The sequence below is a fragment of the Peromyscus eremicus genome, chromosome 1, assembly GCF_949786415.1.
Source record: "Peromyscus eremicus chromosome 1, PerEre_H2_v1, whole genome shotgun sequence".
NCBI lineage: Eukaryota > Metazoa > Chordata > Mammalia > Rodentia > Cricetidae > Peromyscus > Peromyscus eremicus.
Window position 1 is genome coordinate 139045078 of NC_081416.1, and position 72089 is coordinate 139117166.

General features: G+C 34.4%; 2 protein-coding genes, 1 non-coding gene and 1 pseudogene across 4 annotated transcripts; all 4 read left to right on the forward strand.

The window, feature by feature from the left end:
* The first annotated feature begins 776 nt into the window (after positions 1-776).
* LOC131902331 (large ribosomal subunit protein uL16-like) lies at positions 777-1381 on the forward strand (annotated as a pseudogene).
* Positions 1382-23808: 22427 nt separating this feature from the next.
* Positions 23809-38921, forward strand: Snurf (SNRPN upstream open reading frame). 2 transcript variants are annotated; one of them, XM_059273558.1, is made up of 4 exons: positions 23809-23941; positions 29578-29673; positions 33660-33811; positions 38810-38921. In XM_059273558.1, the coding sequence occupies exons 1-3, from the start codon at positions 23928-23930 to the stop codon at positions 33766-33768; spliced, it is 219 nt and encodes a 72-aa protein (XP_059129541.1). In that variant the 5' UTR covers positions 23809-23927; the 3' UTR covers positions 33769-33811; positions 38810-38921. The 2 variants fall into 2 exon arrangements, with proteins under 2 accessions (XP_059129541.1, XP_059129548.1); XM_059273565.1 differs by having other exon boundaries at positions 38787-38888.
* On the forward strand, positions 38839-46097 carry Snrpn (small nuclear ribonucleoprotein polypeptide N). Its single transcript, XM_059273549.1, has 7 exons — positions 38839-38954; positions 39973-40124; positions 40619-40730; positions 43005-43157; positions 43937-44075; positions 45706-45831; positions 45933-46097. The coding sequence occupies exons 1-7, from the start codon at positions 38952-38954 to the stop codon at positions 45968-45970; spliced, it is 723 nt and encodes a 240-aa protein (XP_059129532.1). The 5' UTR covers positions 38839-38951; the 3' UTR covers positions 45971-46097.
* A 2978-nt stretch (positions 46098-49075) lies between these two features.
* Positions 49076-49142, forward strand: LOC131903234 (small nucleolar RNA SNORD107). Its single transcript, XR_009377476.1, has one exon. It is a non-coding gene; the product is annotated as a small nucleolar RNA SNORD107 (small nucleolar RNA).
* The last annotated feature ends 22947 nt before the right edge of the window (positions 49143-72089 follow it).

The following is a 72089-nucleotide window of genomic DNA, read 5'->3' on the forward strand; positions in this document are numbered from 1 at the left end:
ATATTCTCCACATTTTATTGTACAATGTGGTTTTTGATCATTTTAAGCATATATGTGATAAGTTCTGGACATGTCATTCCCTTCTTATCCTCCACCACAGTCACCACCCTTCTCAAAATACCCACTTCACTTTCATGTCTTTATGTTTTGTTTTCATTTGTGACCCACATGGTGTATCCTGGGACACTCATGTACATCATGTTGTCTTTAATGATTGCTTTGCTGATGGACATTTATATTGATTCTAGAAATGAGTCATTATGAATAGTCTTACAAGAAACAGCGATATGAAAGTTTCATTGTGATGGATTGACCTGGGGTGTTTTGAGTAAATATGCAGGAGTAGTGTAGCTGGGTCACATATTAGAATGTTTTTGATTTGGGGGAACCATGATGCAGATTTCAATAATGGCTGGACTAATTTACATTTCCATTAAAAATATTTAAGTCTCTACCTTACAACTGCATCAGCATTTCTTATTACCTGTTTTCTTAAAGATTTCTCTTCAGACAAAGGTGAGATGTAATCTCAAAGTAGTTTTAATTTTAATTTTCTTCAAGAGATATTTTGATTGAACATTTTTCTCATGCATATAAACTATTCTTTGTCTTTTAAGAAGGGTCTGTTTATTAAATTAGCTCATTTGTTGATTTGGTTCATTGACTTCTTGACATTCAGGATTTTCAAAATCTTTACATATGCTTCCCCCCCCCTCCCCGCACGCGCCACTGATGATCTAGGGCACCACCAATGATCCTGTCCTCATGGGTATTGTAAGAACAAGCCAACCCCAAAGTCTCCTTTCTGCCAAGGTGTCCCAGTCCCTAAATCTGCATCTTTGACTCAGGACTGAAGAAGGCAAAAATTGATGAATTCCCACTTTGGGGCCGCATGGTGTCAGATAATGAGTAACGGTCTTCTGAAACTGTGGGGGCTGCCAGTATTTGTGCCAACAAACACATGGGAAAGTGTGGTGGCAAGGATGGCTTTCATATTCCAGTGAGACTCCACACTTTCCATGTCATCCAAATCAACAAGATGTTGTCCTGTGCTGGGACTGACAAGCTGCAGACAGGTATGCGTGGTGCCTTTGGGAAGCCCCAGGTCACAGTGGCCAGAGTTCACCTTAGCCAGGTCATCATGTCCATCTGCAGCAAGTTGCAGAATAAGGAAAATGTGATTAAGGCTCTTTGTAGACCCAAATTCAAGTTCCCTGGCTGCCAGTAGATCCACATCTCAAAGAAATGGGGCTTCACCAAGTTTAATGCAGATGGATTTGAAGACAAGGTTGCTGAGAAGTGGCTCATTCCTGATGGCTGTGGGTTCAAATACATCCCCAGTCATGGTCCCTTGAACAAATGGCGAGTCCTGCACTCCTGAGGGATTCCACAGTGCTCTCTTGGACCCAACCAAATCATGTTCAGTAATAAATCCCACATCCAGTATGCTTGAAAAAAATTCTTTACATATTATAGATATTATTCTGTTATCAGATGTTTGCTTAGCAAAAATTCACACCCATTCTGTAGACTGTCTCTTTACTCAGTGGTTTTCTTTGCTGTGGAAAACCTTTGTAATTTCACCTAATCTCATTTGGAAATTATTGGCATTATTAGTTGAGTTAGAGGAGGCTTCTTCAGATAGTCTTTGTCCTGCTCCAGAGTCATGAAGTACTTACTTTACTCTATTTTCCTTCTAACAGTTGCTTTAACAGAGCTTTGGGTATTCCATTGCAACACTTAGTTATTGTGATTGGGATTAGTTTATTTATTATTTTATATTTTTCATTTCCCTTCTCTCAATTTTTGCTCTGATTTTTTATCATTTATTTCCATCTAGTTCTGTTGCTTTTGACTGGTTCTTCGGTTTCCACAGGTTTAAAATACATTGTCAAGATGCTGAATATTGTCCTGTATTACAATGCATTTACTATCCTCCCCTGTATCCTCCACAGCCAAACTCTATTTGTTTTGATGCTTATTTCCTTTCTTCTCAGGACCCCACACTGAGGAGAACCTTAAGCTGCAGTGCTCATCATCTCTTTTCTTGGATTTCCCTTATAGAGTGTTGACCACTTAGAGGTAATCCAAGTACTATGCTGATGCTCCAATTTATGGCTTCCTAGAGATTACAGAAAATATATTAGGATATTATGTATATTTTTCACATTTGACTCTTCATCATTCTCTTTTTCTATACCTCTTGTTTTCCTCTTTCCTTCTCTTTCTTGGTTTCCCTGTTTTGTCTACATGCTTCATCTTAACTACAAAGATTAGAGGTCTCAACCCTATCTTCGTCAAGGCCTAGTCCTTATCATATGAAGGATACACAGTCAAGAAAAGAAATGAAGAGCCTAGTAGCGCAGTCCTTAAGGAGTTTATGCACACGCTAGCATAAAAGTATTATTTGGGGGCCCTAGAAGTGGCTGTCTAGGTGGCCAACCCAATTAACAATTCATACAACATTTCAATATCTTGTTTTTTGAGGTACAGCATTCAAGAAGATCCTGTGACATTCAGAATCCCTACAGGACTAGGATGATCCTCTCTGTGGAGTGAATAATTACCTATAGTAAAAGCTATGCAGGAAATTGCCTCATGGAAAGGCTGTTGTGACACAACTGACCTTTTGACTTCATCTTTGTATATGGTCACTCTGCCCTAGAGTCTTTCTGGACAAGAGGTAAGAACGTTTATGTATTCTGCCTAAAGCTAACCATATTAGGCAACACACTGAGAATCCATTCACATGAGACATAATTTGTTTGCACAGGGTGAATCTCCTAGCATGACTTCCTTGTGGGTTTAATTGAATTTATGTGAAAGGGTGAAGGCTTAGGTGTTCCCTGCTGGTCATCTATGAATCTTTTAATATCTCACTTTTGTGGACTCCTTGGACTCCCTCCACACATTGCCAGGAATTATACCCAGTGTTTTGCATGGGGTCGGTTAAAAAATTCTACCACTAAGCTACAAAAACAGTCATCATTAACCTAATTTATAACATCTAGATCAGGCGAATTGAAAACGGCAAAAACAGAGACATTGTGTGTTTTGCCTCCATAAAATTCAGCATAGTATATTTAGCCAAGTCTCCTTTCACTTTACCTTCACTGTGCAAATGAAAGCTTTTGAAAAGAAGCCTTGTGTGCATAGATTTGTTGACACATTACAATTTCAGTACTGTGGATACAGTGAAATATTGCCAGTCTAGAGACTAGTTACCTTATCTTGGGCTAATGCCAGGACTCCAGAACAGGCATTTCTTGACCAAGTTGTATTAAAACTAACAGATTGTCACTAACAAATTAAAAACAAAATAAAACAAGAAACCTTTTAGAATCTGTTACATTAGTAGTCAAGTAGCTTCTACCAACCCCAAAATGAATAATGTCATCAGATAGCACCTTAGACCAACAGAAAAGCTTCCCCATTTTGATGTATCTGTCTCTTTCATATACCTGCCAATATACTTTAAATTTGCCTTGATTTATGATCTTGTTCTGTATAAAATCTATATAAGCCGGGTGGTGGTGGTGCACGCCTTTAATCCCAGCACTCGGGAGGCAGAGCCAGGTGGATCTCTGTGAGTTCGAGGCCAGCCTGGACTACCAAGTGAGTTCCAGGAAAGGCGCAAAGCTACACAGAGAAACCCTGTCTCGAAAAACCAAAAAAAAAAAAAATCTATATAAAAAATTTCTTGAAACTGCTTCCATGTTTGAAAATGGAATGTGAGGTAACCTAAATCTATGTTTGTAAGCCATGGTCACTCAGAATGGATCCAGAATAAACTACCTTTACTCTGTTTATGAAGCGAGCTATGGGTTTTGCATTGACACTTGTCTATTGAAACTAATCTGTAATTCTACCTTTAATTTATCCTTTGTCATTAATAACTCATTCAACTGTTATCCTACTTCAATAGGCAGGTAGACTGCTCATCGTGGAGTCCACCATGTTGTTCCTTGTCCCACACCACTGCTTAGTTCTTAGTTTACTTTTAAATACAAGACCATTTACAAGGACAATCCAAGACGCAGGAGGTTTTTTTTTTTTTTTTGACATCTTTGTAATCAGGAGCAGGATTCAGCCATCAAGCAGACTGACAGTAATACCCCACAGTCACCATTGCAGCCTTCCTATTTCCCCCCAAAAAATTTCCATGGGAGCTTGTTTTCTAAGTTCTGGAAAACCACTCACAACTAGAGTCACCTCAAAACTGCTCCAAAGCCTCCTAATTATAGAGCCCTAACCCAACATTTCCCTGAGCCATGCCCCAACACTGGTGACCAGCATTCAACTTATTCTTCCATAGAATTCAGTTTTATGCCTCCTCCCAGAAAAGTGAGATCATATAATATTTCAGTATTTATCTATTTCTGATATATATCAAAAATTCATATGTGTGTATGTGAATGTCTTTAAATTGATGAAAGGCACAATTACTTTTGAGTGACAGAACTTGATTTGTAGAAATGGTGTTATCATGTTTTATAACTTGGAGTTTTCATTTTATGAATCTATAAACACATATTGTAATCTTTCAGATAGTAATATTTACTGATAGTGTTACTCATATGCCCAGTAATATATAGCCATATATTTGCTGTTTACATTTTATCTTTTTTTTTGAAAGGAGGTTTCATGTAACCCAAGTTAGACACCAGATTGCTATGTGCTGGAGTTTTGAAAATTGTACAGTCTTGCCTTAATAATCTTCTTTCCAGGGGCCCAGAAGAGAAGCTACAAACAGAGCGAATTATTTTTGGGAAAAGGATCTAACTACACCAATCTCTTTTGTCTGTCTACTTTAATCCTGTATGATAAAATTCTATCTATACAGTTTCAGTTCTGTTCTCATGCCTAGCTCCTTTTTTGCCTTATTTCTCTCTACATATATCTGCCTTCCCTCTAAGTTCTATCTTAATTTTCTCACCTTAGTTCTGCCCCATCTAGGTTCTCATCCATCTTGTTCTTTCCCATCTTAGCTCCTTTCCCATCTCCTTCATTCTCATCTTGGTCTTCCTCATCTTCGTCTTACCCATCTTCCTCATCTTCCATCTTGTTCCTCTGGTACTCTCTTATAGGCCTTCATCTAGTTCTTCCTTATCTCTCAGTTCATTCTTCTCCATTTCTTACCCATCTAGTTCTTTGATTCTCTTTTCTTTTCTCTGTCTCACCCTCCCAAAGCTCTGAGGTTTACAGTTATATACCCATGCAATAGCAATGCTCTGGTTAAAGCAAGGTCACCAGGCTTGAATTCCCTCAGGGTCAAAAGGAAGGGTAATAAAATCAACACAAAAGAGCAGTAATTGCCAGCCATTATCTGCAATTCAAAAGGGAATTGACCATTGGGGAATAAAATCAACTGAGGTCTAAATTTGGTTAATTTCTGAGCAAGGAGGATTTTATGTGCTCAACTATATTCTTAGAAGTGGGTAGTTAAAGTGTTAGTAGTCTATCATTGACAGGTGGAAATAAAGCTGCTTTATTTTTCTTTGGCCCCTTATCTGTCCAAGCTATCTTGATGACTCCAGTTTTCTGGCAGGGCAAGGGAGTGCATTGGGTGACTGGGTTTCCTGAGTCAGCTTGATGTACCTGTAAGTAGTAATTAGGTTCTGACTTAATAGTTAAAGGTGGATCTAAAACTAGAGATAAGACTTTGGAAAGGGGAAAGGTAAGTTCAATTAGCACATCTGCCAGGCCTTCTCAAACAGATAGTCTGGATGCTTGAGTCTGTTCTTAGAGTGTATAGAGGTATCTCTGATAAGACACTTTATCCACCTGGGGATGATCCTGGCCAGGTCCCACTAATTATAATGACAGAAGCCTGAAATTAGGGATCCTGGCTGCATTACTGCACAGAAAGTTATCTAAATATTCCATTAGTAGAGGGGGAATAGTGCCCATTGAACGATGGAAAAGCTACAATAGCACACAAGAAATTCATAGTAGGAAATGGTAATAAGCAAAGGCCAATATCACCAAGACTCCTTGAGCCTCAGCTTAACCTCTGAAAGGCCCTTAATTTCTTCCAGGTATTAGCTTGTCATATCAGCTGAAATCCTACTTCCTATTATTGCGGCTTGCAGCAGTGGAGAATAATCTGGATTTTCTGATCCTCCTTCTTCCATGTCCTGGATGCTGTTATTACAGGTGTGCACCTCCATACTCTGTATTATAATGTACTGGGAATGGAGCCAGGAAAATACTAGTCCAGCACTTGACTGAGCTTCTTTACCAGTCCATTGTAAGAGTGTCAGACATTGAACAACAGACTCTGTAGCACCCACTTCCCAATCAGAGCCCATTTTGAAAACCATTATTCCTGCAGAAAATGACAGTCTATGTTCTACATGTACTCTGGGCCTTAAGAATTGAAGCCTCACTGGCCTTTAGTGGTACAAGTCTTTAATCCCAGCACTTAGGGCGACAGAGCAGGTAGATCTCTGAGAATTCAAGGCCACCTGGTCTACAGAGTTAGTTCTAGGACAGCCAGAGCTACATCCCTGTCTGGAAAAAAAAAACAACACATCAACAACAACAACAACAAAATAAACAAAATGAATGTGAGGCCAAGCTTTGACTACCCAGAACCCCTTCATGTTAGGAATAAAAAATCCAGGGTAATCTGTTGGGAATACCTGCTTAAACTTGCAGGACACCCTTCAACAGAAGTAAATTTATTACAAAGAAGCAAACTTAGAGTGTTTGTGTCACTTTTGCTAAGCCACAACCCAGAAACTCATCATCATTCAATGCATAGCTAGTTCCCCATTTCTTGTAATGTGTAGGCAAGGAACCAATCTTGCAGAAAAGTTGGGCCTTAAGGGCCATAATTTTCTCTGCTCTGAAGTGCTGGCTAAGGCAGGCTACATCCTATTTTGGTTTTCATTTCTGTGGTCATTGGAAATGGACTTGTTACATTTTCTATATTTTATACTTATTTTCAACTTTTAAAATTTTTTTTCTTAGTTTTTTTTTTTTTTTTTGGAAGGGGTTTGCTTGTTTATTTTTTGTTCGGTGCTTTGAAACCGGGTCTCACACTGTAGCTTAGGCTAGCCTCATACACAATAGTCCTGCCATATCCAACACTCTGTTTTGGTATCACCTGTATGCACCACATTGCTAGTCAGTATTACTGTTTTAATACATGGATTTATATCTACCATCGCTAGAATGTACACATATGGAATTCAAATTTGAAAATATCTAAAGTCGGGCAATTGGGGCCCACACCTATTATCACACTTCTGGGAAGTGAAGTTAAGAGTATCTGCAGGTCAGTTTTACATAGCTGTGCCAGGTGGAGCATGCCTTTAATCCCAGTACTTGAGAAGCAGAGGCAGGTAGATGTCTATGATTTTCAGCCCAGGCTTGTTTACAGATGATTTAAGTTCCAGGCTAACAAAACCTTGTCTCAAAACACTAAAATAAATACAAATAATAAAATATCAACCTTCTCTGTTTAGGCTTTTAATTATTTCATTTGGATCTGACATTACAAATGTCTTGACAAAGCTTTTGTTTATATGACAAATAAAAATACTTCGCAATTATGCTATGATTATAGCAGTTGTCAATTTATATGCCATTCTCAATATATTTTTGAGTTGTTTTAATACCTTTGTCAAAATTTCTTGAAATAGTTCTTGATACTTTTAACGGCACAGTGTATTCCTTTCTGTTTCAGTGAGATTCATTTTAACCAAAATTTCCGTTCAGTTAACTACTATATATTTCTATAACCATAGCTATTATGACAAAGACCAAAGAAAAGGGCTCTTGGTTACCTATTTTCTGCAATGACACACACATTCTCCTAAAGGATCACATGAATTTTGCATAACATATCAGCATTCTGATGTGTTTGTGTGTGTGTGTGTATATATGTGTAATATTTGAAATGTATTCATCAATAATATTAAAGCATTGCGAAACTAACCCTTGATGTATATAAAGAGACTACTAAAACAGAGTCTTTATGTGGAGAGAGAGATTGGCTTAACACAAAGTAAAACATAGAAAAGTATGAATTTATGATCCAGGAAAAGTTAGGGAGGCCAGAAGATTGATGATTATTGAGCATTACTTGGGATTCTGGCTGAAGTTAATTCAGTGTGACAAGATACCATGGATTGGTGGTGGCAGATGAAAAACATTATTCCATATCTACTATGGGATACTCTTGTTAATCTAGGATTGCAGGGTCTTTGCAAAAATTGGAAACTGCTGAGACAGTCCTAATCAAAAGTGGGAAATCTGGCTAAAGTTATATTAAGCAGAGAATTTTTATAAACAAATTAATTTTCTTGTCATCTGTGGTTATGATATTTAAACCAAACATTTTTTTTCATAGGAGGCAAGAGTTATATACCATAATATATACCTCAGCCCAGAAATTTAACATTTTATGTAATACCTTCTCTTTTTCCATGTATAGACATCCTTACCAAGGAATAAGAATATTTTGCATAGTGTCTATTTTTGTACACTTGTATTGATTTTTAATCTTAGCATAGGAGAGTAGTCATCTGAAGTCCAAATTCTCATTTGTCGGCTCTGCTCCTTTAAGTTTTGATTTCCCATCACCACCAGGTAGGCCTGCTGCTTCCTATTCAATAAGTTCATCAAGCCCTTTAGAGACTTCCCTAATCAGACAGACAGCTAGTCTGCTCATTCCCACCCCAGACACCTCCTTAGCTCTTTAGACATTTGCTTGCCCCGAACCTCCATCTAGAGCCACACCTCAGGATCCTGTGAGACCTCCCTTTTCTGCCTCCCAGGTAGGATCTGCTTCTTACCATCCCGTTATCTTCCAGTTCACTGTAATACATCTCTGAAATGTTACTCCCCACTCCTCAGACTAGCCCTGCTCTACCTAATTGTAAAATAAAATAAAAGCTGTAACATATTCCTTCTATAGAATTGATTCCAAGGTTTTTCTGGCCTCCTCACTAGATGCATAAGACACTTTGTCTTGCATAAATAGAATTATTACAATTTCTCTCTCTCTCTCTCTCTCTCTCTCTCTCTCTCTCTCTCTCTCTCTCTCTTTTGTTTTTCAAGACAGGGTTTTCTCTGTGTAGTTTTGGTACCTGTCTTGGATCTCGCACTGTAGACTAGGCTGAATTCACAGGGATCTGCCTGGCTCTGTTTCCAGAGTGCTGAGATTAAAGGTGTGCAGCACCAACTCCTGGTCTTCAATCTCTTGTCTAGTCCTCCTTAACTTCCACTTGCATGTACACTGTTTAACTCCTTCCTCTACCTGCTATTGGGTATTTCCCTTTAATCAGAAGCATGCCTCCTATTAATCAAGCAGTGTAATTTTACTTATAGGTACAGATCTCAGTCTTTTCTTCAGTATTGGATATTTGCTTTTCTCTCCAGCAGTTCTCCCTAATTCTGATATTCCTCTAGCACTACCAATTGTTCCTCAAATTTAATGGGCATTTGCTTCACATGGGAGTTGTTAAAACACTAGGTATAACCTTCACCTAGGCATTCAAATTCACAAGGTCTAGCTGGGGTCTTTGAATTTCTATTTTATCAAATGTCAGTGGTGCTCTAAAGACAAAACTAAAATAAATTACTATTGGCAAGATTGTAGTTCTCTAACTTTGGACCAACAAAAGTCCATGAAATACATCAAATCTGATGAGGTGTCACAGCTGAATATCATATTGAATATGTGAGTGTTAATAGACTCCACAGAGGCTGAGGGGAAAGTGGAGCATCCAAAGGAGAGATAGAGTCATAAGCTCAAACTCAATCCTACTAAATTCATATTCATATTAATTCACATGTTCCTTACAGTTTAGTAATGACTGTCCTAGATTGCCTCCTAAATGTCAATTGGCAGGAGCAAAGCATGTCTCAGATTTGGTAGCTGGGTTCCTTTTTTTGGTCATTATTTATTTTAGAATTTCATATATGAATATTATATTTATATCATTTTGACTCCCTCCCTTCCCCCTCAAACTTCTCCTGTTCCTTCCAACTCCTTCTCAAATCCATGACCTCTTCTTTAGCTGTTATTGTTATATACAGCTTGTGAAATCCATTTAGTGTTGCTTGTATTTGTTTGTGTTTAGGGATGATTCTCTCCCCTCTCCTCCATGCTCCCTTTTTACTCTCCTGGTATCTCTGGTTAACTCCAGGTTAACTCAGGTTGCTCACATCTAAAGATTTTGAAATAGCATCCACAAATAAAAGAAAACTGGTAGTGTTTGCCTTTCTGAGTATGGGTTGCATCCCTCAGTAGAACATTTTCTAGATCCACCTTTTACAGGCAAATTTCATGAATTCATTTTTCTCGAAAGTTGAATAGACTTCCATTGTATATTTGAATCCCCTTTCCATTATCTATTCATCAGTTTCGAGACATTTAGGTTGTTTGAATTCCCTAGATATTGTGAATAGAACAGAAAAACAATACTGAAAAAGTTTCTGTGGAGTTGATGTCAAGGTCTTTGAGCATATGGCAAAAAAAAATTATATAACTGGGTTATAGGATAGATTTCCTTTTAGCTTTTGGAGAACTCTCTACATTGATTTCTACAAGGACCCCACCATAGTGCAATCCTAGCCATCAGTAAATGAAAATTCCCTTTCCCCATTGCCTCACCAGCATGGTTTTTGGGTTTTTTGGTTTGGTTTATTTTGTTCCTGTTTTTTGTTTGCTTGCTTGTTTTGTTTTGTTTCTTAGCCATTCTGATTGAGGATAAATGAAATTTCAAAGCGTTTTCATTTTCCCATTTGCTAAGGATGTTGAACACTTTGAAATATATTTTTGCCATGTTCATTTATTTTATTAATTATTTGTTTTCATTTATTTGACATCCCAACCACAGTTTCCCCTCCTGCCTTTCCTCTCTTCCCCATTCCCCCCAACACACCACAGCTACCCTTCCCCCATTGACTCCTCTTCTTCTCCACTAAGAAAGAGTCAGGCATCCCATGAGCATCAACAATGCATGACAAAGCTTTGTGCCTTTTCCTGGATCTCGCTCTGTAGACCAGGCTGGCCTCGAACTCACAAAGATCCACCTGCCTCTGCCTCCCGAGTGCTGGGATTAAAGGCGTGCGCCACCACCGCCCAGCTCACAATCATTTGTTAAAGAAGCTATCTTTTTTTTTCTAATGTATACTTTGAAATCTTTGTCAAACATCATATGTCCATAGTTATGTTCACTCATATTTGGGACTTTTATTTGGTTTCATTGTTCTGCATGTCTGGCTTTGTGTTAGCCCCTTCTGTTTCTATTATTCAAGCTCTTTAGTTTAGTTTAAAATCTGCCATGGTAATCCCTTCAGTATTGTTCTTTTTGCTCAGGATCACTTTGGCTATCCTAGGTCTTCTGTGATTCCACATGGATTTTAGGATGAATTTCCTTTTCTGTGAAAAATGTGGCTGGGTTCTAAATCAGCTACAGCCTAAAGTTCATTTTGAAGAGTTACTCAGGAGGTATCCTTATTATTTTTCCTAAATGGCAAGGATTTAAAGTAGATAATATTGGAATTGATGGGGGGGTATGTCATTATCAAAGCTCTTATCTAACGTTATGATCTTGACTTCAATTTATAACACTTGAAACAAAAAGATTTCCTTACAGGAATTTAATATTTCCCTGAATCCACAAAGCATCTGATATGTAAAGGCTTGCCATTTTTGCCTGAAGGGGATTTTGATAAGGTATAGAAGTGACATACATTTAAGAGCACTCTCAATATTCTTGTTACCCATGGGTAATAATGTAAAAACAGGACGATTTAGAGTTTATGGAGATGAATCTACAAGTTCAGCTTCCTAAAGGCAGACAAAATAACATTTAGGAAGATTCACAAGGCTGGCCATTGTGGAGTACAACTCTAATCCTAGCACTTGGCAGACAGATGCAAGATGTTTGTATGATTTTCAGTCCAGTCAGGTGTACATAGTGATTTCTAGGCCACCAAGAATGAATCTTTGTCTCAAACAACAGCAACTACAAAGATTAACATGATTCAGGCCAGCAAAGTATGCTCAAAGTTCATTCAGGAAAATCATGCCTGCACAAATTTAAATGTGTGCATTTATTGCCTGAAAACTACAGATTCTCTAAGGAGTTTCTCCTGTAATGTAATCCTGCAGAGAAACCACTGCATCCTTTTGCTCTGTTTGAGCAGGGTCTTCCTTCTATTACTTTTAGGATATCTTAACTTGCTTTCCAGTTAAGAGTAGGAACAATTGTTTCACTTTTGAGTTACAGAAACCAGAGGCAAGATAGTGTAGCATGAATCTTAAAGGTACTTATTAATAAAATCAAACCTGAGGCCAGTTATTGGGGTGAATGCTGGAAGATCAGAGAAGCAGAACAAGCCACAGCTACCTCATCTTGCCAGTTCCTCAGCTGATCCTGTTTCCTCAGACTGGAAGCCTCTGAGTCCTCATCCAGTATGAATCTCAGCTGAACTGCTGCTCGAAAAGCCAGAAAGCTTAACTAGCCAAATGCTGGTAGTTTCTGGCCTCCATGCCTTATATAACTTTTTGCCTTCTGCCATCACTCCCTGGGATTAAAGGCTCACTTCTTGGGATTAAAGGCGTGTGTCACCATGCCTGGCTGTTTCCAATGTGGCCTTGAACTCACAGAGATCCAGAGGGATTTCTGCCTCTGGAATGCTAGGATTAAAGGTGTGTGCTACCACTGCCTATCCTCTATGTTTAATATTGTGGCTGTCCTGTTCTCTGACCCCAGATAAGTTTATTAGCGTGCACAATATTTTGGGGAATACAATACCACCACAAGATAGTATAGATATTAAATTAGACAGCAAGGTGAATGTGTTTCTCTGTGTCATTTTGTGCTTAAAGAGTTATTGAATACCAAGACAAGTTAAATCACATTTGGCCTGGGTTGGGCCTACTTCTTGCTCTGCATTTTTCCTGTCAACTGGCTCATGCTGAAGGAGAGCAAAACTATGCAGGTCATAGTAGGTTGATTCTCTTTAGTTAATTAACTCGCTAAGCCATCTTACTAGCTCATATTTAAAACTGTATAGCAACACTATTTGTAATAGTCAAAGCTATATAATTAGATTGAATAAATGAAAGGGATCTATAACATCAGAATAGGCATTAAGTGGAGCAAGAAACTGCTCCTTGGTAATATTCATTGGAATCCTATTCTCATTTGGGGGGATTTGCTGTGATGGATGTAAGATTGATATTTATTTATTTTTTTTTATGTAAGTGCTTTTATAATTATACAAGAGCAAGGAGCATCAACGAAGACACAGCAACAAAGTGTGGGGGTGGGGCGGGTAGGGGAATCAAAGCATTAGCGGATATTTGACACCAGGCATGCAAGACCTTGGAGCCCTCTGCAGCCTCTGATCCCAGTGATTCTGTCTGGATCACTCTACTCTCCTGGGTAAATGAAGGGTTGCAAAAATGTGTATGTGTTTATCACAGCATTAGTCAGAACAGGAAGGATTTATCCTGTTGATAGTGGGTTCGGTAAATCACAGCTTCACTCTTTTTGTTTGTTTGGTTTTTCTTTTTTTGGTTCTTCAAGACAGGGTTTCTCTGTATAACAGTCCTGGCTGTCCTGGAACTCACTCTGCAGACCAGGCTGGCCCTGAACTCACTGAGATCCACCTGCCTCTGCTTTCCAAGTGCTGGGATTAAAGGCGTGCGCCACCACTGCCAAGCTCACAGCTTAACTCTTGAGAAAACATCTGTGTGCCATTACATGCTGCTCCCTGGACGGCAGGCTTGGCATCTCAAGATTGGTATTTTTGTTGTTGTTGCATTTTACATTACTGTTTCCAAAATTTATGTATTAAGTGAGAAAAATGTCCTTATAAAACTACTGTCACCAGTCTTGGTTTCATGTGCTCCTACTACTTGGAAGGTAAAGGAAGGCAGATCAAGATCAGCTCAAGGCCAGCCCAGGCTACAGGAGACCATGTGTCAAAGCAGCCTGAAAATAAAATGTCTTATACCTGACTTATGATACATAGTAGTGGTTATGCTTTATCAAAACTGTTTTAAATGATGGTGCTCTCAGATGTTTTCTTTCAAATATAATGATTAAGAAGCTAATAAGAAAAGTGATGCCACATATGACCACCTCCATCACTACCACAAGATCCCTAGTCAACATTTCTTTGAGACACCCATACCCTTGCTGCTGAGTGTTTTTCTTTGGTGCCTGAGCTCCTCTTTTGCTTTTAATACTTGTGCTTAAAATCTATGTTAAAAATAACTTCTAATAAACTCCAAATTTGCTTTACAAAAAAAGGGAAGACTCGGGGCTGAGAAATGATTCAGCGGTTAGGAGCACTGGCTGCTCTCCCAGAGACTCAGGTTTGATTTCTAGCACCCACATAGCAGCTCACACTTCATTCCCAGGGAATCCAATTTCTTCTAGCCTCTACAGTGGCAAGGCATGCATGCAGTGCACATGTATGAATGCAGGTAAAAAATACCTATACATATAAAAATTGAATTTTTAATAACAAAAACCCTGAAACACTGTCATCATCACTAGGGGTGTGTGGACTGAATGAAAAGATAAAAATGGTTCCACAGACCCCAACTAATTCTTGGAATTATAGACATGTGACAACAAGCCTCACTGCATCCTGTTCATTATGACTACAAATTCTCATTTGTCCAATAAAAATGAAGTTGACCATATTATTCTTGCATATTCACTAATTTTTCTTTCAGTGGTGTGTGATTTGAAGCTGGGCACAGGTTGCACTTCTATAATCCCAGTACTGTTGGTAAAATATAAGACAATCAGTATTTAAAATTGCTCTGAGCTGAAAAGGGAGAACTTCTTTTAAAAAATAATTTGGAATCATAAATCAGAGGTTGATGTTTTACTTAGTGTGAGTAATACCCCAGGTACAATTTTAGTCAGTCAGCATCTTACACACACACACACCCTACATATATACATACATACACACATTTTTGGCTACTGTATGGCTATCCATGGAAAAAATTGTTTACATGTGATTTCACCAACTTTTTTTGTTCAGTGGCTGTGAGTGTTTAGGCACTTAGCTGTCGGTGTGCATGCTAGGGAAGGGTCACATGTTAAGAAGATATGATCGTTTTCTTCTTTGGGGTTTCAATTTCTCAGAAGTTCAATGTTTGTTTAATGGGGTGATTTATTTGAAATAGAAAGAAGGGTTGGGGAAATACATGTGCTTTGTATTAAGAAGTCTCTTTCTGTGAATACTTTCCAAGAGTTCTAGAAGGGTTCTTTTTTCCTGGTTAAGGATGCCAGACAGATGAAATGGTTCTACCCTTGAGCAAGATTCTGAACTGAGATTTAGATGTATTAGAACCAAAGAAGGTAAGGAGTAGTAGACATCACTATCTCTGAACATGTCATTTCTGGTATGTGTTGAAATTTGAAGAAAATACAATAACGGGACTGTTAAGGAAGATATTTTGTAGTCTTATTTATTTATTGCTGGCTGTCAATCTTAGTACTAGATACATATTAAGCTCATATTCTACTTTGCTAAGCTCCAGCTCCAAGACAGCTTTAAAGTTTGTTGTTTGATATTTCTTCCTTTATTTTGTTTTTGGGGAAAGGAAGGTATGTGTGGAGGGCAACTTGGCAAGAACTGGTTCTTTTCTATCAAGTAGTCCCAGGGATTGATTTCAGGCTGTCAATGTTGGCAGCAAGGGCCTTTACCCACTGAGTTATCTCATGGTTCTTCCAAGAGACCTTTAAAAACAATGGAGATTAGTCCAGCATGGTGGGTCAGTAGATAAAACACATGTCACCCAGCTTCATGAATGGAGTTTAATTCTCCGGAACCCACATGCTGGAAGCAGAGAACTGACTCCTGTAAGTTGTCCTCTGGCTTCCACAAGTCATCTGTGGCATAATTTCCAATGAAAATACATACCACCACCACCAGCACCAGCACCAGCACCACCACCACCACCACCACCACCACCACCACCCATACACACCAAATAAGCACATAAATACTGTAAAATCAAACAAACAAAAGACCGGAAAAATGGAGGATTAAAAGTGACTTAAAAGCCGGGCGGTGGTGGCGCACGCCTTTAATCCCAGCACTCGGGAGGCAGAGGCAGGCGGATATCTGTGAGTTCGAGGCCAGCCTGGGCTACCAAGTGAATTCCAGGAAAGGCGCAAAGCTACACAGAGAAACCCTGTCTCGAAAAACCAAAAAAAAAAGTGACTTAAAATAAATTTATACATTGAAATGATCTTGTTCCTGGAAAGTGTCAGCTAGAAGATTTAAGAATTTTGTTATGGCTAGGCAGTGGTAACATTTGCCTTTAATCCCAGTACTCAGGTGGCAGAGGGAGGCAGATCTGTGAGTTTGAGGTCAGCCTGGTCTACAAAGCAAGTTGTAGGACAGTAAAGGTTATACAGAGAAATGCTGTCTTGAAAACCCAAAAAGAAACAAAATAATACTTTTGTTACATAATTCCATCCTTTGGAAATAATATCTCACTGAAGATTATCCTGAAGCTCCAGCAATTGGATATTTTTGTGAGAACTTCACATATGAGCACTGCATCTATATCATTCTACCCCTCCCTGATACACTCCTCCAAAATTCATGACCTCTTCATTTTTATTTGCTTATTTTATTGATACAGGGTCTCTCTGATGGAGGCCATCTTTCATTCTGCAACAGCCCTGTTATCTCAGCTCCAAGGCTGGCATTCCAGTGTATGCCACAATACCTGCATTGTGTTGGGAATGGGGGTATGCTCCTCTGAGTTAAGTCACCAAGCTTCTATCATCTGTCTATCTATCTATCTATCTATCTATCTATCTATCTATCTATCTATCTATCCTCTAATTTGAGACTAGATCCACTTGTGATCCCAGACTAGTCTATAATCTTTCTGCCTTATGCCCATCCCACTACAACTAAGTGCTGTTATTACAGGTATGTATGTGCCATCATGTCTAGATCATCTATACGTAATTATTCACAGAATTTGTTGCAGCTAAAAGATTATACCAGAGGAGATAGTGCATACCTGTCATTCCAGCATTTCCCAAGTGCTGGAGTTAAAGGTAGGCGCCACCATGCCCAGCTCTTTGATTTTATTTTAATATTTTTTTTATCATAGTCAAAATAGTATCATAGGTAAAAATTTTCATCTTGATAATTTTAAGAATTTAGCACAATAGCATGAAGTACATAGACATTTTTGTGCAACTATCACTACCATCTATCTCCAGAAACTGATACTGTTTTTAAAATTGATTTTGGAGAGTTTTAATTACTGTGGAGACAGAATATCCCTATGGCCTAGAACTTATTTTTGGTTACAAACTTGTACGACAATCCTGCTTTCTCCTCCAAAGTGCTGGGATTACAGGTACATACCACGATGCACATCTGCAAAACTGAATTTCTATACCAGCTAAGTAATCACAGGACTCAAGAAGCAGAGGCAAGTGGATCTCAGTGAGTCTGAGGTCAGCCAGGGCTATGCCCTATCTCAAAAATATATATAGGAGGATCACATATTATTTGTCATTTTATGTTTGAACTTTTTCACTTTGGATAGTTTGCTTATGATTTGTCAGTATTGTAGGATTTCTTAGATTTTTTTCTTCCTGTATAAATTTGAGCATTGTTCTGATGTATGTATATACCACTTTGTTTATCAATTGTCTATAAATACTTGGGTGACTTCTAGTTTTGCTGATTGACATTAATGTTACTGAGAGTGTAGGTGGACAAATAGGTATACAATTCCCTGCTTTCAGTGATGACAGGTACATACTCAGAAGAGAAATCACTGACTCATATGGTGTTCAGGCCTCACTTCTTAAAAAAGAAACTGAGTGATTATTACATAGACAATCCATTGTCATGGAAATAAAATTCTTACTACTTGACATTTTCCCACAGTTCTCATGCTATGACATGACATGGCATTATGTAACAAACAGCACGTGATGTGATGAACACCTGGTTTTGGAATGGGAAGAAAATGTAGGCCAAAACCTTTTGGATGCCTTTAACATTCCATGGGAAAGGAAGAAGACAGAGTAAACTACCTGGGACTGACTAACTTGATTTTCAGAAGCTGCTCTTAGATGATGTTTAGGATATTTAGCTCTGACCTGTATCATTCCCCTTTCTCCACAAATCAGGTGAAATTCTTTTACTGAGTCACTCAGCGTTTGTACCTGTTCAATGGTGCTGTGGTTCTTTCCAGTAACTTTAGTCATATATTTACCCAAATTCTGTACATGTGTGTTGACATATTTCTGTTTTTCTTTGTAGGAGATCAGTTAATAAAAACCCAGGCTAGAAACAGAGTAATTGCTCTCTTGCTTGGTAGATCTATACTTTAAAACTGACAAGGAGATAGCAGATTGCATCACCTCCAGCATCTGCTTCTCTTTAAATTCCTTTCATTTAAAATAATCAGTGTGCCATACCACATGCTTTGGTCTGCTTTGTGAGAAGCCATTGCAAACCAGAATACAAAGCCAGGTGTGGTAATGCACATCATTCATCTCAACACTTTGAAGGCACAGGGAGACAGATCTATAGACCTAGTTTCAGGAAAGCCAGGGTCACAGCAGGGAATTTGTCTCAAAAACACAAACAAACAAACAAACAAACAAACAGAGAATACTTATCTTGCTAGGTGTGGGAGTATACAACTTTAATCCCAGCAGTTGAGAGGCAGAACAGGCAGGTGTTTGTGAGTTCAAGGCCAGCATGGTCTACATCGTGAATTCCAGACCAGCCAGTGCTACATGAAGAACTCTGTCTCAAAAACAAAGAAAAAATTATCTTGAATCTATTCAACCCCTTAGGAATAATTTGGTGAATGTTTCTTTATCTCTCTTTGGAACTGAGTTTGCTAATTAGGAAAAGGAATGGATACAACACAGCACACTCAAGGTTATTATAGGGACTGTTAATAATGTATCCAGATGAATACCTAGTGTTTCTGTATCAAGAGAGGCATGTGGTTATGAGGAAAGTTTAGATTTCACATCACACAGAAGGCATATTTCAATTCATTTAGTTTTTTTTTCTTTTTTTGCTTATAGATATCTCATGTGTCCAATGTTGACCCCAGATTCCCTGTGTAGCAAGGATAACCTAGACTTTTTGATCCACCTGTCTATAACTTCTAACTGCTAGGATCACATTCATTCCCTACCTTTTCTGGTTTATGTGGTGCTCGATTTCATATAGTAGACTTTGTACAAGCCTGGGCCTCATAGTAAAACTCTACCAAATGATTTTGTTATTTAGGTAGAGATTTGCTTTGTAGCTCTCACTGCCTGGAACATGCTATGTAGACCAGGCTAACCTCAAACTCACAGATGTCCACCAACCTCTGCCACCTAAGTCCTGGCATTGAAGGTGTATGGCACAATTGGCCCTTTAACCTTTTATCATTGGATAGACTTTGAGTTGTTTTTATTTGTGACTACCATGAAATGTTTGCTACAAATTGATAAACATTTATTTTGCATGGATGTATATTTGTATTTCAATTGGAGATTTAAGTAGGCAGACAAGTGTACAGTTCTTTTGATTCTTGTTCAACATGTGCATTCATAGTCTTCAAATTCCTACAGGCCAACATAGTCTCTCACTCACAGTCCTCCACTGTCATATTTCTTCGTGCTAGGATTATAGGTGTGTACAATGCCTTCCCACTTGCTGAACTTTAGTTCTTTTTTTCTTCAGAGACTCACACTGTGTAGTTCAGGCTTGGCTGGTACTCATAGAAATTTGCCTGCATCAGTCACCCAAGAACTAGCATTGCAGGGTGAACCACCATGCCTAGTTTGAAATGAAGGTCTTTTGGCAACTTAAAGGTTAGTTTTTTCAGGATTGACAAAGTCAGTGCCAAAGCCATTCAACTTTGTTTTGTTGTGATTTTAAAAACAGCCTCACTCTGTTGTTCAATTAAAGGTTATTTTTTTCAGGATTGACAAAGTCAGTGCCAAAGTCATTCAACTTTGTTTTGTTGTGATTTTGAAAAAAGCCTTACTCTGTTATTCAATTTAAGCTAGAACATGGTGTTTACTTCAGGGACATCTTAATTGATGGTAAACTTCCTGCCTCCCATTTCCTGAGATAACAGGAATGAACCGCTGTGTTTTTAGTCTAAGGTGGCTGCATTAGTTTACATTCTTTTCAGCCTGTAGTAAATTTTCAAGTCCTTTCTCTTAGTCGTACACAAATGCACTAAATATCCACCCAGCTGCCTGGGCCCTTATGTTAGCATATCTATAATGATAGGACTGGAAGCACAGTAGGAGTTTGAGGCCAGCCTGGTCACACAACAAGTTACAGGCCAGTAACAGCCACATAGTGAGACCCTATCTAAAAAACAATAAAAAACAACAGATGGGGGTTTGCTTTGAAGCCAAGGCTTGCAAAGTTCTCTGATTTCCAGCACCACATAATTCCTAATTCAGTTTGGCATAGTAAACATGGTGAATTCCAACCTAGGACATTCCCTGTCTCAAGATCTCCCCCAAGTGGAAAAACTTAGCAATCCCCAGTTAGAGCTATAGAGGATTTTCCAAGCACACCTGGGATAGATTAAGAACCTGCCTCAGAAAAACAACAACAAAATTTACCCCCAACCAGCTCCATTCCTACATTCTTAGCTCTTCTCTATTGTCTTTTTGATTTTCCCTAAATAGTCCCTATTTGTGGTTTTCATTAGCATTTCCACAATGACTGACAACAGTATCTATTCATGTGTTTATCTTAGTGCCAACTTTTAAATCTTGTGTGTTAGAACTTCCATTTAAATACTTTCCCTCTGAAAAAAACAAGGATGTTTGAGTTCATTACTTCACTGAATATTCTGAATATTATACATTAATCAGTTTGTTTTTTGGCACATGATTTCTTCCAGCCTGCATTGGTTTTTCACTTTTTGAAGACTGTCCTTTGAAAGAAAATCTCTTATGTAACTAATGGAATCTAGTTTACCTGTTATTTTTTATTGTTTTCGTTTTAGCTGTCAAATCTAATAATCTAAGTTAGCAGAAATGTACACTGATTTTCTTCTGTTATTCATATTTTAAATTCTGTAGGTATTAGCCATTTTAATATTTGTATTTAATGTGGTGTAGGAGTCTTGATCAGATTCTGCAAGTTCTCTATTGTCAATACTGTTAAAAATATTTTTAAAGTCAGATTTGGTGTCCTAAAAGCTCATAATCATATCCCTAACAGTCTGGCTTGATGGTTAAGTGTTTATGTTTGAAATGATCAAATGATTAAAGATACAGTAGAATCTAGTAATCTATTCAGATAAATTTTACTGACAAAATCTTGCTGTATTGTCTTTAAAGAATATGCTAACTCAGGCCTATAATTAATGTTATTATTTTTGAGGCGATGAGTGAGCTAAACATCATGATTTTTTGTGCTGTTTGGAAAGCTCATTAGGCATTTTCTAGAATCTTAAATCCTCTTTTCTTATGTCCTTTATAAAATAAAAGCTCACCTTGATCTCCTTTCTGATCCTCCAGCTTCCATCTCTATCACACCAGTCACAAAGCTCACTTTGTAATGTAGGTATTTATAAGTAGTACAATTAGAATTCCAAAAGATCAATAAATGTTAAAATAAGGATCAAAAGTTACACAATCAATATTTAAATTGAATTTAAATATGCTTTAATCCTTATATTTTCATTGGTAAAGCAGCTTGTGAGTACTGAAAAACCATAGAAAGTACAGTTAAAAACAATGACAACATTCAAATTGTCATATCCGTGTGAAAATCCAAAAAAAATGATTAATGGTTATTCAATATAATATGTGATATGTTGTACATATTCTGAATAAGACATAAGACAAAAATAACAACAAATGTTTACAGAACCCTTGCTCCCAGATGAGGTTCCACTGAAATGCACTGAAGTGCTAGTAGTCTATGTTAGGATTGGTTTTAAATGTTTATGTTAAGTCTTCTAATATTCAGATCACTGTGTAAACATTTAAGAACTTTGCCATAACACATTGACCAAGTATCACAGATATATTTTAAATCAAGAGACTGAATTCAAAGGCATGAATTTCAACACTGTGTATATACACTTTCTTAATTTTAAGGCAGTAGGTAAACAAATCTCCATGGTACATATTGTTAGTTACTTTTACATTTTATTTGTAAGTTGTTCCTAATGTAGTCAACTTTCAAAACCACTTTATATAGAAATAGTTAGAAATTAATAAAAGTGGTAGATTAAAAATTATTGAATATTGTTTAGAATTGCTTTGATATATCTGAGGCCTCATCCTTGGTAGGCAAATGATTTCCATATCTACCTCTACATATTAACAATTTTGTATCACTCAATCAAGTAGGTTATTATTTGTACCAGGAATATTTAATTTTTTTGCTTTTATGTAAATAATTTTTTTTACCTGTTTTCAAAAGTTCAGGTTATTGTTAAACATAAAAACTGACTGTCATTCAAGATGAACATAGGATGTTTGGGAACTGAACTGTAGTTCACTGGGAAGAAAACAGGGAGAGAACCTTTGTTACATAATATCCATTAGAATAGCTCACCAACCGTTCTTGAAGATGGTCAACAAGAAAGTGTAAAGGTATGTTAAACATTATGTAATGTAGCTTCCTTTCTTTTCTGTACTGGATGTTCTCTTTTCCTGCATAACAACAAAATACCTGCATATTGGAGTTAACAGCACAACAATGCATTTACAGCTGTAGACAGGGCATTATTAGGTCAAAAATTACAGACATATATACAGATATATTTATCTACAATTTACATGAGGTTTTCTGATAATGTGTCCCATTCTGGCCTTGTGCCGGTAAAAAATAACAACACACACACACACACACACAAAAACCCTGCTACACAAGTCTCCCTAGATCTGTAATTACAGGGTTTCATCACTATCAGGGCCTGAGGTCATACATTTGTTTCTTAATAATACTCTAAATGTATCAAAATTTAGTAGGCAAGGGAATTTCTCACTTTTGACTTTTACTTGGAGTCTTCTTTTAGAAGCACATAGAGTTGGGTTGTGATAGCGGCAGCCTATGCCTTTAATTCCAGCACTGAGGGGACATGAGCAGTTCGATGCAACCCCGGTCTTCAGAGCAAATTTTAGAGCTGTACAGAGAACACTGTCTCCAAAAGCCCTAACCAAAAACAAAACAAAACAAAACAAAAACATCCCCCCCCCAAAAAAAACCCTGATAGATTTCATAACTAAATGCCCCTGCTTCTATTAAATGCACTGTGATTTGGAGGAAGTATTTTCACAGTTGGCCCCAAGCATAAAGAAAACAGAAAGAACAAAAACAAATATCATTACATTTAAAAAATGTGGAATTAAGAGTCAGGGTAATTGTCTTCTCTAAAGGGTTTCATCTCTAAATCATCATTCTAAAAACTGTGTCTCAATGTGTAGCAAATTATAGCCTAGGAATCACAATCCCTTGAATACTGATAATCAAGACTTTTTTTCTTTAAAAATCACATATAGCAAAAACCTCGGTGTTTTTAAATCATGATCTATTAAACAGTGATGCTTGCTTGCAACCACCAGGAAACTAAAAATTACTGTTATTTTAAAAGTATTTAAAAATACGTAATTGTGTCCATGAATCCATGTTGACGGCTATTTTCTAAAATACTCGCTCAAGTTACTGTAGCAGGAATGCTGGGGGACCGATAGCCATCTCTTTACAGGTCATTGCGGTCAGAGGGACAGTGAGATCCCTGCATTGCGGCAAAAATGTGCGCATGTGCGTCATTGGGTGGGACGCATGCGTAGGGAGCTGTGAGATAAACCTGAGCCACTGCGGCAAGTCTGGCGTAGAGAGGAGAGGGAGCTGGAGATGTCTGACGCTTGGTTCTGAGGAGCGATTTCAACGCGATGGAGCGAGCAAGGTCAGTTGGGCCGGTGGCTTTTGTTTAGCTATCAAGGTGATCGCGTTTTGGTTTTGACCAAAATATTATAGATTTGGGGATTTTTTTTTTTTAAATCAGCCAGATACGTCTATTTTTGAGAATCAGAGAGAAATCCTTTGGAGCCGTTTGACGGACTCATTTAGGGTGGGGTCTACTTTAGCATTTGCGCTGTAAGTTATTACCAGTGCTGTGGTAGTCTAAAGCGGTAACTGTGGATTCCAAGATGAGGGAGCTGGACTGCCGTGCCCTGCCGCTGCGGCACTGAGGGAGGGCGAGCAGGGGCCGCGGCCGCGGCCGCGCGGCACTGAAGGCATGCAAGCAGGGTCCTTGGCTGTGACCCTGAGGGAGGGCGACCAAGATCAGTGCCCTCAGCACTGAGGGAGGGCGAGCAGGGTCCGCGGCCACGACACTGAGGGCGAGCGATCCGCGACCTCAGCACTGAGAGAGGGTGAGGAGGGTCCGTGGCCGCGGCACTGAGGTGGGGGGCGAGCATGATCAGCGCCCACAGGACTGAGGGAGGGACAGGAGGGTCTGCTGCCGCGGCATGGAGGGAGGGTGAGGAGGGTCGGGCTGCGGCACTGACGGAGGGCGAGGAGGGTCCGCGGCGGCGGCACGGAGGGAGGGCGAGCAGGGTCCGCGGCCGCGGCACGGAGGGAGGGCGAGCAGGGTCCGCGGCCGCGGCACGGAGGGAGGGCGAGAACGATCCCCAACCCTTGGCACGGTACACAGCGGTCACTGAGGGAAGTTGAGCCGCGGCACAGAGCAAAGCACGATCCCAGGTCAGCATTGAGGGAAGGTGAGTAGGGTAGGCGGCTGTGGTACTGAGGGCAGATGATCACGATCCACTGCCGCGCAGCACTTGGGGAAGGCCAGCACTATCCGCAGCCGCGCCACTGACGGAAGGCCAGCATCGTTTGTGGCCGTGGCGGCGTCACTGAGGGAAAGCGAGCACAATCCGAGGCCAGCACTGAGGAGAGATGGGCAGGGTAGGTAGGCGGCTGTGGCGCTGAGGGCAGGTGAGACCAGTCTGCGGCCAGCAGGTGGTTCGCCCTGTGACCGCTGCGACAGTTTCCATGTGCGTGCGGTTTTGCGGCAAGGAGATACTGGTGCATCAGAGAAATGATGGGATGGCCAGGTTGGGGGTAGCCAGAGTGCTTTTGAATCCCCGTGTTTTGGGGGCCTCAGAAATCTGACGAGTGGGTAAGAGGGGGTTACAGAGCAATGTCTGGGAGAACTGAGGTAGCTGGGTGTGTGAAGAAACGCCGCAGTGCAGAGGCAGCGCTGTTCCAGGCTCTGCCAGGGTGGGGCTCACGGGGGGGGGTGTAGGGGGGATAGAGGTGGATCTGGAATGCAGCTGTGTTAGAGGGGGAGGGGGTGGGAACAGACCTTTCTGGATGGCCGGAACTCAGCTTAAAGGATTTTTTTCTTGCAATCTTTTTTGGTAATTGGGCTGCATATCGTTTTGTAGAATTGTTCCCTGCGTACAGATAGTGGTGAAAGCCGCAGTGTGCTGTTTTCTTGTTTATTTTGACATCGTCAACCATCCCTCCCTGCAGTGGTTAATGTATGAAATGTATGCAAAACTTGCTTTTACCCACACCCTGAATTGTAGCGGTAACATGACAATGTGAATTTTGGTTTTATTGTTTTTCCTGGTGTTCGGAATTTAATCTCTGAAAGTCTTGGTATTATCAAGGGGTCGTGTCCTGTGTCAAACGCCATTGTGAGGTTCCCTAAAGATGGCCGCTGCTGCAGAGGTGCTGGTGTGCGCAGGCGCAGCATGGTGCAGGGGCGGGGGGAGTAGACCCCTCCCCACTTCGCTGATAGTCGCTGCGGTCACCCCCGTCGAACCACCTGCTCGTCAGTTCTGCAGTGCTGGAATTTCAGCCACACCCTCTCCTCAGGACTGCTAGTACTGTTGTCTACCTCGGGTGACTGTCCCCTCCCGCCCCCAAAGTACTGCAGTGGGCACAGGAAAACCAGATGCGGTATGGAGGACACCTACCTCTGCCTGCATTGAGGCCAGAAGGGAGTTAGCTGAGGATTGCGCAGTATTGGCGTGGAGGGCATGGCAGCCATAGCCTTAAGCTAATGCTTTATCAGCTCCTCTCTGCCCCTCCTTTCCTGCAGTGTCGCAATGGGGAGGGGAGGGGGGAAGGAGACTAGTTTGCGCAGGCTCCTTCTCACACGCTTGGTCCTGTGCTTTCCAATACCTTTGGTAATAGAAGGCGTGGGGGGCGGGGGGATTGGAATCAGGAATAGAGGCTAAAGGTTTGTATGACCTGTTCCTGTGTCAGTGTCTTCCTTATCTTTTTGTTTTTCAGTAGATAGGTGGGTGAGAGTTTAGAACAGTACAGCCAGCCCAGGACCTACTGGTAATGCTTAAAACAGCTTTCCCTGCTGGGTAGGGAATTTGTATTTGTGTTTAATGCTCATGTATTTTTAATATCTGTCTACTGTTTTGTATGTAGTCAGATTTGTTATATTAGGGCAATAATTCATCAAATAGTTCTCGGCCCCATGTATTCCCTTTGATTTCTATTTTCCAGATTTAATAATTAACAGTTGCCTCAATGTTAGTATTATGTCATCCATTCTTAATGTTTTGATAGTCCATTCTCGCTCACAGTGATATTTTTGACTAACTGAGAGATAGGAGCATCATCCCAACAAAGATGAGGTATATGTCATCAAGGGACCCACCTACTCAAATCCATAACAGCCAATACTATCAATTGTATTTTCTTCAGGAGAAGAAAATAATTAGAAAATCAGGGGTGTGTTTGGTATAAGAATTATTCCCCATGAATAATTTTTATTGATGTATTAATGATGTTTTTCATGACTTTTGAAATTGAAACTACTCTGAAAATTTGAAAGAATAATGAACCAAATTACTGCATTTTTATATTCTTTTATTAAACATGTTTTTAAAATTTGAGACAGGATTCTGGCATAATCCACGTTAATTTCAGACATGGTAAGTATACTAGGCTGCTCTGGAGCTGGTGATCCACCCCTCTCTTCCCTTCTCTAGTACTTCAAAACACAGATGTGAGCAACTATGCATGGATTTAAGTTTTTACTTTCAAAATAAACTTCTTACATGATTATATATATAAGTTAGATTTAGAAAATTGAAATAATAAAATATTTTTGTATTGATGACTTAACTGAGCCCTTTTTACACTGAGGAACTCATAGAAAATGGTAAGAAAGTACAGATTTTTTGACAATGTTCTTTCCAATTGCAGAATTTGAGGTTCAAATTTGGTTGGTAGGTTATTTATTCTATTCAACAATTATAAAATGGACCTGCTTTCATTCACCTATAACCCTAGCAATAATCAAACCACTGCAATCCTACCACTAAGATTTATGCAACAGAATCAGGAGTTCAATGCCTTCTTTGGCTTTATAGTAAATTTAAAGACAGCTTAGGGTACGTGAGAGACCCTGTCTCAGAATACTAAATTATCAAATATATTTCTGAATCCACTGTTACAGCTTGGATCAGTTCTTCATTTCTGTTTGTAAATGAATGTATTCTACTATATAATATCACATCTGGTTTTATTCATCCTTAGTGGACATTTAAAATGTTAACACGTTTTGGCAGTTACTGATAATACTGCTGGTGAACATGTGATACAAGGTTGGTGTTTTACTATTCCATCACTGCAGTGGAATTGCAGGGTCATTATTCGAATGTCATTGGTACTACTTTCATTAATTACTCTAGGCTTAGTACAGCTTTACATTTCCATTACCTTTCTCTGCGTTATGTACTCTGTCATTATCAAATGATATCTCACAATATGTTTTAAAATTTTAATGTCTCTGATTAATAATATAACATTTATTTCATATGATGATTGGTCACATAAATATGTTGTTAGGAAACCTGCTTACCCATTTTAAAAGCAGGTTTTGGATTTTTTACCTCTTTTGTATACAAGATGTAAAATGATTTTGTTTTGATGTATGCCTGCCATATGAAATGCCATGTATATTTATCCATCATTTCTAAAAGTTTCAACTCTTATTTTTTCTGATTATGTTTTGTTTTGCTCTAAAACTGGACTTCAATCAATTATATAATCTACCAGTCTTTTCTCTCTTTGTTTTGGGACTGTCCAGCTTTTTTTTTAATACCTGTGGCAATCCTGCTTTAGTACTGGTATCATAGGTGTGTGCCATGATACTATGCAATCTTTTAAAAAATATGTAGGATTCAGAAAGTTGACGTTTGGATTCTGCTTTTGAGAGTCTTTCTTGACTTGTCAAAAGCCTTTTCATTTATCTCTTTTGGTTTTGTATTTCTAATTTCAGTCCTATGAATGGTTCCCGCAGTTCCTAACATGGCCACCATGAGGCTGTTGATTTTCAGTTTGACAGAACAGCCATTTTGTAAAGTGCTTCCAGATCTTAACATGGTAGTGTTTTTTCACATGTTGTTAATAGCATTTTGCTTAAGCATCCCTCCTATTTCTTTGTGAATCCCAAAGACTGCAACATTTGCATACAATTAATTTTAATTAATTTTACAATTTAATTTTTTTATGCTTCATTAGTCTGCTATACAAAAGAATCATGATCTAAAAATATTTTCCCAATAATTTGGAGTCACCTTTGCTATTTTTGGCTAGTGTGTATTTGTATATGTCTGTGTATGTATATGTGATGTGTGTGTGCATGCACGCACGTGTTTGTGTGTGTGTGTGTTTTACATCTGCATATATGCTTGAGAACATAGTAGGAGCTGAATATATTTTACCTCATTTCCTGATCTTTAAATCCAGATTTTCTGATGTAATGTCCTTCTAAAACTAGATTATGTTTAAATCAGAGATTCTAATATTTTTAAATATAAAGTAATTCTAACATTGTACTTTTTTCCTTGTTTTGATCACTCCATTGTTGGAGACATGGCCTCATTAGCCCTGGCTTGTTGGGAATGCAATATGTAGAACAGACTAGTTTTGAACTTAGAGGGCTCTTCCTGCCTTTGCCTCCCAAATACTGAATATAAAGGTACACCTTGCCATAATTTTAATTGTTTCAATTAGATTATGAATATATCTTAATATTCAGTATACTAAAGATAAAAGGTTCTAAATGAAGCCCTTTTCCATTCAAACTTTTTTATATTTAATTTTATTATTAGTGTGTGTGTGTAGTGAGGGGCAGCATGCATTCTATGGCACATGTAGATTCTATCCTTCCACCTTTTCAAGGGTTCAGGGATCAGTCATTGATTGTCTGGTTTGCATTAGTGGCTGCCAATCACCTTTACCTACTAAGCTATTTTATCAATCCTATATTTATTTTTTAATATGAGGACTCATGTAGCCTAGACTGACCCAAAATTTTCTAGGTAGCTGAGGATGTCCTTGAACTTCAAATTTATGGTACCCCTCTCTTCATCTCCATAGTACTGAGATTACAGACATGTGCCATCACCCCTGATTATACAATGGTGGGAATGGAGCACAGGGCTTCCTGCCTCCTAGGCAAGAAATCTGAGACCCAGTCCCAATCCTAAAAAACTCATTTCAATAAAATTTTGTTTCATAAACTAATGCATTTATTAAATCTTTCTTTTCCTATTTCAGGGATCGCTTACACCTGAGAAGAACTACTGAACAGCACGTGCCAGAGGTAGAAGTCCAGGTCAAACGTAGAAGGACTGCCTCACTGAGCAACCAAGAGTATGTAAAGTCTGGGTTTTGACCCAAATCACAGAAAAGTGTCATACAAAGGAGAGATTACAATGACATTAATTGAATACCCAATACAACAGAAGATGTAAACACAATAGTGAAATTCTTAATTATATTGTCGTAACTTAAATCAACTTCTATCATTTCTTTACTAAATTTTGATACAGGGTCTCACTGTGCATCCCTGGCTGACTTGAACTCACAGAAATACACCTGCTCTCCACCTCAGGAGTGCTGGAATTAAAGGCATGCACCACTGCACATGGCTCTTTAACTCTGCTCTTCATTGTAACGTGACCTTTTCTCTGATATTTCAATTATAGAAGTGTTGCTTCCTTTTCTTCTTTTTTTTGTGATATAGGAATTAAACTTAGGGCTTCATACATTCTATGCAAATGCTCTCATTATTTTTGCATGTGTAAGGGAGTTTTACCTTTAGAATTTTATATTGTTCACTGTATAAATATCTTATTTTTAAAGAGATAATATTAATAATTTATTTTCATTTTATGTGCATTAGTGTTTTGCCTGCAAATATGTCTGTGTGAGGGTGTTGCATCCCCTGGGATCCATTACAGACAGTTGTGAGCTGCCATGTGGGTGCTGGGAATTGAACACAGGTACTGGAAATTGAACCCAGGTCCTCTGGAAGAGCTACCAGTGCTCTTAACCCCTGAGCTATCTCTCTAGCCCCTTATCTAAGTTATTTTATGTTGTTCATTTTGTATTCTTGTAAATGCTTTTTTCTGCATTGATGGGACATTAACTTACACATTTTCTTTTCCTTTATAATATTTTAAACATTCTTATTTGCTTTTGTTTTGAGATGGATAGTCTGTGATGCCCATGATTTCATCACAAAGCAGAATATGATCTTGACTCTTGAGCCTTCTCCACATCCCAAGTGCTGGTAGTAGCATTTGTGCAATACCATGCCTGGCTATATTTAGATTCTTTGATTAGTAGATCTTAGCCAGCTAAAGTTTTAAAAAGATTTTAATGAATTTTTGATACACATTCACACACAAATTGTATATATAAATATTGAAATTTAAGTCTTTAGATAGTCTAAACCTCTTTAACATACACAGAATATTGATATATTAACTCAAAATTGAGTCTCAAAGTTATTACCAGTTCAGTCTTCTATTTTCCATAGAAATAATCACTAATTGATATCATTTCAGGGCGTTTTCTTCAAATTTACATGTGTGCTTGTGTGACTGTGTAAGAGGAGAGTTTAGATTTTTGGTTCTCAACAGTATACATTTGTTATCTTTCCATATTGGTCATTTAAATATTGACTTTATTTTATTGAATACAGAGTATAAGTAGTATAGTAACAGTTCTTTTTTTTTTTTTAAATTTGAGACAAGGTTTCTCTGTGTAGTCCTGACCGCCCTAAAACTTGTTCTGTAGACCAGGCTGATCTCAGACTCAGAGATCCCTCTGATTCCCAAGTGCTAGGATTAAAGGTGTGTGCCACCATTGTCTGGTGTAACAAATTATTTCTTATATTAGACTACTTGATATTTGTTTTGTTTGCATTTGTGGGCAGTTACCACAAATATGATTTGTTGATGCTTTTTTCACGCTCTTTGTATTATAGGATTTATTTTTAATTGTAGACAGTAGGCAACATAGTAACATTTTGTGTCTTATTTTTATTTGTTCATGCATATGTAAATAGTTGTTGAAAGGTTACACACTTTAAACAACTGATGGGAGCCAAGGTTTTTTTATTTTCTCTCTTTTTTGCTTTTTGCTTTTTTTTTTCCGAGATAGGGTTTCTCTGTGTAGTTTTGGTACCTGTCCTGGAGCTCACTGTAGACTAGGCTGGCCTCAAACTCTGAGATCCACCTGGCTCTGCCTCCCAAGTGATGGGATTAAAGGCGTGCACCATCACTGCCCAGCTTCTCTCTCTTTTTTTGTTTGCTTGTATATTTGTTTTCTCAAGACAAGGTTTCACTGTGTAGCCCTGGCTATCCTGGAACTCACTCTAAAGACCAGGTTGGCATCAAACTAAGAGATCTGCTTGCCTCTGCCTCCTGAGTGCTGGGATTAAAGGTGTGGACCACCACTGCCTGCCTGGCTATTTTCTCCTGTTTTAAAAGTCATTATTATTATGCTTTTAAATTAGATTTTCATTTTGCAGATTGCTTTGGAAGGATTTTGTAAACATTATTAATATTTATATTTCTGAGCCAGGCAGTAGTGGCACACATGTTTGATCCCAGCACTCGGGAGGCAGAGCCAGGCGGATCTCTGTGAGTTCGAGGCCAGTCTGATCTACAGCGCAAGATCCAGGACAGGCACCAAAACTACACGGAGAAACCCTGTCTTGAAAACAAAACAATATTTCTGATAAATATTTTACTGTCTTTAGTGTGGTTCCTTCAATTCAGTCATTTATAGATCCAAAGATTTGAAAAAGGATTATTCCATAGATATTTTGGGATTTGTTATACTTAGGCAAGATTCTGTTAGAGAAGCCTCATGCTAGTGGAAAAGGATCTACCATTTTCTTCTGTTTTGAGGAGCAGGGTACTGGTCTGCTATTCACTATGTGGCTAAGATGGGCCTTGAGCTGGAAATCACAACGATCCTGCTTCAGTATTATTGGTATGCTCTAACACAACACACATCTGATTTCATTTGTTTCTTGGAGGCAGTTTCACCAGGTAGCCCTGGCTGGCTTACAATTCACTATGTAGACAGGTTGACCTCAAACTGTGGCAATCATCTTGTCTCTGCCTCCTGAGTACTTGCATTATAGTCCTGAGACATTACCTCAATGATTGTTGTGTTTTTCTTTAAATTCTGCACAGCAGTAACAGATGACTCAGCAAAAATCTCATTTTCATTGTTGGGATGAGCTTAGCTTTTTTTCAGGTGTCAAATAATATGGGATATATTTCTTATATGTATGGATATTTTACCTGCATGCTTGTTTGCACCATGTATGTATCTGGTACCCAGAAAGATCAGAAGAGGGCATCTGCTTCTATGTGACTAGAGTTAACAGAAGGTTTTGAGCTACCATGTAGATGTCGGAAACTGAACACTAGTCCTAAGAGCAATACATGTTCTTAACAGACTTTCCAAATCATTTTTTATTTTAATGTATATGTGTGAGTGTGTGCATGTGTATATGCACATTTTGAGACAGGTTCTTGCCATGGCACAAGCTGATCTTGAACTGATTCTATTGTTTCTACATTCTAGATGCTGTGATAATTAATGGGCCTTTTTTAAAAGATAGATAGGGTCTTATTTGCTCATTTGAGCTCATCCATAAACTATATAAACTCATTACCATGAGCTTGTGCCAGTCCACTTGTCTGTCCTCCCTGCTTGCTGGTATTATAGGCATGTGTGACAAAACTTGGCATTTTGATAATTTTGAAGGAGAAAGAAATTGAGTTTTCCTCAGATCTCTATATTATGTATAAATACTGTATGATAGGTTGGGAAAGAAAAGTGAGTTGGGGCAATGACATAATTTTCCAATTTGCCTCTCTTGATATTGAGGATAAGTGTATTAGGTAGTATCTTCTTGGGAGGATAAATAGGAATGACCTCATTGATATTTTATAACTCTTTTAGCAAATCCCTTGCCTGATCACAGGGTTGAAAGTATTGTTTTTACATAATGTAATTGGAAAGTATGGTTTTCACATAATGTAATTGGAGTGCATATGTTATTGATAGTTTCTATATGAGCACTCTAGGATACATCCACATACTGAATAAGTATCCAATAGTTGTTCATTCTTGTGGTCAGAAATCTTTTTGGTTTATACACTGCTTAACTCATTGTGTAATGTTATGTTCAGTACCTAGATAGCAATCTTAGCCTTTTTCTGGTGACATTTTTTTAAAGTAGGCTCTTTTAGAATAAAAGTGTCATTCTTACTGCTATCTACATAGATAAATGTGTTTTGTAATTTAAAAATATTGTGCTCTTACTATAGGTGTCACCTGTACCCACGACGTTCTCAGCAGCAGCAGCAAGTTCCTGTGGTGGATTTCCAGGCAGAACTGAGACAGGCTTTCTTAGCTGAGACACCAAGAGGTGGTTAAAGTAGTATTGAAACATCAAGGTGTTGGAAATCAAGGAAAACAGGTTAGAATTAATTCCAAAATTAACAGAAATAAAAAGAAACAATAGAGTATCTAGAGTTTAATATATACAATTACCTTTTCTTATAAGCTTTACGTACCCTAGCACTAGACACAGAAATTTTGTACAGTGAACATAGTGAATAACATGTTCAGTGATATCAGAATAATTATGATTTTAATATATCTACCCTGATGGGTGTCATGTTTCCATATACTATTTGGAATGCATTAAAGAATGTTTAATTTTCTTTTTCATTGATTTTTCAACTTTATAAGAAACATAATTGATTTTTTTTTAATAAATGTCATATAATACCCCCTTGTGAGATACTTTTCTGTTAATCTTTAGAAAAGTGCCATATTACCTTCAAGAAATAATGTCTGTTTATGAATATACTGAGTTGTTTATTTTAATTATTATTCAGTAGACGTAAAATTCTAGAGAATAGATTTTACCATAATAACTTATTAACTTCATTGGTTAATCGTTGGTTCATCATTGACATTTTCATCAATGCAATTTCTTTTGAATAAGCACATAATGTAATAAAAATGTTACCCATAATGTTTTTTGTTTTTTTTTTTTTTGGTTTTTCGAGACAGGGTTTCTCTGTGTAGCTTTGCACCTTTCCTGGAACTCACTTGGTAGCCCAGGCTGGCCTCGAACTCGCAGAGATCCGCCGGCCTCTGCCTCCCGAGTGCTGGGATTAAAGGCGTGCGCCACCACCGCCCGGCCCATAATGTTTTATAATACAGATTTATTTAGATTCTTTTAAGAGAAAAGCTGTTAAAGTGTAGTGCTTTGGTTTTCTTTTGCAGATCATTTTCTTTCTTTTAAGCCAATTAATTTTTTTTTGTTTTGTTTTGAGACAGGGTTTTTCTGTGTAGCCCTACTCTATAGACCAGGCCTCCAACTCAGAGATCCACCTACCTTTGTGTCTTGAGTGCTAGGATTAAAGGTGTATACCATCACTGCCTGACTTTAATTTTTTAAATTAAGAAAAAACTATTGTGTATAGCGTTTTGCCTGCATTCTTGTGCACCTATGCATACGGAGTCCAGAAGAGGGCATTAGCTCTCCTAGAAACTGGATTTGGAGATGGTTGTGAGGCATCATTTTGGCTGGAATTAAACTCAGGTCCTCTGGAAGATAAGGTAGTTTTCTTAACTGCTGAGATATCTCTATTCCCCAAACTAATTCATTTGAACATTTTAACATAATTATATGTTTATATTTAGAGGTTTCTTCTCCATGTGCTCTATCTGCCCTTTTGGTGTTTTTGAGACTGAGGCTCATGTATGTCATGTCAACCTTGGATTCATTCTGTGGCCTTGAAAGCCTTGGACTCCTTCTCTTCCTGCCTTTATGACCTGGATGTTGAAATTAATGGGCATGTACTACCATACTAGAGTTATTTTTTTTAGGTTTTGCTTATTTATTCATACCTTTGGCTGGCCTAAAACTCAACACTGTAGAACAGGGTAGGATTGAACTAACAAAACTGCCTGACTCTGACTCCAGAGTACTGGAACTAAAAGTGTGGACCATAACACTTGCTATTTTCTTTATTTTAAAAGTTTATTTTATGTTTATGGTGTTTTGCATGCATGTATGTCTGTACCATGTGTGCACAGAAGAGAGCATCAGATCTCCTCGAAATGGTGTTACAGATGGTTGTGAGTTGCCGTGTAGGTGCTGGATATTGAAGCTGGGTCCTCTGGAAGAGCAGCCACTGTTCTTAACTGCTGAGTAATCTCTTCATTTATTTATTCTTTCATGAATTATTTTTTGCTATCTTCATTCTTTGCTATCTTCATGTATGTGTGTAGTGCATTTAAATCATATTCAGTCCCAATTCCTCCTGTCTGACTTCTCTTAGACCTTCTATCAAGTCCTTTTAACTTCCTGTTCTCATTTTTAAAAATTTTAAATAACTTAACTGTGTTCATACAGTGCTACCCACTGGGACATGGGCTGTGAGATACATCACTGAAGTAAACTGACATCCTCACTTCCATCAGTTTTTAATTGTCAGTTGTATGTAAGGGAAAGTATGAGGCCTCATAAGCCTACTCCATCCATGTTGGACTGTTGATTGGCATTTCATATATATTTACTATAAGAGTTCATAAGTACAGCAACCCTGTCATGTTAGAAGACACTATTTCTCAGAAGTTATCTGAGATCATAATCTTTCTACCCCTTCTATAATGGATCTTAGACTGGGTGGTAGGGATGTGATAAAATTTAGGTCTGAGCACTCCAAAGTCACTTGTTTTCTGCACTTTGACCAGTTACAAGTCTATTAACCACCATCCACTGCATAAAAAGGTGAGAAATGAACTAATAATCTATGGGTATAAGGTTAAATATTTAGAGGGCAGTTTGATACTATGTCAACTTAACGAAATACTAAATAGTTCCCTCATATTACCTATATTCTCCTTTGCTATGGGGTTCTTGACTAGGTTCGAGTGCCAGGCACACTCTCCCTCCTGTGGAGTGAGTCTTAACTTCAATTATTTATTATTCAAAAAAAAAATAAACATTGTGTGTGTTAGGAAACTGCAGCGGCCTGAGAGGGCATCAGGATCCCCTGGATCTGGATGGAGATGGAGACATATGGTGATAAGTTCATATGTGGATTATGAGAACTGAACATGAGTCCTCTGCAAAATCATAGCAGGAAGCTTTCAGCCTACTGAGCCATCTCTCCATCCTATTTTCAGTTTTTAAAATTTAATCAACTTGGCTGGGCATGGTGTTGCATGCCTTTAATCCCAGCACTTTGAAGGCATAGACAGGTAGATCTCTTGAGTTCCATGCCAGGCACATATACATACCAGGAGAGCCTATGTAGAGAGGTTATCTCAAAAAGCTAAAAAAAATGAATGAATCAATTTTTAAAATTCTACATTTAAATTAGAATGCTGTTGGTTACTCCCATAACATTCAGGCCCCCATTGCACCGAGGGTTCTATATCACCAGGCTGATTGTTATTGTAGCTCACAGGGTTCACAAATAGATAAGACTGACTTTTCTCCAGCTTCCTGTGTAGCATCTTCTGACTTAGAAAGCTAGCTAGCAGCAGTTAAGGAGCTTCTGGCTCAGTTCCAGTTTGATATTTTTATTCTATGTAAGCTATGTGATATCTACAGTAATAGGGCTTGTCATCAGGTTCCGATGGGAAACATAAAGCAATTACAATAGCCTATATTTTTATTGGGGTGGGGTCTGCCAGCCTACTGCACTAACCCAAAGGGAGGTATTTCACACCTCACAGTTTGATACAATGTGGCTTCTGTGAGGAACATTATCATTCACATGTAACTCCAATTAAATGGTTTTTCAAACAATGTTATTTTTTTTGTTTTGTTTTTCAAGACAGGGTTTCTCTGTGTAGCTTTGCGCCTTTCCTGGGACTCACTTGGTAGTCCAGGCTGGCCTTGAACTCACAGAGATCTGCCTGGCTCTGCCTCCCGAGTGCTGGGATTAAAGGCGTGCGCCACCACCGCCCGGCAACAATGTATATTTTTATAAAGTTTGAATAATCAGATTTTTCTATGACATTTCCAAATATTTTTAGTATGATTTATACTTCCCATCCCTTGAGGATGCTCTATCACTTTCCTGTTTTCCCAGTTTCTTACAATCACATGAGGATTAAAAATTCAAGGATAATCTTACTAGAGTAGTGGAAGGACTGAGATAAAATAAGACAATTGCAGGTTCAAGGCAGGCTTAGGATTTGTGTTTAACCCCTTCTCTGTTTTGTTAGAGAAACAGTTTTTATGCTCATGGTTAACTTCAGATTCTTGTTTAAACTTCTGGTGAAATCTGGGCAGAGTGGCCTTATAATCCTAGCACATAGAAGGCTAGGGAAAATGATTAAAAATTCTAGGCTAGGCTGAAATAAATACAGGCAAATATTTGCAAAAATTTTATGGTTTAGCATTTAATTAGTGTCTGCCGTAGAGCTGTATTCCAAGTCCTTTATTGTATATTACATTTACTTTTTTGAGGCTTTAAAAGTCTCAGGCTTTCATTAAGCTGTCAGCCATCCAGCCATTGTTTTCCTTCAGCATTCTGAATACTCTGATTAAAACCATATGCCAGTTATCAGCTCCTACAGTTTGTGCTGGTTATTGTAATACTTGTTTCTTGGTGGGAAAAGATTACCCATCTTGATTTTGAAGAGGGAGCCTACAGTTTTAGACATGTTAAGCCAAAAAGTAGATTTTGAACTAAGGAGTAAATAAGACACTGATATACTTTGGGGACAAAAAGTGTAGTTTGTTTTTGAAATATGTAGTGTTTTAAAGATATTTTAATATTTTAAAAATAAATATTTGATGATTCTTAATGGGGTTTAGAAAGATGGTCAGTTGGTAAAGTGCTTTCCTTGCAAGACCGAAGACCTGATTTTCTAAACATTCACATAAATACCTAGTAACAGGGATTTGAGAGATGTCTGGTTTCTGCAGAAGACCCGGGTTTGATTCCCAGCACCCACGTGGAGGCTCACAACTAGCTGTAACATCAGTTCCAAGGGATTTGATGACATTTTGTGACCTTGAGCACCAGGCAAATGCGTGGTACAAAGATATATATGCAAACAGAACACATAAAAATTTTAAAAATCTTTTTAAAGTTCTGGGAAGAGTAGACTAAATCTTTAAAACCACTGCTAGGAAGCCAGAGACAGGTGGATTTCTGGAGCTTAAGTAAGCTCTGTGTTAACACGTTAACCAGAAAGGAAGACAGCATTGATATCTTAGCCTCTAAATACATCCACTAACATACATCCAGGAATTCTTAGCAATACTGGTAGCCAATTGGTTTCATGGATCTAGTAGATGAAATGAGTATTAAGAAGGAGAACTGAAATTTGTTCTTTGTTAGATATGAAAACATGGATATTTATGAAGATATACTAATTGAAAATTGTTATTTTTAAATTATAATAAAGTATAGTTATAACGTTCTTCCCTCCTCAGGACCCATCCATTGTTTGTGAAGCTTCAGTCAAGCTTACATTGTGTCTAAGAACCTGCATCCACACCTTTATTTATAGCCCTCCCCTAAGTATTAAGGATCTTGATATTTTACTGTTTAAACGGCTATTGTGGAACAGCAATCATGGTAAGTTGTACATTAAAGAGTTGGATAGCTGCTGTAATGACCTCAAATCATTGTTTGTCATTGTGTGCAGTTATGTATGTTCTAAAATTTAGAAATAGGGACTCATCCATAGAGACATCTCTATGTTCATTCCATTGCATAACAGTTAAGAGATGGCCTCCATTTTTCCTGTTAATGGTGGTCAAAAGCATTGGAAAGAATACTGAGAGATGTCTTATCGTTTAGTTTTTAGTCAGTGAGTATGACTTTAAGGGACCACTTCATAGATGCAGGACATATACAGACCACTTGTAAATAGCAGATTTTATTTCATTAACATAGACAAAAAAAGGTAAATAAGGAGAGATGCTCCTAAATAGAGTGCTTTGAGTCTGAAAGTCTAGGACACAGATTTGCAAAGGAAAAGGTGTTACTTCCAATGCCATGTGTTGTGTTTCAGACCTAAAACCCCAGCATTTGAGTGGTAGAGATAGGAAGAATAGAAGCTCAGGTCATTATCTCTGTAGCAAGTTCAATGCCAATCTTCTTAGCTAATTCCTGTCTAAAAAATATCAAAAAGTTTTTAATAATAGTGGTGGGCGTGATGGATCTGGGAGCCCTTTGGAGAGCTAATGGGTGATCATGAATTCATTGAATTGGTAATATTTATAATTTTTTACTGAGGTTTTTTTTTCGGTTCACAAAAAATAGTATAGAGGTCCAGGTGCTCTCTTAAAAGTACATGGTCATTTGGTGGAAGGACAACACAAAAACTGTACTAGCAAACTCTTAAGGGGAACTAGATTGAGGGGTTTCCATCTTAGGAATGCATTTTTTAGTCAAATTAGATAGGACAGGTCCTTAATTAGGGTTGTCAGAAGTACAGAGCTATCTAAAGTGGTACTTAGTCAACTTGATATTTTGTATTTAGAAAAGAGGAATAAAAGGAGGCTTTATTAAAGAAACCTGTAGGTAATAAACAGAAAACCAGACTACAGATAAGCTTACCATTAGTGTTCTTTTATTTTACTATTTGCAGACTGTGGGTAAGAGTAGCAAGATGCTGCAGCACATTGACTATAGAATGAGATGTATCCTGCAAGATGGAAGAATCTTCATTGGCACCTTTAAGGCTTTTGACAAGCATATGAATTTGATCCTCTGTGATTGTGATGAGTTCAGAAAGATCAAGTAAGGCTTGTTCTGGGTCATAGATTGGGAGGCAGGAGCAGTAGGAAGACTAGGGTAAGATTGAATAGGGTGCTGAAATAGATAAGAAACTCTAATGTGGCCATTCTGTTATTTTACCTTATCTGATGTTGGCAAAAATAAAACTTATATTGTCAAATACTCTATCAATATTATTTGGTTAAAATTACTTTTAATTCACTTATAATTTTAGTATAATTGAGACTTCAATTTTGCCGATCTTAAAATGCTTTGTCATGTCATTTGCATATATATTTTGCAGCACAAGATCATTTTGGATACTTGAATAATATCAAGGGAGCATATATAGGAAATTAATTTTTACTACTTATGCATGACAAATAAGTCCACAGAGTAATTAAGTAATAAATGTTTGTGTGAGAAACTTAGAACCAGTTTTTGTCTTAATTGATACCATTGATAAGTAAGGTTCACAAAAATCATTTTACTGATTTTTGTTTCCTCCTGATTTATAGGCCAAAGAATGCAAAACAGCCAGAGCGTGAAGAAAAACGGGTTTTGGGTCTGGTCTTGCTACGTGGAGAGAACTTGGTATCCATGACTGTGGAGGGTCCACCTCCTAAAGATGTAAGAAAGATATAGGGCAAGATTTTCATGTTTTTCATTTATACATGAAGGACAGATCATTAATGTTGATAATACTTTGTTACTTGAATGTCATCAATAATTAGTAGAGGGACACTAATTCATGTAATCAAATAAAAGGTGCATAGTACTTAATGTCAGTAATTGGTTTAGTTATATATTTAGGAATGAAGGATTTATGATTTCACCTATGTGCTGGGTACTTCCTAAGTTATGGTAAGGAGCTGACTATTTTTAAAAATACAGTGTAGTTTTATTTTATGTTACCCTGCTATTACTAAGGGTATAAATTTTCACAATGCTTTTTTGGGGCCTCAGTCAGTGATTAGTAAACACACATATTGGTCCTACTCTAAAGAACAATCACTGGGCAAACTGGAAACCAATGTGAGAACATGTGACAACAGTGCACAGACCTGCATGGAAAAGTACTAAAGTTTGGACTTGGACTTGTGTACTTTAGTTCTCCTTTCTCTTGTATTAAGAGAGGACATGCATTGTAATTTGCCCAAAGCAATGCTAATATTCTGCCAGCAACATGCTACTTCTATTACAAGGTAAAGTGAATATGAAAACTACAAAAACAGAAGGTATAAGAAAATTTTTATTGGGAAGGGAGTGGTCAAAGAGTGACTTCTTTATGTTTATGTAAAGTTTATAATTTAAAAGTATGTAATCCAAATCTGAAGGGCACAGCTGGGAGCCATCCCTGGCATTGGAAAGATACCAGCAGAGGATTAAGAAGTTGGTGAAGAAAGGAAATGAGCCAGGCCATGGTGGTTGGGAAAATCTTGCAGCCTGACTAACAGCCAGGGTGTTTCTTTATTTATACAGAATTTAGTAAGCAAGGATACATTTATGATGTTTCAAAACAGATCATACCATTTTTGGTTTTGGACATGTGTTTCACTTTCTTTTGCTCTTCTTTTAGTTATCATTAAACTATGACAGAACAGTTCTCATTTCCAATAATTTTCCCTCAAGTTTTGACATCATTAATAAACAGTTATCATTTTTTACTGAGAAACTCCCTAACCCAATTTCTAAGAATCTAGAGGCATTTGACAGCCTGTTCTCAGGCTGGTAGGTTTGGTTGCTTCAAGGACAAGGACACTAGACCAAAACAAGAATCTTTAGGGCACCATGTTATTTTGCCATGTCCCAAGCAGTGTATTAGTAACTCTTTTTTAAAGATTTATTTATTTATTATATATACAATGTTCTGCTTGCACATGCCTGCCAGCCAGAAGAGGGCACCAGATCTCATAGATGGTTGTGAGCCACCCTTTGGGTGCTGGGAATTGATCTCAGGAACCCTGGAAGAACAGCCAGTGCTTCTAACCTGAGTAATCTCTCTAGCCCTGTATTATTAACTCTTAATGGTCAGAGTGTCTAAGAAAAATCCTTAGGCCAAACCTGCTGCAGTTATTATTCAAATTCTGGCATAATACACCTTTATAGAATTTGTCTGTGTGTCTGACCACATATGACATTATAGTGACTCTGCTATGTACTAACTTTTCTAAGAAAGGGAGGTCATGAAGTCTCATACTTTTATCATCTTTCCACTCCATATTTTGCTTATCAATATGTCTCTATGTAGGGCTGAGATGTATGCCACATAATTGACTGAATGCACAGTGGGTAGAGGCTTGTAATCTGAACTGTGGCTAACTCCTCTAGCCCACCGAAACTTGTTGACCTTTTTAAGTTTACTTTGTTTTGAATATCTTGTTCCTGAGTAAGTACAGGGACAGATGTTTCAAGAATGTCTCATAGCCTTATGAAGAGACCTGGCTTCTTTATGTGTGTAACAACCTCCACGGCATAAGGAAGACCTTCAAGTAGATAAGGATATCTCCCTAAAAACGGGAATATATGTTAAATACTGACTTGGGAAGCTTAGGAGCAGCATTCCTGGGGAAAAGGCATAAATGATTCATAAGAAATTGTCCATCAGTCCAATATCCCCAAGTTGTACAAATATTAGAAGTCTCTCAAGTATGCAACAGGTGGAGATGAAAACAAAAGGTAGTATAGCAGCCATCACGTGGCTCAGCTTTGCTGGAATGGCATACGGCTGTGCCAAGGGTACTGTAGAGTATATGTTACATTATACCATCGTATGTATTTGTATATAGAGCTAATAGGAGCTAGATGGATTGTGACATGATTGATAGAGTTTTTCTTTGAAGAAAATCACTCATATTTGAACAAAATAGAGATGTTGTTTAAGGTATATATTTTTTATTTCAGACTGGTATTGCTCGTGTGCCACTTGCTGGCGCTGCAGGTGGCCCTGGGGTTGGGAGGGCAGCTGGCAGAGGAGTACCAGCTGGTGTACCTATTCCCCAAGCTCCTGCTGGATTAGCAGGCCCTGTCCGAGGAGTTGGAGGTCCATCCCAGCAGGTAGGACCAGAACAAGGTTTTCCATTAATGACAAAATATGATTAGAGCCTAGAACTGACTGAGGAAATGTGGAAACATAAGTCTGTAAATACTATTAAAGTTGTAATTATGTTCTAGAAAGACCTGACACTCAGTATGTATAAGGAAGAGACTAATAATTTCTACCTAAAACACTTTGACTTGATGAGTAATGAAATATTCAGCTGTATATGCCAGGTTGAGAAAAATCAAAAGCTTATAATGTATTATTATGCCAAGATTTAAAAACATGAGGCTGAGGTGGATCTTTGTGAGTTCGAGGCCAGCCTGGGCTACCAAGTGAGTTCCAGGAGAGGCACAAAGCTACACAGAGAAACCCTGTCTCAAAAAAAAAGCAAAAAAAAAAACCCAAAAAAACAAAAACATGAGGCTGAAGGTAGATGTAGTAGTGTATGCCTTTGATCTCTGAATTCTGGAGGGAGGCAAATCTCTGAGTTCCAGGATAACCAGGACTACATAGAAAGACTGTGTTTCAAAATTAACAAACAACAAAAGAAACAAACAACCTCCCCAAATCTAAACCCACAAAACAAAACAAACGAAAGCCTACAACTGCAGCTCAGGAGGAATATATGGTTAGTGTACGTAAACTTCTGAATTTATTCCTCATCAACATAAAAATAAAGTAAGTACAAGGTACAGCAGTTATTTTTGTAAAAGGACATGTTCACTAATTATTTTTATGTATTAGAAAAGGAGAGTATCCATCACCTTTTTGTATTTTTGGCATAACTTTTCAGGTCATGACTCCACAAGGAAGAGGCACTGTAGCAGCTGCTGCAGTTGCTGCCACTGCCAGCATTGCTGGAGCCCCAACCCAATACCCACCAGGACGTGGAACTCCACCTCCACCTGTAGGCAGAGCAACCCCACCTCCAGGTAAGGCTTTTACAATAAATAATAATGATTTGGATTTCTATGAGATTCTATCATCTTGAGGAACAACATCTCAAAGTACTATGGATGAGATAAGGCATCATTTCTCTTCCTTGCTAAGAATGTAGGAACTATGCTACTAGTTTTATTATTTATATATTTATTATTGAAAATAGGTTTTCTTTTTTTTTGTTTTTTGTTTTTTTTTTCAAGACAGGGTTTCTCTGTGTAGCTTTGCGCCTCTCCTGGAACTCACTTGGTAGCCCATGCTGGCCTCGAACTCACGGAGATCCACCTGGCTCTGCCTCCCGAGTGCTGGGATTAAAGGCGTGTGCCACCACCGCCCGGCGGAAAATAGGTTTTCTTATACAATATATTCTGATTATGGTTTCCCCTCCCCCAGCTTCTCCCCAATTCCTTACCGACCCAAATTGACAACTTTTTTCTCTCAACTAGAATATAAGCAGGTATCTAAAAAATAGTAATAAAATAAAATAAGGTAAATTCAATCCAAACAAACTAGGTTAGGACCAAAAAAATAGAGAAAAAGAAGAGCTAAAGTAAAAGCACAAGACACACACAGATAGCAAGGACACATTTGTGAACACACAGAAAACCCATAAAACAAAGCCAGAAACTATAATATATAAGCAAAGTATCTAAAAATTAAAAATTAGTAAATGTTCAGAAAAAGTCTTATGAGACAAAAACCCTCCAAAAATACTATTGAGTGGAAGCCCTTTCTAGGTGTAGTTAGTGTATTGAGACTCTTAAATTTTCTTTGCAAGTGTTTATCAATTGAGAATAGCTTCTAGGGTACATATGGGGACTTGTGTCTATTTCTGCTCTCAGTGGTGGGACCCCCATATAGCTTAGACCTGTACATGTTCTGCATGCTACTACTATCTCTTAAGTTTATGTTAATCAATTCTGTTGGTCCCAGAGGCCCTTGTTTCCTTGGTGTCTTCCATCATTACTGACTCTTAAAATTGCTTTCCTCTTCTTCAGTAGATCCCTGAGCTCCGAGGGGAAGGATTTGATGGAGGCATCCCATTTAGGGCTGAGCATTCCAATGTCTCACTTCACATTGTCTATGGGTCTCTGTATTTGTTTCCATCTACAGGAGGAGGAAGCTTCTCTGAAAATGGTTGAGCAAGTCATTGAGCAAGTTGATCTATGAGTATAGCAAAATGTTATTATTGCTACATTCCTTTATGAGAATAGTAAGATATTTTGTTTTCCCCTACATTCTGTGGCCTAATTAGTTTCAGGTTCTTGGCCATCTAAGGAGCTGTGGCTGGGATAGGTTCCATCACAAGGAGTGGACCTTAAATTCAATTAAGTACTGTTTGGTTACTCCCACAATCTTTGCCACTATTGTACCAGTGCATCATTCTGCCAGACCACCATTTTACATCACAGGGTTTGAAACTAGATTGACATTTTTAGTTAGTTAGAAATGAAAGATTACAGATTTTTTTGGTGTTAGGTGGTACTCCGGTATTTTAGTATAAAGGAACTTCATTTCTCCTTCACACTCTTTCTGTAACCACTGTCTTGTGCTGAATCATAAGAGCTTCATTTACTGAGCTGACTTATGAAGGGTTTACTTATGTTTGTCATTTTTTTTCAGGAATTATGGCTCCTCCACCTGGTATGAGACCACCCATGGGCCCACCAATTGGCCTTCCCCCTGCTCGAGGGACACCTATAGGCATGCCCCCTCCAGGAATGAGACCCCCTCCACCAGGAATTAGAGGTTAGTGGTTATGTTAGGATCTGGGAATGACATCCAGATCCTTTAATATTTATATACTCTTGATAACTTCAATGGAATTTTGTTATTTTTTTCCTTTCTAGGCCCACCTCCCCCAGGAATGCGTCCACCAAGACCCTAAGATATGGTTGATAAATATCAGCCTTTCCTTTTCCCTGCAATGTGTCTTGTGAAATTATGTAGCCTGAAAGCTTTTTGACCCCTCTTACTGCATTAATTATAGCTAATAAATACATAGAGCAATTGAATTGAGGTTTTCCTTTGTCCATTGATTTTGTTAAAGTCAGAGTGAAACTTAATGGGTTTTATTGTGAAAGAGGTAACTACAGACATGCCGTTTACTTAAGCTATTTTCTTAGGATAAAATTGTCGTGATATCTTTTTCATGATTCATCTACTTCATGCATTAACTTACTGGTTCAAAATCTTAAAGATAAGGAAAAGTCAAGACTGATTTGGTAAGATTCACATGGCACTCTTGTCACTTTAATATGTCACAGTTAAAGGTATTTGGAGATAGTTAATCAGATAATTAAATTCACATAAAGAAATTATGGCAGTGGCATGTCTTTTATGCTCATTAATTAAAACATTTGGAATACAAGTTAATGCTTTGGAAAAATGGATTACTTCTGTTGATCGATCAGGGTTTACAGTTGTTTGTAATCAGTATAGTGTGGAAGGATCTGATGTGGGAATGAAATCTATTATGGTAAGTATTAATCTAACAATCCTAAATAAGAGTCAGTCTGTTGACATTGGGAAACAAGGTTGTTCATGCTTGCTGTAAGCATATGGCACACCAAAATTCATATTAAGTTTATATCAATCATCACCATTACTATAGGATTCACTACAAGCATTGAGAAGCAGATGATGTCTTTGAGTTGTAGGAAAAATTACTTGGTAGATAAATTAAATTTGAATTAGTCACCAAACATAAAAGCTGTTTTATAGTGGTAAGATGTTTCTAGTAATAATGAGAGAATTACCTTTTTTAATTAAAAAAAATAATCTAATACAAGATATTGTGTTTATATCATTTCCATCCCTCCTTCCCTTTAGTTCTCATGTACTCCAAACATGCTCAATTTCTTGACCTTCTCTAATTACACACACACACTCACACACATGCACACATTCAAAGCAAAAAAAAACATGTACAGGGTCCATTTTGTATGTACATCTATAGGTTCATCACTTGGTATTAGGTAAACTGTTGTGACTTTTCTCTGAAGAAAACTGATTCTTCCTCTGTCAGTAGTCAATGATAGTTCTTCATCAGTGTGAGGTCTTGTGAAATTTCCAGTATCCATGTTGGTATGTCTAGTGGTGTTATTGCACAGATCTTGTTTAAGTAATAATATTGTTGAGATTTCATGGATATAGCTTCTCTGTCATGTCTAGAAGACTTTTTAATTAAACAACCTCCCATGTTCTGGAAGCTGGTAAACAGAAGGTTCTGAGATTTGGTCATGAGTGATAACAGCATATTTGAAGAAAATGTGTTGTCTGATTCCTCAACGAAAGGTAACCTGCTGACTTTTTTTCAAGTCAAAAGTGAGTTATAAGATACCTGGATTATAAGATGTTTTGCTACTGGCAATACCATTGCTTTCTAGGAATTTTATGAGTGCTGAATACTAGTGGTAAATTATGTATTATAGACTATTATAAACATTTTATTTAAACTTTATCCAGATTAGAAATATGCATCGATATTAAAATTCCATGTATATGCTTCTCATATGTACACTTCTACTAAGAAGGCATCCTGCATTCTCCATTCAGGGGAATTTGATACAGGGTCTCCTGTAACCTAGGCAAAGATGACCATGAGCTCTTATCCTTCTTCCTCAACCTCTTTTAATTATGTATACAGTGTTCTGTCTGCCTGTATACCTGCAAGCCAGAAGAGGGCACCAGATCTCATTACAGATGGCTATGAGCCACCATGTGGTTGCTAGGAATTGAACTCAGAACCTCTGGAAGAGAAGCCAGTGCTCTTAATCTCTGAGCCATCTCTCCAGCCCCCTTCCTCAACTTCTTAAGTGCTAGTATTACAGGCATTTCTACCATTCCATATTTCATTGTAATTCTTAATGAGTGCATGATTCCTAAAACAATTAGGCAACAACTTTCTGACAGATTAGTATGCATACTGATTAACTCTGACTCTATAAATATCTTTGATTGGCATCATTTAAATTTCTTTTTTCCCCCAGAGACAGGTTTCTCTATATATTCCTGGGAATCTCTATAGACTGGGATGCCTTGAACACAGATATCCACTTGCCTGTGCCTCTCTAGTGCTGAAATTTAAGGCATGTGCCACCACTGTCTCTTTAATTTTATTTTCTTTAGCAGAGCATATAGAGGTTTGTTCTGGAAATAAGTGAAAAAAATACATGCACACAGTTTGAAAATAAGAACACTGTGCCTAGATGCAGGAAGCCATGAGTTTTCATCTTCACAAACATCATTTGCATTGATACACCCTAACATTAGGAATGGAAGCTGGTGAGATTAGTAGTAGTTCAGGTTCAAGGCTATATAGTGAGTTATAGGACAGCCTTTGATAGATGAAACCGACTCTCAAAAAAGAGAATTTTGAAAGTTATTGTGAAACTGTTTCATTTTAGTTAGAAGTCTGATACTGATATATTTGGGACTGATTTCTTAGAGATTCTTATAATAGGACACTGGGCATAGAAAATGAATTATAAAAGTTATAAGCTATTTGTCTAGAAATTGAAATTACTTGTTACTGTGTCTCATCTAGTTATTTTAAAAAGGTGAAATCATTAAAATTTAGAAATTGATGTTATTTTTTTCTTTAATTTTTTATTCATTTTACATACCAATTTTGTTGATTCTTATTCATCATTGCATTCTACTTCATGTTTATATGTGTCATCTCAGAATATGAATTTTATAAATTGTATTAAGGCATGCTATTTTGTAGAAGAACAGTATATAATACTGCAATAGTGTATATCTGTTCATGTTATTTCAGTCTCACGTGGTGTCCCTTTGTCAATTTAGTTGACGGCTGAAAAAAAGAATTTCATCAATGAATGTTACGAAGTTTCATGAGCCTGAATATCACCCTGTAGTGTATAACAAGACTGTAAATCCTAATAGCTGCATTTAAGACAGAAACATAAACCATGCAAGGTAATGTAATCTTTTCATAAAAGAGAACATTTTACAGAGGCCTTGACTAGGTTTGTGATGACATAGGACCTTGTTTGATCATAATGATTTAAAAAATGAGCTTAAAAACTGAAATCTAGTCAATGTGCCTCACTGCATTTTATTGCTTGTTGTTTATTCTCAATACAAACTCTTTGATTAGATTTGGGCATAGTGGTACATACTTGTAATCCCAGAATTTAAGAGGGTGAGGTGAGAGGATTACAAGTTCCAGACCACCCTAAATTGCATAACAAGATGCTGTCTTAAAAATGAAATAAAATAATTTTTGATGGGAGTACTTTGCATACTCAGACCTGAAAAGTGCTGTATTGTACTTTTACATTTTCTCAAATATCTTTCCATAAATGTTTTGAGATAATTTGTTTTCTGCATTTTTGTATTTTGTTGAAAGCAAAACATGAAATATCCATGGATCACAAAAGGCATAGGCACCTGTTGATAAGGAAATAAGCTCCCAAGTCTTGAAAAATGGAACCTACCATTCTAGATTTGTAAGTGATATCAATCAGGAGGAAAGGGTAATGTTTATGGAACCATGTACATTGTGGAATGTGGTGAGTATGGCAAGAGCCTGTTCTTCTGGCATCTGCATTTATTAACTTGGTCAGACCCCATCGTATTAAATGTTACAGTAGAATTAGTTACTGAATTAATGTAGCAGTTCTTTATCATGCCACTGCTTTGTTAGAAGTTTATCTATCCAACTGCCTGTCTATCTCTCTGTTATATCTATCTATTTTCTATATGTTGGCTTCTTGATGTTTTTATTTCTTGGCTTTCTAGATTATCTGTCTATCTATCTATTTATCTATCTATCTATCTATCTATCTATCTATCTATCTATCTATGTATCTATCTATCCATCTATCTATTGGTTTGCCTGATTAATTATTTATTGGCTTGATGGATTATTTATTTATTCATCTACTTACTTAGTGGGTCAACGGATTATTTATTTATTGGCTTGATGAATTATTTATTTATTTTTTATCTACTTAGTGGGTCACCGGGTTATTTATTTATTGGGTTGCTTGTCTATGTATGTATGTATGTGTTTATGTATGTATGAATGAATGTATTTATTTTACTGTACAGTAGTCAATGGCCTTTAATGTGCCGAGAAATAGTATAATAAACCATGCCTCTACTCTGTTAGACAGTTTATATATCTATCTATTAATTTATTGGCTTCCTGGCCTATTTATTTAATGGCTTCATGTATTTATTTATTTATTTACTTATTTACTGGAATACTTGCCTATTTATGTAATTTATTTATTTATTTATTCATTCATTTATATAACCATAGACTAATAAAAGACCTTCTAAGTGCTTGGCAAATGCTATATCAATAAGCCAAGCATCTATCTATCCATCTGTCTGTCTATCTATCTATCTAGGCCTTCAGAATGCTGAGGGATACTATAATGAGAACCCATGACTCCTGTATTAGAATAGTTAATCATCTGTACATCTATTTTTATTTATTTCATGGTTCTTTATTTTATTGGCTACATGCTTTATTTATTTATTTATTTATCTATCTATCTATTTATTTATTTATTTATTGCTGTGCTTAGAGACTGATTGGCTGATTTATTTATGTATATGTTGATTTATTTATGTATATGCTGGGTATTTATTTATTTATGTGCTTATTTATTTATTGACTGCCTTGTCTATTTGTATATTTATGTGTGTATGGAATTATTCATGTACTTTGTCCTAGATTAGTAAAAGACCTTCAGTATGTTGAGAATACTATACTGATAAGCCAGGTTTCTGTGTTAGACTGTTTATAAATCTATATAACTACTTAATGGCTTCTTGATCTATTTATATATACATATTACCTTGCTGCATTATCTATTTATTGGCTTACCGGGCCAGTTACTTATTTATGTATTTACTTATTTATTTATTGGCAAGCTTGCAGATGTATTTATTTTTTATTGGCTAGATTATTTATTCATTTATGTATTTATTGTCTGCTGTATTCATCAATTGAATGATTGACTTGCTTGTCTATTTGTATATATATGTATGAAATCATTCATTTATTTTATCTTAAAGGAATAAAGACCTTCAATATTCAATATGCTGGGAAATACCACACTTATAACCATGTCTCTTCTGTTAAAATGTTTATATATCAATTTATTTATGCATTTAGTGGCTTCTTGATTAATTTATTTATATATTGCCTTCCTGCATTATCTATTTATTTATTTATTTACTTATTTATTGATTGATTGATTGACTTGCCGGACTATTTATTTATTTATTTAACCATTTATTCATTCATCCATTTATTTATTTGTTTATTTGCTGTATTTGTTATTTACTTATTTATTCATTGATGTCCTTATTCATTTATTCATTTATTCATTCATTGTTTTATTTATATTACTGTTGACTAATGAAAGATCTTCTAGGTGCTTAGCAAATGCTTTACGGATAGAGCCATGCCTCTATTCTGTTAGACTGTTTATGTATGTATGTATGTATGTATGTATGTATGTATGTGTCTATCTATCTATCTATCTATCTATCTATCCATCTAACCTTGTACTTATTTATTGGCTTTTTGATCTCTTTATCTATTTATTCTTTGCTGGAATATCTGTTTATTGGCTTACTGATATATTTATTTGTATATTGCTTTGCTGCATTATATATTTGTTTGATTATAAACTTGCCAGATTATTTATTTATTTAGTTATTTATTGACTCTCCTCATACTTACTTACTTGCTTATTTATTTATTTGCCAGCCCAAACACATACTTACCTATTTATTTATTTATTTATTTATTTATTTATTTATTTATTTATTTATTTATTCATTTATTCATTTATTTATGTATCTATTTATTTATTTATTGGCTCACAGGATCCATTTATCTATCTATTCCTTTGTTGGCTTGCCAGTTTATTTTTTTGTCTATCTATTTATTTATTGGCTTAAGTTAATACTTACCAACATATTTATTTGGTGGTCAGAATACTTACATAGTTACCCACCCATTTATTTATTTATTTATTTGTTTGTCTATCTATCTATCTATCTATCACTTATTTATTCATTTATTTATTTTTGACTTATCAGATTATTTATTTATTTATTGGCTCACCAGATGACTTATTGACTTATGTATTCATTATTGGCTCACTGTATTATTTATTTGTTTTTTTGGATCGCCAGATTATTCATTCTCTCCATTTTAATTTATTGGCTTACCTTAATACTTATTTACTAACATATATTCATTTGCTCTCCAGAATACTTGTTTATTTGCTGGTCGTATTATTTATTCTTTCATTTATTTATTGGCTTACTGGATTATTTATTTACTTTTGTATTTATTGGCATTCCACATTATTCATTCATTCATTCATTCATTCATTTATTCATTTATTGGCTTACCATAATACTTACTTATTAAATGTATTTATTTGCTCACTGGAATACTTAATTATTTACTGGCTTGTCAGATCATTTATTCCTCATTTATTTATTCATTTATTGCCTCACTGGATTGTATATTTATTGGCTTTATGTATTATCTATTCATTTATTTCTGTCTATCTATCTATGTATCTATGTATCTATCTACCTATTTATCTATTTATGGGCTTTTTTTCTATTTGTTTGTTTATGTATGTGTGTATGTATATATGAATACATTTATTTGTTTTATCATAGAGTAGGAAAAGATCTTCAATGTGCTGAGATTGTAATGATAAGCCATGCCTCTCCCGTGTTAATCTTGTAACTATATGTCTGTAGATGTATTATCTACCTATGTATCTATCCATCTGTTTATTGATTGGCTTCTTGATGTATTTATTTTTTATTGTGTTGCTATTTTATTTATTTATTGGCTTGCTTGTCTATATATGATGTATGTGTGTATGTATGTATGAATGTATTCATTTCTTTTACCGTGTAATAGTCAATGACCTTCAGTGTCCTGAGAAATACTATACTGATAAGCCATGCTTCTACATTGCTAGACTGTTTATATATCTATATATATATATATATATATGTTTATTTATTTATTGGCTTCCTGGTCTATTTAATAGCTTGCTTATTTATTTATATATTTACTTATTTATTAGTGAGCTTGCTTATTTATAAATTAATTCTTTCAGTTATATTACTGTAGGCTAATAAAAGGTCTTCTAGGTGCTTGGCAAATGCTATACTGATAAGCTATGTCTCTACTCTGTTATAATGTTTATCTATCTATATCTATCAATCTATCATCTATTATCTATCTATTTACGTTTTGGCTTCTTGGTCTATGTATTTTTTATTGACTTGTTGGATTATTTATTGGCTTGATCTATTTATTTATTGGCCTGCTTGATTATTTTTTTATAATTTTTACCTTAGAATAATAAAAGGCCTTCACTGTGCTGAGAATACCATACTGATACTCTATGCCTCTACTCTGTTAGAATGTTTATCTAATTGTCCATCTATCTATCTGCCTGTCTATCCATCCGTCCATCCATCCATCCATCCATCCATCCATCCATCCATCCATCCATCCATCTACTGGCTTCTTGATGTATTTATTTATTGACATGCTGTCTGCATTTATTCATTATACTTTAAAGTAATAAAAGGACTTCAAAATCCTTAGAAATACTATACTGTGAAGCTATGCCTCTACTCTTTTAGACTATCTATCTGTCTGTCTATCTGTCTATCTATATCTCTATCTATCTATCTATCTATCTATCTATCTATCTATCTATCTATCTAATGGTTTCTTTATTTTATTAGCTTGCAACATTATTTATTTATTTATTTATTTAGGTATTTATTGTTATGCTTAAAGATTGGTTGATTGGCTGTGTTTATTTTTTTGTATATTGACTTATTTATTTATTTATTTGCTTCTCTATATACTTATGTGTATGGAAGTATTCTTTTTTTTAAATTTTTTATACTAGGTTAGTAAAAACCTTCAGTATGCTGAGAAATACTATACTGATAAGCCAGGTGTCTTCTATTGGACTGTATAAATCTATGTAACTCTCTCTATATATTTAATGGTTTCTGGATCTATTTATATATTGCCTTACTACATTATCTATTCCTTTATTGGCTTCCCGGGCCATTTATTTATTTACTTGAATTTATTTATTTATTTATTTATTATTTATTATTTATTTATGGTGTGCTTGCTTATATATTTATTTTTGTTGGCTGGATTATTTATTCATTTATGTATTTATTGTTTGCTGAATTATTTATTTATTTATTTATTGATTGATTGACTTGCTTCTCTATTTATTTATGTATGTATGGAAGTATTTATTTTTTTTATCCTAGATTAATAAAATACCTTCAACATGCTAAGAAATACTATACTTATCTGCCAGGCCTCTTCTGTTACTCTTTCCTAGAGTAGTAAAAGAACCTTCGATAATGCTGAGAAATACCATACTGATAAGTATCTCTTTATGTAGAGACATACTTGCTGCATTGTCTGTTTATTGACTTGGCTATTTATTTACTTATATTGGCTCTTCTAATACTACGTACTTATTTATTTATTTTTTTAGTTGTTTATTTATTTGTTTATTTGTTTATTGGCTCACTGTAATAGTTACTTAATAACACATATTACTTGCTGACTGGAACAATTAACCTACCTATTTATTTATTTATTTATTCATCTATTTATTTATTTATTTATTTATTGACTCACATAATACTTACTAACATATTTATTTGCCCGCCAGAATACTTACTTACTTACTTATGTATTTGTCTTGTGGGCTTGCTGGATTATTTATCAATTTATCTATCTATCTATCTATCTATCTATCTATCTATCTATCTATCTATCTATTTATTTATTGGCTCACCACATTATTTATTTATCTATTTATTTATTTATTGGCTCACCACATTATTTATTTATTGGCTCTCTGTGTAATCTATCTATCTATCTATCTATCATCTATTTATTGGCTTGCCATAATACTTACTAACGTATATATTTGCTCACCAGAATACTTACTGACTTACCTATTTATTTACTTATTGGCTTGCCGGATTATTTATCAATGTATCTATCTATTGTATCGCCACATCATTTATTCATTTATTTATTGGATGTCTGTATTATTTATTTATTTATTGGCTTGCTGTGATACATACTTACATATATATATTTGCTTGCCAGAATGCTTACTTAACTATTTATTTTTTATTTATTGGCTTGCCACATTATCTATCTATCTATCTATCTATCTATCTAGCTATCTATCTAGCTATCTATCTAGCTATCTATTTATTGGGCCACTGCATTATTTACTTGTTTATTTATTTATTTATCAGCTCGCAGTAATACTTACTTAATATGTATTTCCTCGGCGGAACACTCACTCATTTATTTATTTATTTATTTATGTATGTATGTATGTATGTATGTATGTATCTATGCATCTATGTATGCATAGATGTATGTATCTACTTATTCATTCATTTTATTTATTTATTGGTTTGCTGCTTTATTTATTTATTTATTTATGTTTGTTTGTTTGTTTATTTATCGGCTCACCATAGTACTTACTTACTAACATATTTATTTGCTTACTGGAACACCTACTTACTTATTTATTTATTTATATTCATTCATTCATTCATTCATTCATTCATTGCCTCCCTGGATTTATTTATTTATTTATTGGCCCACCATTTTCTTTCTTTCTTTCTTTCTTTCTTTCTTTCTTTCTTTCTTTCTTTCTTTCTTTCTTTTTCTTTTTTTCTTTCTTTCTTTCTTTCTTTCTTTCTTTCTCTCTCTCTTTTCTTTCTTTCTTTTTTTCTTTCTTTCTTTTTTTTTCTTTCTTTCTTTTTTGACTCGCCATTATACTGACTAACATTTATTTGCCTGACAGAATACTTACTTATTTATGTATGTATGTATGTATGTATGTATGTATGTATGTATTTATTGGGCCACCATATTATTTATTTGTTTATTTATTTATTGAGTAACTGTAATACTTAGTAACATTTATTTGCTTGCCAGAATATTCATTTATTGCCTTGTCAGATTATTTATTCATTGAGTCATCATCTCATTTATTTATTTATTTATTTATTGGTTTGCTGCATTATTTGTTTATTTACATATATATTTATTTATTGGCTCACCATAGTATGCACTTACTAACATTTATATGCTTTGCCAGAATACTTTTTTATTTATTTATTGGATCGCAGTATTATCTATATCTATCTAACTAGCTATCTATTTATTGTCTCACTATAATACCTACTTTCTAACATATTTATTTGCTTGCCCAAATACTATTTTTTTCTTTATTTATTTATTGACAGATAATTTATTAATTAATTAATTTATTTATTGGCTCACAATATACTTACTTACTAGCACATTTTTTTTCTCTGCAGTACTTACTTATTTATTTATTTACTTATTGGGTCACCACATTATTTATGTACTTATTGGTTCACCATCATACTTACTTACTAACATATATTTATTTGCCCATTTATTTTTTTATTTATTTATCTATCTATTTATTGATTTATTTCCTTTGTGGATTGCTTATTTATTCTTTCCATCTTCCTTTCTTCCTTTCTTCCTCTCTTTCTTCCTTCCTTCCTTCCGTTGCATCATTCATTCAATCATCCATTCATTTATTCATCTATTTATTTATTGGGTTGCCGCATCATTCATTCATTCATTCTTTATTATGCATTTATTCATAGGCTAAACAGATTAATTATTAATTTAATGCTACTTTATTTATTTATTTATTGGCTCAGCATAATGCTTACTTACTAACCTATGTATTTATTTTCTTGCCAGAATACTTACTTGCTCACTTACTAAATTCTTTATTTATTCTCTTCCTGGATTATTTATTCATCTATCCATTTATTTATTTATTTATTTATTTATTTATTTATTTATTTATTTATCTTGCCACCAGATCATTCATTCATTCATTTTTTTATTTATTGGCTCGCCATAATACTTACTACTTATTTATTTATTCATTTACTTCTCACCACATTTTTTACGTGTTTACTTATTGGCTTAATATCATACTTACATACTAACATTTATTTTCCTACTTGTTTATTTATTTATTTATTTATTGATTTATTGCCTTGGTAGATTATTTATTTATTCTTTCCATCTTGCTTTCTTTGTTTATTGGTTCACCATAATACTTACTGGTCCGACATCATACTTATTTACTTACTAACATATTTATTTGCTCCCCGGAATACTTACTTACTCACCCACCAATATATTTATTTATTTATTTATTTATTTATTTATTTATTTATTTATTTATTTATTTATTATCTCACAGGATTATTTATTTATCTATTTACTCATCTGTAGATGTAACCAACCGTCTTATTAAATAAGAAACACAGAACCAATGCAAAGAAGAAAGCCAAGAGGTCAGAGCTAAGAGCTAAAACCTTACCCTTCCTCCTGCAGTGGTCCTACCTCTCTGAAAAAGAGCTACTTCCTGTGTTAAAGTCTTTATATAGATGTTTGGTTCTGCCTTCTGATTGGTTGTAAACCCAACCACATGACCACCTCGTCACTGCCTGTCTGTATAGACCTCCAGGTCTTCTATGCTTGGTATTGAGATTAAAGGCATGTATTTCCAATGCTGGCTGTATCCCTGAACACACAGAGACCTACCTAGCTCTGCCTACCAAGTGCTGGGATTATAAGCTACCGGCTTTCCTATGGCTTGCTAATAGCTCGCTAATAGCTCTGACCCCCGGGCAACTTTATTTATTAACATACAAATAACATTTTAGTACAAAATAAAATATCACCATACTCATCTATTTATTTATTTATTTACTCACTTATCTTCTCGCGGGACTATATCTATCTATGTGTTTATTTATTTATTGGCTCTTCATAGTAATTACTTAGTTACTGACATTTATTTGCTTGCCGGAATACTTACTTACTCACTTATTATTTATTTATTGGTTTATCAGATTATTTACTTATTCATTTTTCTACCTATTTATTTATTTGTCATCCTATCTATCTATCTATCTATCTATCTATCTATCTATCTATCTATCTATCGAGCTCTGTCTGTCTATCGATCTATCAATCCATCTATTAATTCATTTATTTTTGGCCCGCCATCATACTTACTTACATTCTTAGTAACATACTTATTTGCTTGCCGGAATACTTACTTACTCACTAATATATTTATTTATTGTCTTACCAGATTACTTTTTTCTCTTTCTTTCTGTCGTTCTGTCTTTTCTTTCGGGCTTTCTTTTGTCATTTATTTATTTATTGGCACACCAGTTTATTTATTTATTTTATTTCATTGCTTATTTTTTATTGACTCTCCGGGGTGTTTATTTATCTATTTACTTATTCATTCATTCATTCATTCATTCATTTATTGGCCCACCATCATACTTATTCACTAACATATATTTGCTCGCCTGAATACATACTCACTAATTTATCTATATATCTATATATCTATCTCTCGCCTCGCAACATTGTTTGTTTATTTATTTATTTATTTATCATTGTTTATCTATCTACTTATCTTTTTATTTATTGCCCCGACATCATACTTATTTACTTACTTACTGACATTTATTTGTTTGCTAGAATACTTACTTGCTCACTAATATATTTATTTATTGATTGTCTCACAGGATTATTTATTTGCTTGTTTGTTTGTTTATTTATTATCTTGCTGGATCATTTATTTATTTATGCATTTATTTCTGTTTTTATTTATGTAGTTATTTCCTTGTATAATTATTTATCATTCTATACTTATCTATCATTCTATCTATCTATCTATCAATCTATTTGCCTATTTATTTATTTATTGGCCTGCCATCATACTTACTTACTAACACATTTATTTGCTCACGGGAATGCTTAGTTACTTACTCACTAATATATTTAGTTATTGCCTCACCAGATTATCTATCTATCTATCTATCTATCTATTTATTTAACTATTTATGGTCTCATGGATTATTCATTGATTTATTTAATTATTTATTGGCTTTCCGGAATATCTACCTATCTGTCCGTCTATCTATCTATCTATCTATCTATCTATCTATCTATCTATCTATCTATCTATTGGCCCACCATCATACTTACTTATTAACATATTATTTGGCTCATCAGAATACTTACTACTTACTAATATATTTATTTATTTAGTGCCACACCAGATTATTCTTTTATTTATTTATTGGCTTGATATCATACTTACTTAGTTACATACTAACATTTGATTGCTCACCGGTATACTTACTTACATACTTACTTACTAATTTATTTATTTTTTTAGTTGGATTATTTATTTATTTATTCATTCATTCATTCATTCATTTGCTCACCATATTATTTATTTATCTTTCTATCTACCTATTTATTTCTTTATTTATATGTTGGCCTGATATCATACTTACTTTTTTACCAACATATTTATTTGCTCAACAGAATACTTACCTACTCACTAATTAATTAATTTATCTATTTATTTATTTATTTCCTCACCAGATCATTTATTTGTTTGTTTGTTTGTTTATTGTGTCACCGGATCATCTATTTATTTGTCTATTTATCTATTTATTCATTAGCTAACCATAATACTTACTAATACATTTATTTGCTTGCTGTGATACATACTGACTCACTAACTTATTTATTTATTTATTTATTGTCTCACTGGATCATTTATTTATTCATATTTATTGGCTCTCTGGGTTATTTACTTATTTGTTTGTTCATTTATATGTTTATTTATTTATTGGCTCCCTGTAATACTTACTAACATATATTTGTTTGCTCATCAGTATACTTATTTACTAATTTATTTATTGTTTCACCAGATTATTTATTTATTTGGTCACTGTCTGTCCATCTATTTATTTATTTAGCAACCACCCCAGATTATCTATCATTATCTATCTATCTATCTATCTATCTATCTATCTATCTATCTATCTATCATCTCTATTCATTTATCTAGCATTATATCCATTCATTTGTTCTTTGTTCATTTGTTTGCTTATTTATTTTTTGGCTGACCATAATACTTACATTTATTTGTTCGCTAGAATACTTACTTACTCAGTAATTTACTTAGTGACATGCCAGATTACCTATCTATTTATTTATTTGTCTCACGTGATTATTTATTTATTGTCTTACTATTTTATTTATTTATTCCTTTAATTATTGGCTTACCAGATTATTCATCTTTAGTTATCTACATATTTATTTATTAGTCCCCCATTATACTTATTTACTCACTAACATATTTATTTGCTCACCAGAATACTTACTTTCTCACTAACATATTTATTTATTTATTTCCCTGATCCTATTTATTTATTTGTTTGTTTGCTTGCTTGTTGGCTTGCTGGTTTATTTATTTATTCATTCATTCATATTGTCCTGCCGGATTATGTATTCATGTATTTGTTTGCTTGTTTATTTATTTATTTAGTGGCTAACCATAATACTTAATAACACTTATTTCCCCACTGGAGTACTTACTTACTACTCACTAACATTCATTTATTTCTTGGCTCCCGAATTATGTATCTATCTATCTATCTATCTATCTATCTATCTATCTATCTATCTATTGGCTCCCCATCATGCTGGCTTACTTACTTACTAACATATTTACATGCTTGCCTGAATAATTACTTACTCAATTATTTATCTATCTATTTACTTATTTATTGTTTTGCTGGATTACTTATTAATTCCTTAATTTTTTATTGGGTTGCTGGATTATTTATTCACCTATTTATTTCCCCATTTCCTCATTTATTTATTTATTGGCTAACCATAATATTTGATTATTAATATATTTGCTCGCCAAAATACTTAATTGCTCACTAAATTATTTATTTATTTACTTTCTCACCAGATGAATTTTCTCTCTCTCTGTTTATTTATTAGCATGCTGGATTATTTATTTATTTATTTATTGATCTCACCCATCATTCTTACTCACTTACTAACCTATTTATTTGCTTGCTTGCCAGAATACTTACTTACATTTATGTATTTATCGTTTCGCCGGATTACTTATTTATTTGTTTATTTTTTATTGGGTTGCCTGATTATTTATTCACCTATTTATTTCCCCATTTATTTATTTATTTATTTATTTATTGGCTAACCATGATATTTGATTATTAACATATTTATTTGCTTGCCGAAATATACTTAGTTGCTCACTAATTTATTTATTTACTTTCTTGCTGGGTGATTTCTCTCTCTCTCTCTCTCTCTCTCTCTCTCTCTCTCTCTCTCTCTCTTTATTAGCATGCTGGATTATTTATTTATTGACCCCACCCATCATTCTTACTTACTAACATATTTATTTGCTTACCAGAATACTTACTTACGAATTGATTTATTTGTTGCCTCACTGGATTATTAATTTATCTATTTATTCATTTATTGTCTCCCCGCTCATTTATATGCCCATCTACTTATTTATTCATTTATTTATTTATCTATCCATTAGCACGCTAGATTATTTATTTATTTAGGTATTTATCTATGTATTTATTTATTGTGTATCCCCATCATTCTTTCTTACTTATGAACATACTTATTTGCTTGTCGTGAATAATTACTTACTTACTGACATTTATTTATTTATTGGCTCACCGGATCATTTATTTATTTATTTATTTATTTATTTGTTTAATTATTTATTTATTTATATAATTTATATATTTGCTGACCATAATACTTACTAACATATTTATTTGCTCACCGGAATACTTAACTACTCACTAACATTTATTTATTTATTTATTTATTTATTTATTTATTGGCTTGCCAGATTCTATTTATTCATTCATTTATTCATTCATTCATTTTGGCTCACCGGATTTATTTAGTCATCTATTCATTTATTTATTGTCCCCCTATCATAATTAGTTACTTACGCCGGCATACTTACTTACTCACAAATTTATTTACTTTCTAGCTGGACCATTTATTTACTTAATTATTTATTGATTTATTAGCTCTCTGTATTATTTTTTATTGCCACTCCCATCATTCTTAATTACTTACTTACTAACTTATTTATTTGCTCACCGGAATACTTACTTATTCACTTACTAACATATTTACTTATTTATTTTCCTCATGGATTATTTATTTATCTATCTATCTATCTATCTATCTATCTATCTATCTATCTATTTATTTATTTATTGGCTTGCTGGTTTATTTATTCATTCTTTTGTTTATTAACTCGGCCGAAACACTTATTCATTTATTTATTGAATAACCGTAATACTTACTTACTAACATTTATTTGTTTGCCAACATATTTACTCACTTGCTTACTAATTTATTTATTTATTCATTCATTTATTTATTTTCTCGCCGGATTATTTATTGTTTATTTATTATCTCTTGCATCATCTAGTAATTAATTAATTAATTGATTGTTTTATTCATTTATTTATTAGCATGCCGGATTATTTATTTCTTTATTATTTTGTTGGCCCATCCATCATTTTTACTTATTTACTTACTAACATTCATTTGCTTGCCAGAATACTTACTTGCTCACTAACATTTATTTATTGACTCACCAAATTGTTTGATTGATCGATTGACTAATCATACTACTTAATAATGTTTTTTTGCTTGCCTAAATACTTACTTAATCACTAACATTTTTATTTATTTATTTATTTATTTATTTATTTATTTATTTATTGTCTCCCTGCATTATTTATTTATTCATCACTTATCTATTATCTCTCAAATTGTTTATTCATGTATTTATTATATATTTATTGGTTAACTATAATAGTTACTAACATTTATTTGGTCACCAGAATACTTAATTACTCACTAATATATTTATTGGCTCGCTGAATTATTTATTTAGTTATATATTTATTTATTTACTGGCTCGCGAGTATACTTACTCACTAATTCATTTTCTCGCCAAATTATTTATTTATTTGTCTATTTATTTAATTATTTTCTCTCAGAATCATTCATTCATTCATCTATTTATTTAATTATTGTCTTGACGGATTATTTATGTATTTATTTATAAGCATGTCGGATTATTAATTAATTAATTAATTGCCCCCCATCATTCTTAGTTACTTACTTACAGCATATTTATTTGCTTGCTGGAATTCTTACTAACGTATTTATTTATTTATTGGCTCACTAATTTCTTTTTTTTATTGATTGATTAATTGATTTGGTAATCATGATACTTGCTTACTAATGTGTATTTGTTTGCCGGAATACTTAATTACTTACATATTTATTTATTTATTCATTGACTCGCCGGATTATTCGATTTATTTATTTATCTACCTACCTATTTATTTATTGGCTCACCCTGTTAATTATTCACCTATTCATTTATTTATTTATTGTCCCCCATCATAGTTACCTACTAACTTACTAACATTTATTTGCTCCCTGCAATATTTACTCACTAATTTATTATTTATTGCCCTGCTGAATTACTTATGTATTTGTTTGTTTGTTTGTTTATTGGTGCACCCCATCATTCTAACTTACTTACTTACTAACAGATTTATTTGCTTGCCAGAATACTTACTCACTAACAATTTTATTTATTTATTGGCTCTCCTATCTATCTATCTATCTATCTATCTATCTATCTATCTACCTACCTACCTACCTATTTATTTATTTTTATGTATTTATACTGGCTAACCATGATACTTACTAACATTTATTTGCTCACTGGAATGCTTAGTTACTTATTTTATTAGCTTGATGGATCATTTATTTATTGATTGATTGATTGATTGGTCCCTCCCATCATTCTTACTTACTTGCTTACGAACATACTTATTTGCTGCCTGAATACTTACTTCCTCGGGATCATTTATTTATTTATTTATTGGCTTGCCGGATTATTCTAGTTCTTTCTTTCTTTATTGGCTCGCTGGATAATTCATTCATCTCTTCATTTATTTATTGGCCCCCCATCATTGTTACTTACTTACTTACTATTATATTTATTTGCTCACTGGAATAACTACTTACTTACTAATTTATTTACTTTCTCACTGGATCATTTATTTATTCATTCATTTATTTATTTATTTATTTTGCATGCTGGATTATTTATTTATTTCCCCCCATCATTCTTTCTAACTTACTAAAATATTTGCCCTCTGGAATACTTATTTATTCATTCATTTATTAGCACGTCAGACTACTTATTTATTTATTTATTTATTTATTTATTTATTTATTTATTGCCCCCATCATTATTTCTTACTTACTTACTAATGTATTTATTTGTTTTCCTGACCAATTTTTTTATCTATTTATTTAGTTACTTATTGGCTTGCTGGTTTATTTATTTATTCATTCATTTATATATTGTCTCGCCAGGTTATTTATTTATTTATTTACTGTCTAACCATAATACTTACTAACATTTATTTGCTTGCCAGAATACTTACTTACTCACTTACATATTTATTTATTAATGTCTCACCGGATTATGTATTCACTTATTTATTTATCTATTTATTTATTTGTTTGTTTGTTTATGGGCTAACCATAATACTTACTAATATATTTGTTTGGTCACGGAATACTTACCTGATTACTCACTAACATTCATTTATTGGATCTCTGAATTATTTATTCATTCATTCATTCATTCATTTGTTACCTTGCAAGATTATTTATTTATTTACTCATTTATTTATTTATTTATTTATTTATTTGTTGCCCCCCCCCACTTCTTACTTACTTGCTTACTAACAGATTTATTTGCTTGCTGGAATACTTACTAGCATTTATTTATTGGCCCACCGAATTATGTATTTATTTATTTATTTACTTACTTATATTTATTGGCTCACGGGATTATTTATTCATCTATTTATTTATTTGTTGGCCACCCCCATCATAGTTAATTACTTACTTTCTAACATATTTATTTCCTCACCGGAATACTTACTTACTCACCAATTTATTTAACTTCTTTTTTGCCAGGTCATCTATTTACCCATCCATCCATCCATCCATCCATCCATCCATCCATCTATCTATCTATTTGTTCATTTATTTATTAGCATGCTGTATTATTTATTTATTTATTTATTTATTTATTTATTTATTTATTTATTGTTCCCCCCTCCCCACCACATTCTTACTAACTTACTATTTATTTGCTCGCCAGAATACATATTTATTTATTAGCTCACTGGATTATTTATTTATTTGTTTATTTGTTTGTTTGTTTGTTTGTTTGTGTATTTATCCCCTCCCCCATCATTGTTACTTGTTTACTAACATATTTATTTGCTCCCCGGAATACTTAATTATTGATGCACTAACATTTATTTATTTTCCCGACAGATCAATTATTTATTCATTTATTTATTTATTTATTCATTTATTTATCTGCACACTGGAATGTTTCTTTGTTTGTTTGTTTACTTATTTATTGCCCCCTTTGGAATTCTTACTTATTAACATTTATTTGTTCGCCAAAATACTTAGACACTCACTAACATTTATTTATTTATTTTCCCGAGAGATCAATTATTTATTTATTTATCTATCTATGTATCTATTTATTCATTCATTTATCAGTGCACCGGAATGTTTGTTTGTTTGTTTATTTATTGCCCTCTTTGGAATTCTTACTTAATAACGTTTATTTGTTCGCTGGAATACTTACACATTCACTAACATTTATTTATTTTCCCAACAGATCATTTATTTATTTAGTTAGTTAGTTGGTTAGTTAGCTAGTTATTGCCTCACCGTTTATTTATTTTTTATTCATTCATTGATTCATTGTCTTGCCGGATTATTTATTTATTTTTTACTTATAGGCCCTCCCAATTATTTATTCATTCATTCATTTATTTATTTTACTAACATTTGTTTGCTTGCCAACATACTTACTTACTTACTAACTAATTTATTTATTTATTTGTTGCCTTGCAGATTATTTATTTATCTATTTGTTTATTGTCTGGCCATATAAGGCATTTCTTCATTCATTTATTTATTTACTCCTTCATTTGAATGCTGCCTTATTTATTTGTTTATCTATCTATCTATCTATCTATCTATCTATCTATCTATCTATCTATCTATTTATTTACTGGTCTCCCCATCATTCTTAATTACTTACTAATATATTTGCTCACCTTAATGCTTACATACTTACTAACATATTTATTTATTGGCTCACCAGATTATTTATTCATTCATCTTTTTATTTATTTATTTTCTAACCATAATACTTACTGACTAACATATTTATTTGTTTGCTGAAATACTTACTCAACACATTCATTCATTCATTTATTTATTTATTGGCTTGCCGGATTATTTATTCATCTATTCATTGATTTATTTGTTTATTGGTCCCCACATCATATTTACTTAATTACTTACTTACTAACATTTATTTGCTCCCCGGAATTCTTACTTAATTACTCACTAATTTATTTACTTTCTCACTGCATATTTATTTATTTACTTATTTATTATTTATTTATTGGCTAACCATAATACTTACTTACTAACATTTATTTGCTCGCCAGAATACTTACTTACTTGCTTACTCACTAACACATTTATTTATTGTCTCACTGGATTATTTATTTATTTACTGATTGATTTGGATTACAATAATTCTTACTTACTAACATTTATTTGTTCTATGGAATACTTACTCACTAACATTTATTTATTGTCTCGCCGGATTATTCATTCATCTGTTTATTCATTTATTTATTTATTTATTGCCTCCCCCCATCATTCTTACTTACTAACATTTATTTGCTCGCTGGGTTACTTACTTACTCACTAACATTTATTCCTTTATTTTCCTTGCATATTATTTATTTATTTATTTATTTATTTATTGGCTACTTGGTCTACTAATTATTTATTCATTCATTGATTCATTGTCTCACTGGTTTATTTATTTATTCATTCATTGATTTATTGTCTTGTCCGATTATTTATTGTTTAAATAATAGGGCTCACACAATCATTTCTTCATTTCTTCATTTATTTATTTATTTATTGGCTAACCATAATACTAAGTTACTAACATATTTATTCTTCAGCATACTTACTCACTAATTTATTTATTTATTTAGCACCTCGCCACAATATTTATTTATTTATTTATTTATTTATTTATTTATTTATTTATTTATTTATTTATTAGCATGCAGGTTTATTTATTCATTGTCCCCCCGTCATTCTTACTTATTTACTTACTAACATATTTATTTGCTCGCCCGAATCCTTACTTATTCACTCACTAACATTTATTTATTTTCCAAATGGATTCTTTCTTCCTTCCTTCCTTCCTTCCTTCCTTCCTTCCTTCCTTCCTTCCTTCCTTTCTTTCTTTCTTTCTTTCTTTCTTTCTTTCTTTCCTTCTTTCCTTCTTTCCTTCTTTCTCTCTCTTTCCTTCTTTCCTTCCTTCCTTCCTCCCTCCTTCCCTCCCTCCCTTTCTTTCTTTCTTTCTTTCATGCCTCGCCGGTTTATTTATCTATTCATTCATTCATTCATTCATTCATTTATTTACTGTCCCGCTGGTTTATTTATTTGTTTGTTTGTTAGCCTATTTGTTGAGTAACCGTAATAGTTACTCACAAACATATTTATTTGCTCGCCAGCTTTCTTACTTACTCACTAATTTATTTATATATTTATTTTCCTGCCAGATTATTTATTTATCTATTTATTGTCTTCTCTAATCATCTATTCATTCATTCATTCATTCATTCATTTATTGGCACACCAGAGTTATTTATTTATTGGCTAACCATAATACTTACTTACTAACATATATTTGCTTGCCAGAATACTTATTCACCAATTTCTTTTTCTTTCTTTCTTTCTTTCTTTCTTTCTTTCTTTCTTTCTTTCTTTCTTTCTCTTTCCTTCTTTCTGTCCGTCTGTCTGTCTTTCTTTCGTTCTTTCTTTCTTTCTCTCACTGGCTATCTATCTATTTATTATTCATTCATTCATTCATTCATTCAGTTATTTATTTATTTGATGTGTTGCGGGGTAATCCATCCATCTATCTATCTATCTATCTTTCTATCTATCTATCTTTCTATCTATCTATCTATCTATCATTCTATATATCCATCTATCTACCTACTTATCTATTTATTTGTTAATCGCCCACCATCATACTTACTTAATCACTAACATTTATTTGCTCGCAGATTGCTTACTTACTTTGTTATTTGCTTACTAATTTATTTGTTTATTTTTTGTTATTCATCACTTTATTGTCTCACCTGATCATCTATATCGATCTATCCTATCTATCTATCTATCTATCTATCTATCTATCTATCTATCTATCTATCTATCCAGCTATGTATTTACTTTCCTATTTATTTGTTTAATGGCCCACCATCATTACCCAGTAACATATTTATTTGCTCGCCAGAGTGCTTACTTACTTACTCACTTATTTGTTTATTGTCTCGCCAGATTATTTTATGTATTTATTGACTTAATTATTTTTTTTACTTATTTATTGGCTCGCCGGATCACTTCATCTATCTATCTATCATCTATCTATCTATCTATCTATCTATCTATCTATCTATCTATCTATCTGTTGGCTCCCAGGTTATTTATTCATTTCCTTATTTATCTGTTTATTTATTTAATGGCCCACCATAATACTTTCTTACTTACTTACTTACTAATATTTATCTGATCTTTTCTTACTTACTTACTAATATTTATTTGATCACCAGAATACTTACATAACACTCACTAATTTATTTATTGGCTTGTCAGATTAGTTATTCATTTATCTATTTGTCTATTTTTATTTATTTTTTTATATTTATTTATTAGCTCCCCATACATACTTACATTATTGATCTGTTTATTTATTTAATGGCCCACCATCATACTTTCTTACTTTCTTACTAACTTATTTATTTGCTTTCCGTAATATTTACTTACCTACCAATTTATTTATTTATTCATTGTCTTGCCAGATTACTTATTTATTTATTCATTTCATTCATTTATTTATTTATCATTCTCTTACTTATTGGCTCATGGTTTTACTTATTTATTTATTTATTGGTTAACTATAATACTTACTAACATATTTGTTAGCCAGAATACTTAGTTATTTACTCACTAACATTTATATTTACTGTCCCGCTGGATTTTTATATATATAATATATATATAAAGTATATATATATATAAAGTATAATATATATATATACTTTATATATATTATATTATATATTTATTGGCCTGTGGATCATTTATTTATCTATTTATTTATTAATTTAATTGCTAACCATCATAATTACTAATGTATTTATTTGCTTGCCAGATTACTTACTCACTTACCTACTAATTTATTTATTTATTGCTTTGCCAGATTATTCATCTTTTTTTTATTTCTTTATTAATCATGCACTTATTTATTGGCTTACCGAATTATTTACTTATTTACTTATGTATTAATTCATTAATTTATTTATTGGTTAACCATAATACATACTTACTAACATTCATTTGTTCACCCGAATAGTTACATACTCACTAACATTTATTTATTTATTTACTTATTTGCATGTCTGGTCATTTGTTTATTTATGTATTTAATTATTTATCCATTTATTTATTTATTTATTGGCTAACTATGATACTTACTAACATTTATTTGCCTGCTGGAATACTGCATTATCGTCTATTTATTTATTTAGCAGATTATTTATTTATATGATTGTGGCACCACTTATTTACCCACCTATTTATTTATGCACTCACTTATTTGTTTATTGATTGGCTTGCCCAATTATTTATTTATTTATTCATTTATTTATCTGTCTGTTTTTATTTATCTATCTATCAACTTATGTATATTTATCTATCTGTTTATTTATTAGTCAGCCATCATACTTATTTACATACTAACATTTATTTGCTTGCCAGAATACTTATTCACCATTTATTTATTTACTTATTCATCCATCCATTTATTATTTATTTATTGTCTTGCCCCATCGGTGGCTTGCTTCTTCATTTATTTATTTGTTTACTTATTGTCTCGTCGGATCATCTCATTTATTTATTAATTTATTTACTTTACTGGCTTGCCAGATTACTTATTTCTTTATTTATTGGCCGTGTAATTTTTACTTACTTACTAACATATTTACTTGCTCACCAAAATACTTACTTACTAATTTACTTATTATCTCATTGGATTATTTATTTATTTGTTCACCATCCGTCCACTCATTTTTTCATTTAGTCATCCATCCATTTATTTATCTGTTTATCTATTTATTTATTTATTTATTGGCTCCCTGGTTTATGTACGTATGTATGTATGCACGTATTTATTTATTTATCTATCATTCCCTTTATTTATTTATTTATTTATTTATTTATTGGCCCTCCATCATACTTACGTACTTACATATATTTATTTGCTTGCTGGAATACTTACTCGCTCACTAATTATTTACTTGCCTGTCGCTCTATTTATCTATTTTTTTATTGTCTTGCCGCATTATTTATTTATCTTTTTTCATTAATTAATTAATTTATTGGATAGCCATAATACTAACATTTATTTGCTTGCTGGATACTTACTTACTTACTAATTTATTTATTTGTTTATTTAACTGTCCCCACACTATGTATTTATCGATCTATTTATTTATATTTATTTAATTTAGTTATTTAATTGATTTATTGGCTCTCTGTAATACTTACTAACATGTTTTTTTGCTCACCAGATCACTTACATATTTATGAATTTACCTATTTATTTATTTATCTCATCTGATTATTTCATCGCCACACCATTTGTTCATTCATCTATTTATGTATTTGTTTATTGACTTTGTTTATTTGTTTATTTATTTGTTTATTGTCTCTCTCGCTCTATCTGTCTGTCTATCTATATACTGTCTCACCAGATTATTTTTTCATTTATTTATTTGTTTATTTATTTATTTGCTTGTTAATTTATCTGCCTGACATCATACTTACCAACATATTTATTTGCATGCCGGAATACTTCCTTACTTATTCACTAGTTTATTTTTTTATTTATTTGGTCGCCGCACCATCTATTTATTTATTTTTCTATCTATATGTTTATAGTTTGCCATAATAGTTACTTACTAATATATTTGCTCGCTGGAAGAGTTACTTATTTACCCACTAATTTATTGTCTCCTCAAATTATTCATTTGTTTATTTGCCTGCTGCACTATTTATTTATTGGCTCACCATAATACTTACTTACTAACATTTATTTGCTTCTCAGAATACTTACTTACTTATTTATTTATGTATTGTCTCATGGGATTACTCATTCATTCATTCATTCATCCATTTATTTGTTCATTTCTTCCCTTTCTTTTCTTCCTTCCTTCCTTCCTTCCTTCCTTCCTTCCTTCCTTCCTTCCTTCCTTCCTTCCTTTCTTTCATTTATTTATAGGCTATTACTGTTATTTTTTGGTGGCGATGTGTGTGTACTTCTCTTTGTTGGGGTTTACTTCTGTGGCTTTATCTATTGCCTGTGTTTTCAAGGGTGTATCTGACTTCCTTAGGTCGGAATTTTCCTTCTAGTGCTTTCTGTAAGGCTGGGTTTGTAGATAAGTATTGTTTAAATCTGGCTTTGTCATGGAATGTCTTGTTCACTTCACTCCATCTATGATGATTGAAAGCTAGCCTGAACACTTGATAACATTTTTGCTTGACAGAATACTTACTCAATTTTTTGTTTATTGGCTCGCTGGCTTATTAATTAATTAGTTTATTTATTTATTGGCTCACCATAATACTTACTAACATATTTATGTGCTCACTTATTTACTCATTTATTTGTTTATTTATTATTTACTTACTTATTTATTGGCTCACCACAGTACTT

Bases quoted from the DNA above. Each gene is read 5' to 3' on its own strand.
- Snurf (XM_059273558.1), top strand. The intron at 29,674-33,659 runs GTATGTAAAGTC...CTCTTACTATAG, and splicing joins GCCTCACTGAGCAACCAAGA to GTGTCACCTGTACCCACGAC.
- Snrpn (XM_059273549.1), top strand. The intron at 40,125-40,618 runs GTAAGGCTTGTT...CCTGATTTATAG, and splicing joins GATGAGTTCAGAAAGATCAA to GCCAAAGAATGCAAAACAGC. The intron at 43,158-43,936 runs GTAGGACCAGAA...ATAACTTTTCAG, and splicing joins TTGGAGGTCCATCCCAGCAG to GTCATGACTCCACAAGGAAG.